The sequence below is a fragment of the Hordeum vulgare genome, chromosome 2H, assembly GCF_904849725.1.
Source record: "Hordeum vulgare subsp. vulgare chromosome 2H, MorexV3_pseudomolecules_assembly, whole genome shotgun sequence".
Lineage (NCBI taxonomy): Eukaryota > Viridiplantae > Streptophyta > Magnoliopsida > Poales > Poaceae > Hordeum > Hordeum vulgare.
In genome coordinates, this window is record NC_058519.1 from 656,160,941 (window position 1) to 656,232,416 (window position 71,476).

Sequence of the window (71,476 nt, forward strand, 5' to 3'; positions counted from 1 at the left end):
AAGCGGAGTACTTCCGGGGTATTTCAAAGATGCGTTTCTTCTGATGAAGGGTGCGTAATTCTGAACGAAATCCATGCCGGATATTGCGAGCATCATGCCGGGTCAGGTTCCCTGGTTTCCAAGGCGTTTCGACATGGATTCTTTTGGTTAACGACTCATGCGGATGGAGAAGAGATAGTTCATCGATGTGATGGTTGTCAACGTTTTGGACGACAGGCTCATGTGCCGGCTCAAGAACTAAGGATGATCCCTATCACTTGGCCTTTCGCGGTCTGGGGGCTAGATATGGTTGGTCCTTTTAAGATGTCATCCTATAAAAAAACTCATCTACTGGTGGCGGTTGATAAATTCACCAAGTCGGTTGAAGCAGAGCCTGTTGGCAACTGTGATGCAGAAACGGTCGTCAAATTCTTGAAAAAGTTGATATTCCTGTTTGGATACCCACACAGCATTATCACTGATAATGGTACCAATTTATCACAAGGGGCGATGCAGGGGTTTTGCCACCGGGATCACATCCGGCTGGATGTGTCTGCGGTCGCTCATCCACAATCTAATGGACAGGCAGAACGGGCGAATCACGAAGTACTACGAGGAATCAAGCCCCGACTTATGGTTCCCCTGGAGCGCACCCCGGGGTGTTGGGTTGAGGAGTTGCCTTCGGTATTATGGAGCATTCGAACCACCCCGAATCGTTCTACAGGTTTTACTCCTTTCTTCCTGGTGTACGGAGCAGAAGTCGTTCTTTCCAGTGACATTAGGCATGACTCGCCCAGAGTCGCCGCTTATGTGGAACAGGATAATGCGCTGGCACGACAGGATTCTTTGGATTCTTTGGAGGAAGCACGCGATTTGGATGCCTCTCGGTCGGCTATCTATCAGCAAGATTTGCGGCGTTATCATAGCCGCCGGGTCAAGAGCCGAGCTTTTCAGGAGGGCGACTTAGTGCTCCGTTTGATCCAAGATCGCACTGGCATGCATAAGTTGTCACCACCATGGGAAGGACTGCTTGTCGTCAGCAAAAAAACTTCGCAACGGGTCATACTATTTGGTGGATCTTCGGCCTGATCGGCCAACCACAGAGGCTGAGTCAACTCGCCCCTGGAACATAGCCCATCTGCGGCCTTACTACACTTGAGTTATTGGCTCCGTCTTTTCCTTTCTCTCCCATCTTTTAAAATTGTAAGTCTCTCATTTATATAAAGCAATGAAGTTCATACCCACGAATTCTGGGTTTTTCCTGCCACTTCATCTTCTTGAAAGCATGGATCTTTATTGTTCGTCGATAAGTCGCCCAAACATGGACGCTATCAATACCAGAGAGCATAAGTCACCATGTTGCACTTATTACAACACTGGGTATCGATAAGCCAAAGAGGATCCAGTCGCTACACGCGCACAATTCAAACATGGGCTCCTTATGTGATTCTGAGGATTAGGCCGGCTTACTTGGGGGCTATCGGCCCCAAGTCGTTTTGTGGTAAGATCGTATACGCTTCTACAATCCTATGACTGGTCTTTCCCCTAATCATAGGTCACTTGGGGGCTTCCTCTCACTGAGATCAGCTTAATTACCCATTTGGCTAGTGAAAAATTATCGCACTACAAATGGTTATATTGGACTGTGTGTTAGCCAAATCGCCATATGGACCCATGAACTCTTGGCGAGTCAATCCACTATTTGGACCCTGAACTCACCTTGGTTAAAACATGCATGGTACCGGCTAGCGCCCCACATGGAAAATAGAGAAACCATTGGTTCATTGAGCCTGCTTCACCGAAGCTTGACTCGCGCCTGATCAACCGGTCTAAATACTTGAGCTTTCTTATACAAAAAGTCTCCCTTGGGTAGCACTTGAGTTTGTCTAACTCATCCTATCCTCTCGCGACTTGAACGAGCCGACGAAATTCTTACTCTCAACTTCCTGGCACTGCCACAAGGTTTCACAGATTTATAAGACTCGTCGGATCTTGTTGAGCCGGGTTTTCTGCATATAATTCGCCAGAACACCTTGAGTCGGTTATTATTTACTATCATCCATTACTCATTGAGATGGTTTGATGTATGTTTTTGTTAGCCCAACAGGTCGGTGATCAAAATCTTTATTGACACGACGGGTCAAGCATCATAGGCGCCCCAAGGGCGGCACAAGGTTTTTTAAAGGATCACAAAAGAGTTCCGCGGCAGGCATAAGCAAGGGATTGTTTAATACCATAACCTATTACATGGCTCGGGTTGCCAAATCAGTAAGATCTATTCTGCTGGTGCCTCCGGGTCAACTTGTCGTGAGCTCTGGCCGACTTCAAGTTGTAAATCGCCCAGTACCCAATTACACTTGGATAGAGCGGCAAATTCGTCTTAATCATTCAAAAATGCCGAGAGATCTGCCTCCAAATCAAAAGGGTTTTTGGGCCGACCAGGAGTCAAGCTGGTTGTCACAAAGGTTGGCGGGTTTACTTTCTTGTTCTTGTCGTCATAAGCGGCTTGGTACTTTGACAAATCCAAGCTTGCTGCTAGCTGAGTCGCCGCCGAGCCTGATTCCCTGACGACACGCTGATAATCATCTTGAGTAAATTCTGACTCATCGTCCTTGAGCTGTGGGAAGCCTGCTGCTACTTCTTCGAGTTTCAGTTCTAGAGCATACGCCAAACACCGAGTCAACGTAGTCAGCGCCCCTTTCCGGGCAGCTGATCGGGTTAGCTCACCTATCTGAGGCGGAAGGGTAGATAAGCAGCCAAGCATCTTTTTGATTGATGTGATTGGTTCCTTGGCGCCCATCACTGCCTTCACGGTCAGCACGCTCCCAGTGTACAGCTGCTCAGTCAATGTGTAAATCGCCTTTAACTTCAAGATACAGTCGTCCTGAAGGTTGGCGGCTCTAGGGCCTGCATAAGGGACAATAATGGTTAGTGTTTTTTCACACTAATTTTTTCTTTTAAAAGATACAAAACCAGGGATTCCTTCTTACCAAAGATGGCCTGTGTCATGTTGGAGATATGTTTCTTTAAACCGGCCAGCTCTTGCTGCACGGCTTCGAGTTTTGTTTCAGCCATTTCCGCTCGCTTTAGCACGGTGGCCTGATCAGCTTGAGACTTCTTGTTGGCGGCTTTCAGCTTTTCCATATCAGCTAAGATCACCTGGTATTTTTCTTCTGCTTTAGCCCGCGCGTCTTGTTGTTCGGCTAAACTTTTCTTTAAGTCGCCCAACGTCGACTCAGCTTGGGCCAGAGATTCCTGTCAACATATTATCAAGGGACAAGTCCCAGAATTATTGCAAGCAACACCCCTGACACTTGGGGGCTAATGTATAATTTTTTTAGACAAAATTATACCACATCAAGACCCGACTCATCTTTCAAAATATGACCTGGCCCTTGGGGGTTACAGGTCGAAAGTTTTTCTACATCAAGACCCGGCTCATCTTTCAAAAGATGACCCGGCCCTTGAGGGTTACAGGTCGAAAGTTTTTTCTACATCAAGACCTGGCTCATCTTTCAAAAGATGACCCGGCCCTTGGGGGTTACAGGTCGAAAGTTTTTCTACATCAAGACCCGACTCATCTTTCAAAAGATGACCCGGCCCTTGGGGGTTACAGGTCGAAAGTTTTTCTACATCAAGCCTCGGCTCATCTTTCAAAAGATGACCCGGCCCTTGGGGATTACAAGTCGAAAGTTTTTTCTACATCAAGACCCGACTCATCTTTCAAAAGATGACCCGGCCCTTGGGGGTTACAGGTCGAAAGTTTTTCTACATCAAGACCCGGCTCATCTTTCAAAAGATGACCCGGCCCTTGGGGGCTAATGAGGAGGGTATGCATTAAGGCGTACCTCATGTTTATTCTTCATCATATGGAGCAGATTCTTCTCCATTTCATAACTTGTTTCCAAGCGACTTGCGAAGCCGGAGCAGAGCTCTTTAAACTCAAGATTTTCATATTGAGAAAGTTTGGCCTTGGAAATTTCATGTCCGGTGGAAGGATGGGACGATGTTGATACATGCTTCGATAAGATTGCCGAAGCCGGCTTAGAGAAGCCAGTACCAGTAATGATTACAGCGTCAGGGTCTTCAGCCGCCTTCAATGGATTTGGCGGGTTGGGCGCTTCCATGCCTTCCTTGGGAGAACTTGGAAGGTCAACTCGGTCATCAGATATATCTTTTGTCGGGTCAGCACGAGCCGGTGCTGGGTTTTCTTTAAGTTCTGGAGCCGGAGTGGAAGTTGAGCCGCTAATTTTTCTCTTCTTCGCTTGCGCTCTAAGGAAAAGAGGGTCATGCTTAAAGCAAGCATCATTATCATCAGGAAGGACATAAGTATTATAAGGACTTACCCTTGTACGCGAATCATTGGTGGAAGGGCCGACATCACTGAGTCGCCTGACGAAGGGGGAGAAGTCTGCAAAAGTAATATCTCAAAATGTGAGCGAGTTACAAGTGTGATCCAAAAGAAAACGAAGGTGGGCATTGATAAAGGATACCTCATTTTGCCGTTTCTTGGTAGGGGGTTTTACTGGTAACCCGGATACCAAATCTCCTGAGTGGCTTCGAGTCTTCCGAAAGGAAGCGTGTTGCGCTTTCTTCAAGAGGAAATTAGGGTCCAAACAAGCATTAGGGTGAGACATGGCAACTTTCCCACAAACTCGCTTGGCCGGCTTAGGCGGAGGAGAAGATGAGTCGGAAGAAATAGAAATTACCTCTACGGCGTCATCCTGGATTTCGTTATCATCATTCTATACATAGAAGTGTAGAGATATAAGCACAAATTAGAGCAAAGGGCGTCAAGACAAAGAAGATAAAGTTTTACCTCTGAAGACGCTTCGCCGACTTGGGATTCGTCCACATCAGACGATTCGGCGATGGCGGTTTTGTTTTTACTCTTGGTTTTCTTCTTTGGAGGCGGTCTGGCTTGCTTCAGGGCATTCCTCTTTGGCCTTCGTGACCAGAATCGGTCGCCTTTTTGAGGTGGAATTTTCATTATGCAAGTCAGAATCCGAGTAAGTTGGAAAGAGTAAACCAAGGGCGGGTTAAATTATTTACCTTAGGAGCTGGGTTAATCTTGCAGAACGGCTTAAGCCCTATCTGGCTACACTTGGCCAAGGGCTCGCCGGTTAGCTTCTTGATGATGGTCACAATGTCTTCCTTTGTGAGTGTTGTGCGGAAGTAGCATTGGGGGTGGTCCAAAGTACCATCAAACTCGCACATCAAGCCGTCTCGGCGACTCAAGGGAAGGACGCGCCATTCCACCCAGCAGCGGATCAGATCAACTCCAGTAAGACCGTTGTTTGTTAAAGATCGTAACTCGGATAGCACTGGAATGAAATCCGACTCCTCCGCTCCAGTGAGCTTGTCTGGAAGTTTGAAGTTTGTGGGCAGACGTTCCTTCCTATAGCCGAGGAGTTTGTTTTCACCCAGAGGGCAAGTGTCCCGGCAATAAAACCAAGACTCGCCCCAGCCTTTGGGATGGCTAGGCATGGCGAGTGACGGGAATGAGCTGTCCCTGCGTCGTTGAACATTAACGCCTCCAAGTTCTAAGCTAGGGCCATTGGAGAACTCGGTCTAGCGATTCAGATGGAAGAAGTACCAAAACAAAGGGACCGATGGTTCCATTCGCAGGTAAGCTTCACAGAATACTTGGAACTGGCACATGTTGTTGATCGAGTTGGGGCCCAAGGAGGCGGACGTTCATGAAGGCCATAGCATCTCTGAGGAACTTTGATCCTGGCGGCTTAAACCCCCGTTCGAGGTGTTCAGCAAAAAACAACTATCTCCCCTTCCTCCGGGTTGGGAATTTCGTCGCCTAGTCCAGATCGCCATCCGATGACTTCCTTCAGATCAAGATTCCCTGTCTTTACGCAATCCTCAAGGAAGGCATCGTCAACTTTGGCCGGAAGCCAGTCGGCCTTGAAAACAGCACCGTTAACTACAGAGGAAAAGGTCATGGGTAAGATAACCCGCCTAAAACTTGTTAAAGTGGCTAAGAGAATCCCTCAACTCGCCGAACACTTGTCGAGTTGCTAAGAAAATCTATTAACTCGCCAATAAGGGACCAGATTTGGCACAAGGGCGACTTAGGAATTTCCTATTGTTCAGGGAAGACGTCTCAGGGCATAAGAGATGTGCGGTAAAATGATGAAGTGTGGATCTATAAACAGGTTTCTACACAGCAGGCAGTGAAATATAGATCTACGAACAAGTTAAAATGAACGGAAAAGGGCCTGGATAAGGTGAAACAGGCCATGGCTAGGGTAAATACACTGCGGGTGATCTGACCGAAGCCGTTTTGGTTCCTCAAACAGGAGCTAATCGATTGAGGATACGGTCAATGCTACCGTGCCTATTACTACTATGAATCAATCAGCATATGTGGAGGCGTTCGAGGTGTTCTAAGAAACCAGCAGACGACGAACATCGAGGAGCTAAGATCTATTTATAATGGCGAAGGACTGACCTGATAATGGCGTTTGGAAGCGACCGTGGGAGATCCGCGGTGAATGTTGTGTCCTTGGTTGGCTCGGAGATGCGTCGGACGCAGTGGCCGATGACGGAGTTCCTCGGGCGGCGACAGAGTTCTTGGTGCGGTCGCGAGGAAGAAGAGGCAGACGAAGTGAGTAGGTGGAGATGCTTTTCGCTCCCTTTCCCGAGCAATTTAATGGGACGGGCGCTGGAATCGAGGCACCTCGCGTGGGAACCGAAAAGACAAGTTAAAGATTCGCAATAATAGCGCCAAGATTTTCGGGATATCTGTGCCGCGAGATCCGTTGGGGGTTGCGCCATCATTTTTCCGAGATTAAAGGGATAATATGATGTCATCAGAAAACGGTTTGGCGGCTTGGGTGTTTTCATGGAGAATGGCAGATTGGCGCATGGTGCGTGAAGGGAGTAGGATGAGTCTCTCCTAAGCTGAACAAAATTTTATTGGCGTGAACAGGTTCAAGTCAATCTAGGGCCTAATGTTGGGGATATTACCTGCGGTGTGACCCGCCCTAGCTGGGCCGGGTCACTAAAAGGGCGACTCATCCTTTGGCGATGCAAGCCTTGGCCTAGAGGGCCCAGGAGCCGGATGGCGGTTCAAGATCTACACAGAGGATAGGCCATTGAGGAGGTTTCCAGTCTTGGAAAGCACGGCGACTTAGAGATAAAGGAAACCACGATCTGTATCGTGGTTGGGACTCTTGTAAACCCTAAGGCCTCGACCTGTATATAAAGGCGAGTCCCCGGGGAGGATAGGGCAAGTTAGAAATCATCGAGAGTTAGGTCAGGCGAGTTACGCCCTCCTTGTAATCGAAACATCATCAATACAACACACAGCAGGACGTAGGCTTTTACCTCCTCATGAGGGGCCGAACCTGGATAAATCTGAGTCCCGCTCCCGTTCAACCCCTTTGAGTCGCCACCAAGGTGTGATGGCTCCATCATTAAGTCCTTTCACTAGGACATCTCCCGTGACAAAACCACGACAGTCACCATGCCCGAGGCGCGCGTTCCACTCCTTCAGAGTGAGAAGGAGCTTGCTGCCGCCCTCTTCTTTGATGTCCAGCTCGTACCGCTCCTCGGCCGCCTTGAAACGACCGATGATCTCCTCAATCGAGGTTGAGTCCAGATTGACCAGGTTGTCGATGGAGACTGCGAGCTGCGAGTATCGCTTGGGGACGACCCGCAGCCACTTCTGGATCACCCTTTTGTCGCTGATCGTGTCTCCGAGCTCGCCGAGACGTGCACATAGGCGTGTCAGGCGCATTGCTAGATCATCAATGGATTCACCAAGCTTATGACGAAGCTGGTCGAATTCGCCGCGAAGCGTCTGCGCCTTGACGTCGCGGACGCGCTCGGAGCCCGCGCGCATGGCTCGGATCGCCTCCCACAGGTCCTGGGAGGTTTTGTGTTTCCGCGGCATGGGCAGCATCTCCGACGGCACCGATCAGAGAATGAATTCCATCGTGCCCCGGTCATTGCGGTACCCATACTCATCATCGAGGTCTTCAGCTCCCTCGATGGCGCGCAACATACCTCTCGCCTGCATCCCGATCTCCATCAGGAGGCTCCACTCCGCGTAGTTCGTGCGGGTCAATGGAGGCATGTTGGCGTGATCCGACACAACCGGAGCAAACTGTCTCTCCACCGCCAGCTCGCGCCCGTGGCCGACTGCGCCTTTGGCGAGGCCGTTCCTCTGTCGTCGTCGGCGTCCCCCGCCTTCTTCTTGCCGCCATCTCCGCCCATCACAGGATTGCTAGCGATTGGCTCTGATGCCACTTGTTGGAGGTAAGCTCGAGCTCACGCGAGAGGAAGACGATGAAGAGAGGTTTTTGGGCTGCGTAACATGCTTGCAGCTTTTCTGTTTTGCTTTTTATTCAGCCTGAGTACAGTCTAACTGAAAACCGAAAATCAAGCCACGCCCATGTCGTGATTGCTGCCATCCCAGCGTTCCCCGCAAGTCGCTCGTGATGCGGCCATGACCATTTACCTCGTGCCATCCCACGATCAGATCAATGCCGCGAAAGAAGCTACTGACGAAACTGTCGAACTGACGAAACTAACACCTACACCTAAGACTGACGAAACTGAAAGTGTTTCTTCAGCAGCTGTTTAACTGACAGCCAAAAGTGTAGTCTGATTGATTCTGACTCCAGTATTTCATCCACTGTTCTTCCAGCATTCCTTTTCCCTTCTTAGCTAGCTACTAAGATCTGCACAAAAACTGCAAGGAGGAAAAAGTTGCAGTAGATCTTTGAGATTTTATGTCTGTTTTTTGCTTTGTATGTTTGTCTGGATACAGTGCCAGTTGGCAGAGCTTCGTCCCATTGTGGGATTTGTGGTATGGTGCAAGTGAGTACTGAGTACAAGTCTCTGGTGGTGTTTCTTAGGATCTCCTCAAAGTAAAGGAAGATGGATGTACTCGCTTCAGAGTTCAGACTCAACACCAGTACACCACTGCCTGCTGCTTCACAGCTCACACACATACTGTCAGAAGATAGGAAGTCAAAGAAAGATACACATATTTTTAGTCTTCTCTTTATGTTAATTTACATGAGAAAGTTGCCAATGTTGAAACACAGGAAAAAAAATGGTGAGCATCTATAAGTTGTGGAGCCTGTTCAGTTTGCATGTAAACAAACCAGAGAGGAACTGAATTATAAGCCTGGTGGCATGTATAACGGTGGCATCACCAAGGTGATGCCCCATGCACTCCACATAGATTTTTTAATTGAAGCTACTATCCCAACCAAGAATTGCTCAACGGTGGCAGTGGTCCTTTTTCTATCCTGCAGTCACTAGTTCTTTCCCCTTTCTTTCATGGACAACATTAGAGAGCGGGGCCGCACCTGCGTCTTGCGGTGCGGCGGCTTGGTTAATCGTCTTTCAATGCAAAAATTAACACCCTACTAATCACTCATCTAATGCAAAATTAGTGTGCCTGGAGTATCTCTCTCATGCATGCATGCATGCAATGATACCATCATGTATAATAGAAACTGCTACATGCATGCAATGATGTCATCAAGATTCTCTTTGATGTTTGAAAATTCAAAAAGTTTTATTTACAAAACCATTAATTCAATCGATGATCCGCTTTCACCATTGATTTTCTCGCGACAAGTTCTTCGAAACTAGATCCCATGTTGACATGTTCCGTCAACCTTTTTTTTCGTTCATACTTGTCACATTCTTTGACCCCCTTGTCATATTATTAATCACTTAATTGCCAAAAAAAACTTAATTAACACTTTTTGATGTTTTTTCGTACAAAGCCTTGTAGCAGTTTTTATTATACATGATATAAAAGCATGTCATAAGCTGTGTTTGCCAATTTAAATATGCTAACTTGTCATATTTACATACAACTTTACTAGAAAACTATTTTATGTGCTTGTTAGTTTAACTATGCTGAGTTGTCATATTTACAAACGATGACCAAAAAATATTTTTTATGGTTACCGGTTTTAAATATGTTGAGTTGTCATAATTTTGCGCATAATAGCCTAAAAGAGTTGTTTGTGCTTGTCATTTTGGTTATGTCGAGATGTCATATTCATACGTAATTTTCAAAAAATTAGCGATTAAGTTATTTTTTATCAAACAAGTAAATACTTACTAATATGACAAATAAGTGCAATAAATGTGGTAAGTACGAGCAAAAAAAAGTTATCGAAACATATCGACATGGGATCTAGTTTTGAAGATTTCGTCGAAACAAAGTCAACGGCGAAAACGGGTCATCGATCGAATTAACGGTTTAAGAGATAAAAGTTTTTAAATTTCAATCATTTAAAACGAATCTGATGACATCATTGCATGCATGCATGCATGCATGACGAAGAGAGCCGCCGCACGGGATGTCGAAGATGCGGCGCTTCTTGATAGAATTTTCCTTCTTTCATTTATCTGACCTCAAAAAAAAAAGCTCACTACTCCATCCATCACTTTTTAACGTTTTTGTCAGTGAGGAACCGGACTCCTCTGCAAGAGCCCGTCTGCCTCTGCAAGCACCACCTTTTACTTGAGCTGGACTGAGTGCGCCGATGTGGCAGATGGGGCAGCCGTCCAGCATGTAGCGTTCGTCATGCCCTAACTAGCTACCTACCAGCGCCTACTTTGCAAAAAGGGCATCTGATCGCTTCCTGGATAGATCATCGCTAAGTACCATGCTTTTGTCCTTGTATAAAAGCTCTTTTCTGCTAGTGCAATCTAATCAAGTAATCATGCTGGGCATAATCAACAGGTGTTGGCCGGCATCATGGTTGCCCCAGCCTCAGCCTGAAACCATTACATCTTTTTAGTATTGAAATTGTTGCATTATTTGGAGAAGAAGAAGGATAAGAGGTGGGCCATGGCTTCTGTAGTCATGGGACCACATGCTGATGATTTTGCTGAAGAGAACTAAAAGGTGGCAACATCAGAGAAGGAAAGGTGGAGGCAGCAGGGAGACCAGAAACCCCTAGTGAGCACATGCACTGCCTTGAATATCCAACACCTGCTTCTGCTTGCTAGTGGTATGAGTGGTACCATTGATCACAAACTTTCTTTTTTCCTGGCTAGTACTATCACCACTGAGATGTTTAGTTGGTGTGGAGTGCCATCATCTTCTAGCATTTGCCAAGAATGAAAATAGGGTTTTTTCAAAAAGGATGTAAATCTATATTTTCTGGATAAATTTATTTACAATAATCTCCTCTGCCAGTTCTGTGAAGGAGAAATGTAAGTAGGATCTGTGATATGACTAGTAAGTGCTGGCCGGAAACACTTGCACTGAGATCTTTAGTTGGTGTGCCATCCACTTGAAGTTGTAACAGGCCGGGACAAGGACCACTTGCCCCCTCCAAGAAACTACCTACACATTTTAGAAAACAAGCATATACTACTCTCTTGGCAGAAAGAAAACAGAAATGGGCAGCCATCTTGGGAGTGTGTGTGAGTGTTGCTTGCTTGCTTACAGATGACTTAAGGCCCATGCGTTTTCAGGCAGACGACATGGGATGGGACTGGGAGGACGTGCCGATCGGTGCGAATGATGATGATGGCCATTTGTCTGATGAAAATGCGCTTATGATGCACGGTGGCAAGGCAAGCATGGCGGTCATTTCTACGCGTTTCTGCACGGTGTTCTGCCATGTTCCATGCGCCTTGGTTCCAACAAGGGCTTTGCAATTTAGTCAGTCTCCTTGTACGCAGTGTTTCATTACTTACTACTGCGGCAATTTACTTACTACTTACCTGCTGTCTCCTGGCAACACTACTTTTGTTTTAGAGCAGCAAGCAGATACGCTCACTGCAACCAACGGCACTCCTGCAGGACAAAGAATTCCTTGGGCAAAATCATCATGGAACATGGCAGGTCAACCTGGGATTGGGTCAGGTTTATTCGGCGTTTTTGGTCCTCTTCTGAATTCCGTCGTCGTCGGGTTGTGTTTCTTCTCTAGTTCAACCAACTTCCCCTCGGTGAGCCGATATAAATTCCCCCAACCTCATTTACCTTACACAAAGATCATGTAACATGCTCCTACTTCCCTACTACAAAAAGATCTTATAACATGAAATGAAATGCTGAAACAATTTGCAGCCAGCTTCCTACTTCTCCTACACTCTTGTTGCAATTTGCAGCCAACTTTCAAACATTTGCAGCCAGCTTTCACGTTTTAACTGCTCACTCGGAATCGCTGCATTCTTGCAGATCACAAGATGTTACGTCGAAACGCACCGGACCATCAGACCATCACACAAGATCTAGAGAAAAGTATCCTTCTATCATCAACTCTTAACTGGAAAACACGGTTGGGGCAAGGACGCAAGGTGCAACATCATGTCAGATAAGGAGCAGCATTGCATTTCTGAGCCCCCACACTGAAACTACAACTAAGGCACACAGGATTACATGGCGACGAACTGGGCAAGCGTTATGCGAGAATCTGAGCTAAATCCAACCCGCCGTCTCGCCCAGTTTAGCAAGCTTTGTGTACGTGAGCCAAGAAGGCGACGTGCAAGAAATCAGCGTTAGCATTGATGAAAATCTACAGTGGAACAAGGTGGGGCATGTGCTACAACGACAGGGCGAGCTCAGCCCACGCCAGGGAGGACTCCTTGAGGATGCCGGCCGCCGAGAGGTCGATGCCGGTCTCCAGGGCCCCCGCGATGATCTGCATCGACGGGCGCTTGGACGGGTCGGGGTCGACGCACCGGCTCACCACGCTGCAGATCACCGCCAGGTCCTCCGTCCGCACATTGGTCAGCTCCGGGTCGACCAGCTTCCCGATCTCCTCTGGCTGCTGGAGGTACTTGATGGCCTGCGGAAATGTAGAGGATCAGAAATTCAGACTGATCAGTTTGAACTTTTGTTGCACATGACTTCTTCAGTTAGTGAAATGAAAGAATGTTCCAGCATTTTATTTTACTTTTATGCGATCTTTGAGTAAGACATGTGCTGTTATTGCAATGAGGTTGAGAAACGGATTACTGGCTCACCCAGTCTACCAAGTAGCCTTTGTCCTTGCAGTAGGGAAGCCGCCCGCTGATGATCTCGAGCAAGATCACTCCAAATGCAAACGTGTTGCCCTGGATGTCTGCGTACTTATCCTCGGAAGAGTCTCGGCTAGGGAAAGAGGCTTTGTTGTTGAAGTGGCCGAGCGCCTTCTCGTGTCTTGAAAACAGCATTTTCCAGCATTCAAAGTCGACAAGCTGTTGTTCGTTTCACCATGTTAGACAGTGTGTATTCATCTGAAAGATAAGCTCCAAAGAGACGGTACTAGTCTACAGGTAAAAGCAAAGCATGCAGTACCTTGGGGGTAAAATCTTCTGTAACGTAAACTGAATTGGAGTTCAGCTCTGATATTGCAAATGGAGGCTGCGACTCGGTGTGCAGATACCTTAAACCTTGGGCGATGCCGATGGCTATTTTCATTCGTCTGAGCCAAGAAAATTGAGCCGCTTCCCCATCTAAAGGAAAAAACAAATGACATCAAATCTACGACATACATAAAATGCAAATATTTAGTCTATCGTAACGAAATTGAAAGAGATAGTCTTACAGTGTAGGTGCTCATACAGGGTCCCATTTGATGCGTACTCAAAGACTAACATCCTCGAGAATGGGTCACTCTCTCTGCAATAGCCCAGAAACTTTGCTATGTTCTCATGATTCAACCTTGCCAGATCAATAACCTACAATGTTCATCCCATTTTATTTATTTATTTATTTGAGCTAAAAGGTGTTTTTGGGTCACAATTTTAGACAAACGAACTATACCTTGTTTTGGTAAAAGAGCTCATGCTGGCTAGTCCAATGACCCTCAAAGGCGCATAATGATATGACAGAAACCTCTGGTCCATCCTTCATTGTTCCTTTATAGACTACAGTCTCCGGAGTTGAGCCAATAATGTTGCTAAAATCCTCACATGCTACTTCAAGTTCCTGGCGACTCAACTTGGGCAAACTTTTCAGCATATCAGAATCTGAGAACAGCATGAATGAAACACATTAGGAACAATATATGTTAGACAAAATAAGCAATTTATAAGATAAAGTTAATACCAACCAATGAGTACTGTTATCTCGTCGCTCCAACTTTTTGATCTACTCCATGATGATATTCTTATAGAAGGCTTTATATTGCAGCTTCTGGAGGCAGTAATTGCACCAGTGATCAAGAAAATAAGCAGGAGAGCACCGGTTGCGATTTCCAAAGCAATAAGCCAAGTGGGTTGCTGCACTTTATCGTGCTTATGCTCAGAAGCAGGGCGTTTGAATCCCTTTAAATTAGCAGCTGTAGACGCACCTAAAACAAGAGTAGATTTCAGTTGATGGAAGTTGAAGATGACCTTAGGCCACTACTAAGTGCTAGTTATACAGTAAATAGCTATAACCCATATTGGTGGTGCATGTGTTTCAACATAAGGTTTTGACTAAGTATCAAAACTACCCTTGAAGAAATGAATATGCCATGTCGCATAAGTAGTGTAATTTAAAGGACAATTACGCTTGCAGATAAAAGGGGAAAAAGTGTTGCCTCATGAGCATTGATGGTAAATCCTACAGAGAAATTTTATAAGGGCAACATGTATATAATCATAAAGCATGATGTTCCATACTTCTCGGATTAATAAGTGAGTTGAATTCAAATGTCCATTGACTAATTCGAGAAATATTTCATCTTTGTGGGGTTTTTTTTTTTTGCGGGTGGTCATCTTTGTAGGTAACACTGCAATAATTGAGTTAGCTTGTAGAGGCTAAGACACGTACTTGCACAAATCTGATGGGCACGTTGTCGGATAGAGTACTCATCCTGGAAGCAGTTCCCCTGGAAACTTGACCTGCAAACTAGCCACGTGAATGGATGGACTTCTAACTGATATTAACAGTGGGAAGTGACTTGTGTAATAGCAGTACCTTGGAAGATACTTCAAACAAATTGGGATTTTTCCAACAAGGAAGTTGAAGGAGAAATCTGCAACGTTTAACCGAGGAGACGGGCATAGTCCACTGTGAGGTGTGGATCTGACGGAGCAAACAGACAGTATTGAGTTAAAGTGGCAATATACCGGAACATGGTCACATTTGGTTTTGCACGGTGTTCTTACTGAACATGCCATCGACAGCAAATGGTAACAAAAGTTCATGGACAAATTTAGCAAGTATTATAACGGGTACTTGTCCTTTTGGTTCTATTCTAGCTAACCATTATTCTGAAGTTCAGTTCAACCTATGCCAAAAATGATCATTACAGCGTATCTAATTTTGCATCAGTATTGAATTATATTTATTATGTAAAATATATCTACTATACTAAGCACCATACAGAAAAAAGGAGTTAGGACAAGTCACCTACCCGGTATCTGCCATAGGAGAAAAACCAGTAGCATTGCCACCTGGAATTGACCCTTTCAGCCTGTTCCTGTCCAACCTAAGCTGAACAAGATTTGGTAGCTTGCCCAGCTGCGGTGGTATGTTCCCGGTTAGCCCGTTCGAATGCAAGTTTCTACAAGAGACGAGACCTTAGTTTGCATAGCAAATAAGCATCCAAACTTAAAAACTCCAAATGTAGAAGCAAAGCAATCGGCATCTTACATTACGCTCACGCTGTTCAGTCCACTCAGCTCAGGAGGAATAGGGCCAGCAAGCCGGTTAGCGCCCAAATCCAGGACCCTGAGGTTCCTCAACGAGCCTAGCTGCTTCGGGATGGTGCCGAAAAGCAGGTTTTGATCCAAATACCTGCCCAAAATACAGATATTTATGGAAACCAGGTCCTGGAGAGAACAGTTGAAGACGCAATGAAGATTGAAGCAGCACATACAGCTCCTGCAAGAAGCCGAGCTGCCCGAGCTCCGGCGCGATGAACCCCTTGAGCGACGCGTTCGACAGCCTCCTGCAAGAAGCAAAGCCAAATTCATCATCCGTTGTCGTGATCAGCGGTCGCTAGATTATGCAAGCAGTACAAAATTCAGTTGGCATTTCCCTGTAGTAGCTCAAACCTACTACTCACTGACTGACTACCGATCAAAGTGGCACATCAGTCCACTCTCACAAGCCATGGGCACATTTGGCACATCGCCAAGCATCTATTCCATCCATCCACATCACAGCTGACCGAATCCGCTTTGTTCTCTTCTGGAGAGGAGTTTAAAGTACCAAATCACAGTCACCGAACCCACTTTACCTCCCAACCTAAGCGCGTTGAGCTGGTAGTGACAAGTAGGTGGTGGTTGTGATGAGCAGAGCATGAGCGAGTGAGATCTGGAAGAGTGAGGAGGAAGGGATTGCTTACAGGGAGACGACGGAGCCGTGGGGCGAGGAGCAGATGACGCCGCGCCAGTCGCAGGCGTCCCCGTCGGCGTCCGTCCAGTCGGCCAGCGCCGAGTGCGGGTCCTCGATCACCGCCCGCTTGAAGGCCAGCAGCGCCGACACTGCCGTAGACCAATCCAGCCAAAGATGTCATGTCAGAGAGAAGAAAAAAAGGCAAATTTTTGCACACGGCGTCGTGATTCCCACGAATTCGAAGCTCGTCGGTCGGCAAATTGCAGGCGAGAAAAGCAATCCAATCTTGGGCACTAATTTCGCGGAAAGAAAAAGAACCGGACCAAATTTAGGACGGCGGTTTGAATTGAAACGGGGTGGGGAGGAAATGGAAAGGAGCGGGGACGTGATCCCGGACAAGGGAAGCGACAGGCGGCGCAAATTTGTCACAAAAAAAACGGCATTTAAGCAAGGCGAGGTAAAAAAAATTATATAAGGGGCGCGCCGGCGCTCACCGTCGCCGCCGATGGGAGGAGGCAGGGCGGAGGCGGCCGAACTGCAGGGGGGGAGCAGCGTGGCCACCCCGCAGTGCAGGGCGAGGAGCAGGACGCCGGCCCAATGCCGCCGGCCCATGTTCCAAGCTACTCCGCGCGAGCAGCAGGGATCAGCGGGCCATGCTCCTGCCGCTTCCTTCGCCGCCGCCGCTCTTGCTGCTGCTGCTGCTTCCCGGCAACCGGCGCCGCGTCGGCGTGGGGCCGGGGGTGGTTGGCCGCGGCGGTGGGGAGTGGAGCAGTTGGGTAAAGGGAGGTGGGGAGGATCCAGAGGGAGAGAGAATGTTGTGGTGATCCAGTGAGGGTGGAGGGAGGAGGAGGAGGAGGAGGAAATAAATGGCGATGGCAGGGGAGGAGCGGAGCGGAGGGTGGCGGATTAGTTATGGCGCCCACTAACTCTGCTGTTAATTTTTGTAATTTTATGATTATTTGGTTAGTAGAGGAGATTAGTACTAGTGACAAGTGGATTAGGGAGGAACGGTATCTTAGGAAAGAGGAGTAATTTGTTAAGACTGCTTGCCGTGTGAGCTACTGGTCTTGTTGACACTAGTTTAAATTTTGTTGATACTAGTTTAAATGTGTGTGCAGACTCCTGTCTCCTTGAATCTTCTTTCTTCTTCAGAGGGAGGTGTGGCTTTGACTCTTCCTTCTGGCCCATGTGGTGTGGTCCTCAAGTTCCTTTTTTTTTCAGCCTCTACTACCGGACCCGACCCCTCAAACGTCCGCGTCCGGACGGCTCCACGGACACTGACCGATCACGTTTCAAATAATGTATTCTACATTCGGATACCTGAAATTAGAAACCTCAAATCCATACTATTACATGCAACGTAAACCTAATACTAAGCGAAGCTCGCCCGGCTCCGTCATGTCCATGTCTGAAGGCTGGCGGCGCCCTTCATAGTGTTGTTGAGTCGCCGGCGAGGTAGAGTAGGACATGAGACATTAGTCGGCTCACGGGAGTCGAGCTCCCGCCGTCTCGCAAGCCCTACTCTTCCTCGTCGGAGCCCGTAACCCGAACGGTGCCAGTCGACGTGAGGTCAATGATGGATCCTTCCTATGAGGAGCAGGCGTCTACCACGACGCAGTTGTGTTGACAACACTGGTGCACCCTACGGGGTGCAACGGATTCTCGACGTTGTGAGTCTGAGCGCTGCCGTCGTGTGGCCGCCTCCCGGGAGCGGCGGAGTGCAAGCCGGACGACCATCTCCTCCTCGGGGCCGCGCGGGACAAGCTCATGGTCGACGGATCTAGAGGTGAAGAACTTAAATACGCTGCCCACCATGCCGAGGTGAGCTTGGGTGGCAGATGGGAGTGGAGTGGAGTGGAGTGGAGTGGAGTGGCTAGGGTTTGGTCCGGCGAGCAAATGGGACGAATATATGTGGGGTAGATGCGGGACAGTGCAGGCCAGACGGACGTGCGAGGGCGCGCCCGGGCTCCCCCATATTCGCCCCATATTTGGGCTGGAAATGGGGGGTGCCGGTGAGCCCGGGCTTTTGAGGCCGGTTTAAGGGCCCGTTTGGGTCGAATTTTTGTGACCGGGCGGCCTGCCCGATCGTTTAAGGAGGGTTTAAGGGGTCCGGTTGTAGATGCTCTTATAGTTTGAGAGAGATCAAACACAAGAAAGTGGTGACTTCTATCAACCTCGAGATCTAATGGGTCAGTCTTTTAAGATGCTCATGATAATCGGGTGTGTGTGCGCGTTCATCGTCGACAGTGTTTACGAACGTATGTGTTTTTATTGTTCGTGCAGCCAGCCTGAAACAAGTTGGGGTGACGGTTGCACTGCCGCTGGTAGGTGAACTCGGCGTCAGCTTCTCCTTAGGCGTACGCTTGATCGAGAGTTCGGGGCATATTTATTTTCTTTTCTTGAAACAAGGCAATAGATTTGCCATCTTCATTGATTAAGGACGAAGGATGTCGGCGATGACATCGAACCCAAGAGCCAGAGGGATAGTTCGATGATGGAACGAGAGAAGAAAGAATGTATGAAACAAGGAGAGAGAAGAAGAAAAAAGCGAAAAATCGGTGTGGTTTGTGGCAAACTAGGCACGGGCATCACGCGGCGATAAGAATGGAAGCATTCAACGCGGCAAATAGAAGAGAGTGAACCCAAGACGACAACGACAACAACAATCTGTTGTATGTAACTATCTGACCATTTATTCAACTGAATTCAAAGACGTCGCTCTCGTGGTAAAAAAAGATGAAGCAAAAATGGACTAAGGCCAGCTCCAGCGCGCGACCCCATTCAGCCATCCGTTTTGTCCGGATTCTGTCCGCTTGGGGCGGGCGATGGGGTTGTGTCCGAGCCTGTCCTGGGATGCGGTGGTCGTGCGCCGATTGCGCGAACGCATCCTTCTGCCACATCATGTCCGCCACGGCCAATATGCCCGTATATTCATATTTATCAATGTTTTAAACAAGTTTGTACGTCCAAATATTAATTGTCTCTAATAAAAATAGTTTTACAACCCAATCAAAATTGTCTCAAATAAAATAGTTTTACAACCAAATCGAAATTATCTTGAATAAAGATAATTAACCAATACATCTATTGGTTTCCAATGTGATCCTACATGTGCTCAACCAAGTCATTTTGAAGATGCAAATGAGTGTGCCAATCACGGAGTTCACGATAGAATAGGGTAAATTGCTCAAATGTGGCCGGTTCTTGGTGCAGGGGCTCAACACTGTTACCTTGAAAACGAAATCCTTGGTCGAAAATGGAGTCATCATGCTCGTCCTCGACTATCATGTTGTGCATGATCACACAAGCAGTCATCACCTCCCAAAGCTTCCCTTCATCCCATGTCAATGCAGGGTTTCGAACGATACCCCATCAGAATTGAAGCACACCAAAAGCACGCTCCACATCCTTTCTAGAACTCTCTTGCATTTTGGCAAATCTCTTTCTCTTCTCTCTTTGGGGGTTTGAGATTGTCTTCACAAAAGTTGACCACTCAGGATATATACTATCAGTCAGTTAGTATCCCTTGTTGTAGTTGTAGCCATTGATCTCAAAGTTGGCAGGTGGGGAGTGGCCTTCTGCAAGCCTAGCGAACACTAGGGAACACTGCATCATGTTGATATCATTGTGAGAATCGGTCATTGATACGTCTCCAACGTATCTATAATTTTTGATGGTTCCATGCTATTATCTTGTCAATTTTGGATGTTTTATATGCATGAATATGTTATTTTATATCTTTTTTGGGACTAACCTATTAACTCAGTGCCAAGTGCGAGTTTCTGTTTTCTCCGTGTTTTTGGCCCATTTTCAGAAGGAGTCCAAATGGAATGAAACTTTACAATGATTTTTTTTGGACCAAAAGAGACCCCCGAAGCTTTGGGAGAAGGCCAGATGGGCCACGAGGGAGTCACAAGCCCTCACTCCACCACCACCACCCCCGGTGGTGGCGCGCAGGCTTGTGACCTCCTCGTGGGCCCAACTGACGCAATTCCACCGCCATAAATTCCTATAAATTCAGAAACCCCCAGAAAGAAACCTAGATCGGGAGTTCCACCGCCGCAAGCCTCTGTAGCCACCAAAAACCAATCTGGAGCCCGTTCCGGCACCCTGCCGGAGGGGGAATCCATCTCCGGTGGCCATCTTCATCATCTCGGCGATCTCCATGACGAGGAGGGAGTAGTTCTCCCTCGGGGCTGAGGGTATGTAGGAGTAGCTATGTGTTTGATCTCTCTCTCTCTCTCTCGTGTTCTTGATATGTCTTGATCTCGATGTACCATGGGCTTTGCTACTATAGTTGGATCTTATGATGTTCTTCCCCCTCTCCCTCTTGTAATGAATTGAGTTTCCCCTTTGGAGTTTTCTTATCGGATTGAGTCTTTGAGAACACTTGATGTATGTCTTGCACGTGTCTATCTGTTGTGATCAACTTGCGGGTTTGTGACATTGGGAACCTATGCATATGGGTTGGCACACGTGGATTCATGTGAGTACTTGATGTATGTTTTGGTGATCAACTTGCGGGTTCGTGACACTGGGAACCTATGCACAGGGGTTGGCACACGTTTTGACTCTCTGGTAGAAACTTTAGGGCACTCTTTGAAGTTCTATGTGTTGGTTGAATAGATGATTCTGAGATTATGTGATGCATATCGTATAATCATGCCCACGGATACTTGAGGTGACAATGGAGTATCTAGGTGACATTAGGGTCTTGGTTGATATGTATCTTAAGGTGTTATTCTAGTACGAACTCTTGAATAGATCGATCAGAAAGAATAACTTTGTGGTGGTTTCGTACCCGACAATAATCTCTTCATTTGTTCCCCGCTATTAGTGACTTTGGAGTGACTCTTTGTTGCATGTTGAGGGCTAGTTATATGATCCAATTATGTTATCATTGTTGAGAGAACTTCAGTAGTGAAAGTATGAACCCTAGGCCTTGTTTCCATGCATTGCAATACCGTTCGTGCTCACTTTTGTTACTAGTTACCTTGCTGTTTTTGTAATTTCAGATTACAAAAACCTATATCTACCATCCATATTGCACTTGTTTCACCATCTCTTCACCGAACTAGTGCACCTATACAACTTACCATTGTATTAGGTGTGTTGGGGACACAAGAGACTCTTTGTTATTTGGTTGCAGGGTTGCTTGAGAGAGACCATCTTCATCCTACGCCTCCCGCGGATTGATAAACCTTAGGTCACCCACTTGAGGGAAAATTGCTACTGTCCTACAACCCTCTGCACTTGGAGGCCCAACAACGTCTACAAGGAGAAGGTTGCGTAGTAGACATCAGTCATGCTGAAGAAAGAGTGCCATATCCAAAGATCGTGCGAAGCCACCCCTTCTAATATGACAGTGCATGCTTTTCACATGCCCCTTGTACTGGCCTTGCCAAGCAAATGGACAGTTCTTCCACTCTGAGTGCATACAATCTATGCTGCCAAGCATGCCTGGAAAGCCTCTATCGGTGTTGATCGCCAAGAGCCTTTCTGTGTCAGCGACATTTGGCTGCCTCAAGTACTCGAGGCCAAACACCACTACCACGGCCTTGCAAAAGTTGTACATTGACAGCAGACATGTGGACTCACTCATTCTCACGTACTCATCCACAAGATTGTCTGAAATTCCATATGCAAGCATGCGAATGACGGTGGTGCATTCCTGATAAGAGGAGAATCCAAGCTTGCCAAGGGCATCCGTTTTGCATTCAAAGAATGGGTCATGCTGAACCACTCCCTCACGAATGTGATTGAACACATGCCTTGACATACGAAAACGGTGACGGAATTTCTCCGGTTTGAAGAGTGCGGTATTCTCAAATTAATCAACACAGAGCAAGGCATGGCCTCTCTCTCGCGTGCAACTCAGGTGGGGCACACGGCCAGGCACTGACCCCCTTTACCGAGGCCGCTGCCTTTGAATGTGGTCATGAACGACCAGTGCAACCACCACAAGTTCTTTGTCATACGAGAACGAAGAAGAAAAATTCATCTCCACTGTCCATACCTTTTGTGGGCAAAGTGTCAAACACCTTGCGGTCATGATGGCGAAGAGGCCGCGAATCACCTTGAGGCAACGGGGGTGGATGGCGGCCGGCTACAGGTTGCTCTGTAGCACCCCCGACGGAAGTTGCCGTTGCCGATGGGTGTCGTTGGCGGTCGGGTAATAGTGGCGGCGCCGGCGGCGGGTTGGGTGGGGAGGGGCAGGTTGAGGCTTGGGGGGATGAATCGGCAGAGTCCCCGACAAGTGGGCCACAGGAAGACAAGGGTGTCCGTTCCGCCTGTCCGTGCACTGTCCGTTTCTCCCCAAACGTCGCGCAAGTTTGGACTGGGGATGGGTTGAAAACGAATGAAAAACGTACATTTGTCCGTTTGGGGCCGCGCGTTCCGTCCGTCTGCGCGCTGTCCATTTCTCTCTAAACGCCGCGCAAGTTTGGATTGGGGATGGATCAAAAACGAACAAAAAACAGACATTTGTTCGTTTGGGGCCGCGCGTTGGGCCGCGCTATTCGTTCGTTTTACTCTAAACGAACGCACCCGATCCGAATGGAGTCGCGAGTTGGCATAAAAAGAAGTGCAAGGTTCGAGGGCAGGTCCGATGACGAGTAGTACACGCTGAATGAGATTGTCCACACTAAAAGTAACAAAAATGCTAGACATACAAAGAGTTACACAAGGTTACACGCTGACTAGGATTCTTTCTTTCTAACTAACCACTCTTCCCTTGATTTTCAAGGGGGTGAGCCCTCATACCCTTTAATCTCCAATCAAAATTCATTTGTTTGTAAAACCCATGTAAAATTATGTATGTGTAGCATTGCTGGTAGTGTCACGGGTAGAAACTTCTATTTTGGACTTGGGAGCTCGAGTTGGCTTGACATGTCAGTCACCGGTGGCAGTTCGGTGGATTTTTTCACTGTTCTAACCTTTTTGTTGAAGTTGTGCACAAAATGAACCCGGTTTGACAAGATTTCATGATCTAACCCTTTTTGAAACGCCACAAGCCGTGGCGTTGTTGTCCCACTACAAAACGCCAGTCAAGTGTGGAGTTTCTTACCACCACCAAAACTACAGTCTGTCGTGGTGTTTTTATTTCCTCGCAACGCCACGGTTGTCTGGCGTTTCTGGGAAGCACTGCAACGCCAAAAGCTATGGTGTTTCTTCCTGCCTATTTATTATGGGGCCACCCTTCACTCACCACTCACTCTCTTCTTCCACCACTCTCACTCTCTTATCTTCCCGAGCTGCGGCCCCTTTTCCCCCATTTCTCCCCCACTTCTCCCCTCTCAAATCCTTTCAAAAGGATTGGTTTGGTCCGTGGATCCGGTATCATTTGCGTTGCTTGAGGTAATCTCCTTCATCTCCCCATTTTTATTGGTTGAAATTGTCTATTTGGGTGGTTTTTTTCTCATGTGTTGTAGCCCTAATAATGAGTATAGTTTTTGCAATAATTAGTATAGATGTTCTTAGTTTATCTACTAATGAGCATAGTTGTTCCATTTATGTTGCATTGTATTGGTTGGTTTATGATTATTGATAAGATTTAGTGTTAGGGTTAGGGTTAGGGTTAGGGTTTGGGTAATGCCTAATTTGGATGGACAAGGGTTAGGGTTAGGGTTTGAGTAATGTTTTGTTAGTTGTTTTGTTAGGAATGTGTTATACTTAGCATTGGTAATTTTGTTCCCTTTTTTAGATGAACAAGATTGTGAATATTCATTGTGTTGACAAAGCGGCATTCATGAATGTTGATATTGTTGACAAATATGAGGAAGTGTTGACATTTCTTGATAGTCCTACTTATGAAGAGGTTGTGGCAGAAACTCGGATAAGATTGAAGTGGGTTGATCCAAGTGACCAAGTAGAATTATTAGGAAGATATGATGTTGGGTCGGCACACAAGTGTCGAATGAAGACAATGCCTATCAAGTCCAATTTGCATTGGGTTGCATACAAGGAGGTTGTTGCATCCTCAATAGTCAAGTCACTCGAAATGTTTGCTAGTATGGTGGTCAATGCTCCTCTTTTTCATGTTGACTTGAATCAACCCTTAGTAGATGATTTGAGCCCGTATAGTGGTGTGGCACCTATTGTTGAGCATAAAGTTGAAGTGGAAGCCAATGAATATCCCCAATATGAGTTCAGAGGTAGTGCACCGATCAAAGATGATGGTCATGACTCCGATGAAGAGTATGAGAGGCACCACAACATTGTTGGTGACGTAGAGGCTCAAGTAAGGCATGATGACATGGATCCTGACATTGTGTATCAGTGTGCTTGTGTGGATGAGTCGGATGATGAAGGCCCGGTGAATGAGTTGGACGAGGATGGCTTCATTATTATTGTCATGTTGTACATTTTCTTCATGTTGTTTTTCGCTTTACTAACTAATGTCTTGTAATTTTTTGTAGGTATGGCATCTTGTCAACCCAACAAAGCAACAATGAAGGGGGTGGAGGACATGGAGGGGGAGGTGAAATGCCGGGGTGGTGGGACAAGGTTGTCAAGAAGGTCAAATAGGAGGAGGCAGTCGGTCTAGCGAAGAAGAAGCACAATAGAGTTGCGTCGTTGTCATCATGTGCACTCTAAATCGCTATGGGAAGTTTGAACTTTAATTTAGTATTTCATCTCTATGTACACTCTAAATCACTATGGGAACTCCATTGTGTGTACTCTAAATCATCAAGACCAGCACAATTACCTCTCCTCTTTCCACTAGCACCGCACGATGCTTCTGCTCGTAGAAATCATCAAGGCCCGAATATTTATCCGGCTGAAACATCCTACATAATATGAACAAAATTCTTTTAGGCATTAACCTAGTGCCAAAAACAATCACACTACACCTAGTGCCAAAAACCTAGGCATTCACCTAGTGTCAATAATATGAACAAAACCTAGGCATTCACCTAGTGCCAATAATATGAACAAAACTTAGGCATAAACCTAGTGCCAATAATATGAACAAAACCTAGGTTAAACCTAGTGCCACAAAAAACTACACCTATTGCCAAAAACATAGGCATTCACCATCACAAATTCAGTTTTACTTTAAAACATATGCATTAACCATCACAAAATAGATTTTACTTCAAAACTTAGGTTACACCTAGTGCAAAAAAAGCTACACAAATACAAAGGTGTTGCAAAAACTAATTGGAGGGATTGGAGGAGCTTACCGGCCTCTTCGATTTGCCCCAAAGAACCCACAAAACGGTTGAGGGAGGAGGGAGATCGAAGGGGGGAGGATATGGAGGAAGAGCGAGAAGTTTTTCGCCCAAGCTCGAAGGGAAGAGGAGGAAGAAAAGGTGGTTGGTGGGCGATGGGTCGGGCTGGGCAGATATGGCCCCTAGAAAAGCCAGGGAGGTTGGCGTTTCTAAGGTGACAGTCAACGCCATGATAAAGTGGCGTTTCAATGAAGGCAGGAAACACCACATTAGAACGGTGTTTCATTGTTGACGTGCAACGCCACGGTATATGGCGTTTCTAAAAAGGATCAAAACGTGAAATTGTTTCGGGGTGAGTTCATTCTGTGATTTTTTTATGTCAAGTGGGTCAGAATAGTGAAAAAAACCAGTTTGGTCTGTCGTAGAACAGAAGCAGGCATGCTTGGTCTTGTACGTCACACCTAGGAGTACATATACAGCAGTAGAGTAGCGGTATTTTTTGTACGGTAGCTCACAAATCAAGGGTGTCCACGAGGTTGTAGCCACCTGCTCTATGTGCCCGCAAACTTTCCACGATGGAGGCCTGTTGTGATGTTGTATTACCGAGTGGGCTCCAAGATACCTCTCCATCATACGGAGTAACAAATCTCAATCTTGATCCATGCTAACTCAACGGATATCTTTGTAGATACGTATAGAGCACCTTTATAGTCATCCAGTTACGTTGCGACGTTTAATACACACAAGGTATTCTTCCGATGTTAGTGAGTTACATGATCTTATGGTCAAAGGAACGTATACTTGACATATAGAAAAATAGTAGCAATAAAACGACAAGATCACATGCTACGTTCATAGTTTGGGTCTTGTCCATCACATCATTCTCCCAATGATGTGATCCCGTTATCAAGTGACAACACTTGTCTATGGCTAGAAAATCTTAACCACCTTTGATCAACGAGCTAGTCAACTAGAGTCTTACTAGGGACAGCGTGTTGTTTATGTACCCACACATGTATTTGAGTTTTCAGTCAATACAATTCTAGCATGGATAATAAACGATTATCTTGAACAAGAAAATATAATAATAACTACTTTATTATTGCCTCTAGGACATATTTCCAACACTTTTGAGGCCGGTTTAAGGGCCCGTCTGGGTCGAATTTTTGTGACCGGACAGTGACCATGCGGCCTGCCCGAACGTTTAAGGAGGGTTTAAGGGGTCCGGCTGTAGATGCTCTTACAGTTTGAGAGAGATCAAACACAAGAAAGTGATGACTTCTGTCACCTCGAGATCGAATGGGTCAGTCTTTTAAGATGCTCATGATAATTGGGTGTGTGTGCGCGTTCATCGCCGGCAGTGTTTACGAACATATGTGTTTTTATTGTTTTTGCAACCAGCCCGAAACAAGTTGGGGTGACGGTTGCACCGTCGCTGGTAGGTGAACTCGGCGTGAGTTCCTCCTTAGTCATAGGCTTGACCGAGAGTTCAAGGCACATCTTTTTTTTAAACAAGGCAATAGATTTGCCATCTTCATTTATTAAGGACGAAGGGTGTCGATGATGACACCCGACCGAAGAGCTAGAGGGGCAGTTTGATGAGAGAACGAGAGAAGAAAGGATGTATGAAACAAGAAGAGAGACAAAGAGAGAGAAGAAAAAAGACAAAAAAACATGCGTGGGTTGTGGTAAACTAGGCACGGGCATCGGGTGGCGATAAGAATGGAAGCATTCAACACGGCAAATAGAAGAGAGTGAACCCAAGACAACGACAACAATCTAAGTACGTAAGGCCAACTCCACCCCCACGACCCCAAACGGACGTCCGGTTTGGCCGGATTTTGTCCGTTTGGGACGGCAATAGGTTCGCCCATCTCCGCTATGTTCGTTGGGTCGTGTGTGCGTCCACCGTGCGGCCGCACCCCAAATCATGTCCGTGTTGGACTTGATTTAAAAAGGAAAAAACTCAACTAAAAATAAATAAACTCACTTTAAAAGCTTAAAACATTAATAAGATAAACATTAATAAAGGCCCAGTTTTCACGGCCACAAAACGGCCCAGTTTTTGACATAATTAACATAAAAAAAAGTAGCCCGCCCGTCGTTGCCATCGCTGTCGCCGTCTTCACTGGTCATCGGTGTCGTCTTCGTCGTCGTCGCTGACGAGGTCGACGTAGGGCGGCGGCGTCCAGAGGTGGGACGACGGTCCCTCGTGCGCGGGGGCGTGCTGGAAGCTGGCCTGCAGCACCTCCTCCCGTGGAGAGGCCTCCCACTCCGGTGACCGCGGCGGCGTGGGATGCCAGTTCACGGCCCCCACTGCCTGCGCCATCTCCCGCGGTGCAGGACCAGCCCCACGACGCGCCAACGAACGCCGGGGGGGACGTAGCCACCCTCCTCCTCCTCCATCGGCTCGGGGATGGCGACGTCGCCGGCCGCAGAGAGGGCCATGGCGCGGTCCAGGCCTGACCATTGACGCTCATCATGTGTCGCCATGGAGTCCTCCATGACGCGCTGAATGAGCCGGGCCTCCTCCTCCTCCGTCATGAGAGGAGGTGGAGGTGGTGACGGAGACGGGGAAGGCGATGACATGGGCGTGAGGCCGCGCACCTCCTGTGCCTGTCGCGGCCCCGCGACCGTCCCGGCGAAGTACGAGGCACGACACTCCACGGGACCGGCGTCCAGTCTCCCAGTAGCGCCGGCAGACCTCAACACTGAGGTACTGCCAGTCACGATGGCCGGCGCCGGGCCTGGGATGGATGGAGAAGGGAGTCGCTGTTGGGGAACGTCGCATGGGAAACAAAAAATTTCCTACGCGCACGAAGACCTATCATGGTGATGTCCATCTACAAGAGGGGATGAGTGATCTACGTACCCTTGTAGATTGTACATCAGAAGCGTTAGTGAACGCGGTTGATGTTGTGGAACGTCCTCACGTCCCTCGATCCGCCCCGCGAACAATCCCGCGATCAGTCCCACGATCTAGTACCGAACGGACGGCACCTCCGCGTTCAGCACACGTACAGCTCGACGATGATCTCGGCCTTCTTGATCCAGCAAGAGAGACGGAGAGGTAGAAGAGTTCTCCGGCAGCGTGACGGCGCTCCGGAGGTTGGTGATGACCTTGTCTCAGCAGGGCTCCGCCCGAGCTCCGCAGAAACGCGATCTAGAGGAAAAACCGTGGAGGTATGTGGTCGGGCTGCCGTGGAAAGGTTGTCTCAAATCAGCCCTAAAACCTCCGTATATATAGGTGGGAGGGAGGGGACCTTGCCTTGGGGCTCAAGGAGCCCCAAGGGGGTCGGCCGAGTCCAAGGGGGAAGGCTCCCCCCCCCAAACCGAGTTGGACTTGGTTTGGTGGGTGGGAGTCCTTCCTTCCCTTCCCACCTCCTCTTTTTTTTTCTTTTCTCTTTGATTTTCTTTCCTAGGCGCATAGGGCCCTTTTGGGCTGTCCCACCAGCCCACTAAGGGCTGGTGTTCCACCCTCAAGGCCTATGGGCTTCCCCGGGGTGGGTTGCCCCCCCCCCCCCGGTGAACTCTCGGAACCCATTCGTCATTCCCGGTACATTCCCGGTAACTCCGAAAAACTTCCGGTAATCAAATGAGGTCATCCTATATATCAATCTTCGTTTCCGGACCATTCCGCAAACCCTCGTGACGTCCATGATCTTATCCGAGACTCCGAACAACATTCGGTAACCAACCATATAACTCAAATACGCATAAAACAACGTCGAACCTTAAGTGTGCAGACCCTGCGGGTTCGAGAACTATGTAGACATGACCCGAGAGACTCCTCGGTCAATATCCAATAGCGGGACCTGGATGCCCATATTGGATCCTACATATTCTACGAAGATCTTATCGTTTGAACCTCAGTGCCAAGGATTCATATAATCCCGTATGTCATTCCCTTTGTCCTTCGGTATGTTACTTGCCCGAGATTCGATCGTCAGTATCCGCATACCTATTTCAATCTCGTTTACCGGCAAGTCTCTTTACTCGTTCCGTAATACAAGATCCCGCAACTTACACTAAGTCACATTGCTTGCAAGGCTTGTGTGTGATGTTGTATTACCGAGTGGGCCCCGAGATACCTCTCCGTCACACGGAGTGACAAATCCCAGTCTTGATCCATACTAACTCAACTAACACCTTCGGAGACACCTTTAGAGCATCTTTATAGTCACCCAGTTACGTTGCGACGTTTGATACACACAAAGCATTCCTCCGGTGTCAGTGAGTTATATGATCTCATGGTCATAGGAATAAATACTTGACACGCAGAAAACAGTAGCAACAAAATGACACGATCAACATGCTACGTCTATTAGTTTGGGTCTAGTCCATCACGTGATTCTCCTAATGACGTGATCCAGTTATCAAGCAACAACACCTTGTTCATAATCAGAAGACACTGACTATCTTTGTTCAACTGGCTAGCCAACTAGAGGCTTGCTAGGGACGGTGTTTTGTCTATGTATCCACACATGTAAATGAGTCTTCATTCAATACAATTATAGCATGGATAATAAACGATTATCTTGATACAGGAATTATAATAATAACTATATTTATTATTGCCTCTAGGGCATAATTCCAACAGTCGCGGCTTGGAGCGGTGGCGCTCCGGCCTCCTCCTTGACGGAGCCGCGGCGACATCCCGACGAGGAGCCAGCCTCGCGGTCGTGGGTGCCCTTGCGGTCGTAGTTCCACAGACCCATGGTTGTCGCGGCCGACGAGCTTGAGGAGGAGGCTAGGGTTTCGCGAGGGGGCTGTTGGGTTTCGAGGAGGCCGCGGGGTTGGCGATGGGAACTGTGAACGGCCGGTCCACGGCTTCCTCATTTAAGAAGGACCGCGACCGTTCCCTGGGCGGATGACAGGCGGGCCCGGCCACTCGTGCGCATTCATGCGGGTGGGTGGGAGGTTGGCGGCCGCGTGCCGCTCGTCCCCGACGCACACGAGCACACGTCCGTTTGGTGTCCGCCGCGACCCAAATGCCGCGCAAGTTTGCGCTCAAGATGGGTCGTGTTGGGAATAAGTCGTGACCCAAACACGGTGATGACCGGCGTGCGTGCGCCAGGTCGAGTCCGGTGCGGTGTAGACTGGCGTAGGCGCGTCAGGTCGAGTCCGCGGAGTCGGGTCAGGTCGTAGGTGTGCGTGCGTTGCGTGCGTGCGTTTTGTGTGCTAGTGGCAGTAGCGTGTGCGCGCGCATAGTGGTAGTAGTCAGTTAGCAGCGGTCGGTGGAGCTGACCGCGTCGTGCGCATGGCCGGGCAGATCGCAATGGAGCTAGCTGGGCGTTCGTGCGTACGTGCGCACAGAAACGTGGGAGCTACGTTGTTGTGGGGCTACAAAGACCCGGCCATGAGAGTGTGTTACTGGCTGTAGCTTTGTGCTGAAGAGAGAACAAGGGCGTTTGAGCGCCGGTGGTGTACGTCGCCAGAGAAACACTAAGTCTCCAGTGCTTTATCTACCTCCCGTCCTCTCTTGTTCTTCGTAAGAGAGAATTAGCTAGGCTCGAGGGTCTGACATTTGGTATACAGAGCTTCGTTGCGATCCTATCGGCGGCCATGGCCTACTCCCGTACGGCGCCGGAGGGAGCACGGTGTCGTTCTCCGTGCCGATGCTCACCGGTGACAACTACACCGTGTGGGCGATCAAGGTGGAGGCGAACCTCGACGCGCAAGGGTTGTGGGAAGCGGTGGTTCCAGCGAAGGACTCGGCGACGACCGTCATCGCCAAGAAGGACAAGACGGCGAGGGCATACCTCCTCGGAGCGCTCTCCGAGGACATCCTGTTGCAGGTGTCGTCGAAGAAGACGGCGGCGGAGATGTGGGCGAGCCTCAAGACACGGTTCGTCGGCGCGGACCGGGTGAGGGCGGCGCGGCTCTCCACTCTCCACAGCGAGTTCGATCGCCTGCGCATGGAGGACGGCGACGAGCTGGACGCGTACGCCGGGAGGATCAGCGGCATGGCAGCAAGGTACGCGGCCCTCGGAGCAACGCTCGACGACGCGACAATGGTGAAGAAACATCTCGACACTGTGCGGACCGGCTGTATGCAGCGATGGCCGGAATTGAGCAGTTCTGCAACGTCGACGACATGCCGTTCGAGGAGGCGCTTGGGCGGCTCAAGGCGTTCGAGGAGCGGACAAGGCGGCGCACTTAGGACAGCGGCGGACGAGGCGACGACCAGCTCATGCTCACGGCGGCTCAATGGGCGACGCAGCGACGTCAGCAAGGCGGCAAGTTCGACCACGACAACGATGACGCGTGCAACACGACGTCGGGCAGCGGAGGAAGGCGGCGTGGTCGATGCTACAACTGCGGTGTGCGTGGGCATTTCTCCCACGACTGCCGGAAGCCAAAGAAGGCGGCGGAAGAGAAGACTCTCCTCACCGACGTTGACGACGTCAGGCCGACGCTCCTCTAGGTCACAGCTTAGGGGGTGACTGTTGGGAATAAGCCGTGACCCAAACACGGTGATGACCGGCGTGCGTGCGCCAGGTCGAGTCCGGTGTGGTGCAGACTGGCGTAGGCGCGTCAGGTTGAGTCCGCGGAGTCGGGTCAGGTCGTAGCTGTGCGTGCGTGCGTTTTGTGTGCTGGTGGCAATAACGTGCGCGCGCGTAGTGGTAGTAGTCGGTTAGTAGCGGTCGATGAAGCTAACAGCGTCGTGCGCATGGCCGGGCAGATCGCAATGGAGCTAGCTGGGCGTTCGTGCGTACGTGCGCAGAAACGTGGGAGCTACGCTGCTGTGGGGCTACAAAGACCCGGCCATGAGAGTGTGTTACTGGTAGTAGCTTTGTGCTGAAGAGAAAACAAGGGCGTTTGAGCGCCGGTGGCGTATGTCGCCAGAGAAACACTAAGTCTCGAGTGCTTGGTCTACCTCCCGTCCTCTCTTGTTCTTCGTAAGAGAGAATTAGCTAGGCTCGAGGGTCTGACAGGTCGTGCCGGACACGAAACGAACAAGATGGATCCGGGCCGTCTCACGTTGGTCAACCTATTTGTCCGTTTTACCCTAAACAAACGGGACCGGACAGAATGGGGTCGTGCGGTGGAGTTGGCCTAAGTATCTGACCATTTATTCAACTGAATTCAAAGGCGCCGCTCTGGTGTAAAAAAAGGATATCTTAAAAAATGGACTAAAACGAAGTGCAAGGTTCAAGGGCAGGTCCGGTGACGAGCAATACACGCTGAATGAGATTGCCCACAGTAAATGTAACGTAGGTAGTGTCAGCGGTGGCAGTTCGGTCAGTCGTAGAACGGAAGCAGACAGGCTTGGTCTCGTACGTCACACCTATACATATACAGCAGTAGAGTAGCAGTATTTTTTTGTACGGTAGCTCATAAATTAAGGGTGTCCACCTGGTTGTAGCCACCTGCTCCATGCGCCCGCAAACTTCCCACGATGGAGGGACGGGATGGGATGGACACATGCTGGCCGCATACTCCATGATTTTGCTCAAATCATGTTTGCTTTATTTGTTATTCATAGCCGGATATGCATTTTCTTCATGGGCGACGGTTGTTGTTCTTATGCATTGGATTTATAAGATCTTACCACGACAACTTCTCAACTGTCTACTAGAACAGATTCCGCACGGCTCCAAGGGTACAAGGGATGGCGTGACTTCGGCTCCTCCAAGCCTAATGCTTGTAGTCATAGATAGGTGTTCTATGAATATGGGTTGAAGATTAATAGAGTAAAAGTTCGGCGAAAAAATGCAAGCAAGCTGAGGACGGGGTCGAAGGTCTTGAATTTTTTCACGAGGTCAAAGCCCATGCTCTCTGCAAGACGCCAGTACCCCTAGCTGCAACGAGTAAGAGCATCTACAGCTGGACATAACAAATATGACCTCTTATATGTCCGCGGGCGCGATTAGTCAGTGATCGGACGTGTCCTTTATTTGTTCATCCGCGCAACCATATTTTTTTTTTCATATGTACGATCACTTGCATATGATGAAGAGATAGAAAGAAAAGAAATGAATAAAACAAGAGGAAAAGATGATCTGGATGGGGTCGCGTCCTACGTGACAGATTGACCGAACACGCCACGACGCGTGGACAAATTCATGGTTTTGACCCTTTTTGCGATTTTGATCTTTTTGCTAACTTTAGCCCTGGTCCTGTTTGTGAATTTTTTTAGGATCTCATCCTTTTTCCTATTGCCACCGATTGTGGCAGTAGGCATGCACACCCTACCGTCAGTACGCCACAGACATATGGATTGGGTCAATGCGGATGGTTTATTTGGATCAACGGAGTCAAACGACCATGTTGTCACTGTCTCTGGCGGTAGGATATGTATACCTACCACCACAGCGTGAAGCGGTAGAAAAAAGGACCAGATTCGAAAAAAGTTCGCAAACGAGGTCAGATCAAACTAAGCTATGTTAAAAGGGGTTGGGTTGTTCGATCACTGACGGATGAGGAAACCGTTTGAGGGGTCGAGTTGTAGATGCTGTGAGAGGACGCGGGCCTTTCGTCCGGCGCTAGCCGCACGTAACAGTGGCCACCGAAAGGGCGGAGAAAATGCAGTATTCAATGCAAGCGCCACCCCGTCCAATGTCTTTGCTTTGGTTCCTCCTCCCTCCCTCCTGCATTAAAAGTGCAGTCTCGTTGCACCTTCCTTTGTTGCCACCGGTAAATTCTTGCCGCCGGAACTGCACAGCACGGCCTTCCTCCTCGATACCACCTCGACGCTGATAGTGGTAGCACCACCATCATCTTCTTCCTCAGGTCAGCAGCTCTCCCTTCTTCAGAGCAACTGAGCAAGTCAGTCAGCCGTGAACTCGGCACTGTGCAAACGGGAGGCATGTGTGCAAGTTTGTCTGCGTACATTTCTTGGGGCCAAATTGGTTCCTCATTTAGATGTACTGATGTACTATGTGTATGAACACTGTACACAGCAACGACAGCCACACTTGCCACTTGGTTCGGGCTGGTGCTGGCTACTACTACGTCTACTTGCCATTTGCAGCGGAAAGAAAATGGCCGCAATCATCATTCGCTCGATTCTGGGAGGATTCGTGGCTGGGGAGACGCCTCTAGCCACTCAATATCCAGCCCTTTATAATATTGTGTAACGCAAGGATGCGTATGTAGCCATAATCTTACAGTCTAACCCTCTCAATATACAATTCCGAAGAGCCTTGATAGGACACAGATGGGCAGACTGGCTTAACCTAGTTAGAAGACTCATGGACATACACCTTTCCGACGAACCGGATAGGGTGCGTTGGAAGCTCACAAATAGTGGAATCTTCACAGTTAAGTCCAAGTATCTCGATCTTATTGATACCTTTGTTATCCCAAAATTCAGAAATATTTGGAAAGTAAAGGTTTCCTTAAGGATCAAAGTCTTCATGTGGTTTGTGCACAAGAAGGTGATTCTAACCAAGGACAACTTAGCTAAACGAAATTGGGAGGGTAATACTACTTGTAGTTTCTGTGACAACGAGGAAAATATTGCACACCTCTTTCTCCTATGCCCCCTGCGAAGGTTCTTTGGCAGACTATTCACATAGCCTTTAATATTACACCTCCGGACATCATTGACACGTTATTTGGAACGTGGCTAGATGGAGTGCATTCGACTATTGCTAGACACATTTGTATTGGAGTTTGTGCACTTTTCTGGGCTATTTGGAACTGTAGGAACGATGCGGTGTTTGACAGACATACAAATATACATTTTTTGCAGGTAATTCACAGAGCGGTGGCATCGATCCGTACCTGATCATTACTCACTCCTGCGGAAATCAGGGAGCCTTTGGTTACTGGGTCTACCCGATGGGAGACGGTAGCGCGGGATATCTTCAACCGGTTTGGATGGCAGTCCACTAATTAATAGGATAGATGAGTAGACATCTAGGCCTATTTTGCCGGTTGTGGCATTATTATTATTATTTTTAGCCTTATGTTTTTTGTTTGAGACTATGAGGTACCGAACTTTGTTTACTTCATTAATAAAAGGGCCGTATGCATCATGCTGATGCAGAGGCCGGAGGTAACTCTCCTTTTCTAAAAAAAAATCATTCGCTCCGATCGGAAATTTATTACGCTATGTACGTGCTCCCATGTCCTCCTCTGTGCCATGAAAATGCATTGGCCTTGAGTTGTTGGGGAACGTCGCATGGGAAACAAAAAATTTCCTACGCGCACGAAGACCTATCATGGTGATGTCCATCTACGAGAGGGGATGAGTGATCTACGTACCCTCGTAGACCGTACAGCGGAAGCGTTAGAGAACGCGGTTGATGTAGTGGAACGTCCTCACGTCCCTCGATCCGCCCCGCGAACAATCCCGCGATCAGTCCCACGATCTAGTACCGAACGGACGGCACCTCCGCGTTCAGCACACGTACAGCTCGACGATGATCTCGGCCTTCTTGATCCAGCAAGAGAGACGGAGAGGTAGAAGAGTTCTCCGGCAGCGTGACGGCGCTCCGGAGGTTGGTGATGACCTTGTCTCAGCAGGGCTCCGCCAGAGCTCCGCAGAAACGCGATCTAGAGGAAAAACCGTGGAGGTATGTGGTCGGGCTGTCGTGGAAAAGTCGTCTCAAATCAGCCCTAAAACCTCCGTATATATAGGTGGGAGGGAGGGGGCCTTGCCTTGGGGCTCAAGGAGCCCCAAGGGGGTCGGCCGAGTCCAAGGGGGAGGACTCTCCCCCCCCCCCCAAACCGAGTTGGACTAGGTTTGGTGGGAGGGAGTCCCCCTTCCTTCCCACCTCCTACCTTTTTTTTTCTTTCTCTCTTGATTTTCTTCTCCTTGGCGCATAGGGCACTTGTGGGCTGTCCCACCAGCCCACTAAGGGCTGGTGTGTCTCCCCCAAGGCCTATGGGCTTCCCCGGGGTGGGTTGCCCCCCCCTCCCCGGTGAACTCCCGGAACCCATTCGTCATTCCCGGTACATTCCCGGTAACTCCGAAAACCTTCCGGTAATCAAATGAGGTCATCCTATATATCAATCTTCGTTTCCGGACCATTCCGGAAACCCTCGTGACGTCCGTGATCTCATCCGGGACTCCGAACAACATTCGGTAACCAACCATATAACTCAAATACGCATAAAACAACGTCGAACCTTAAGTGTGCAGACCCTGCGGGTTCGAGAACTATGTAGACATGACCCGAGAGACTCCTCGGTCAATATCCAACAGCGGGACCTGGATGCCCATATTGGATCCTACATATTCTATGAAGATCTTATCGTTTGAACCTCAGTGCCAAGGATTCATATAATCCCGTATGTCATTCCCTTTGTCCTTCGGTATGTTACTTGCCCGAGATTCGATCGTCGGTATCCGCATACCTATTTCAATCTCGTTTACCGGCAAGTCTCTTTACTCGTTCCGTAATACAAGATCCCGCAACTTACACTAAGTTACATTGCTTGCAAGGCTTGTGTGTGATGTTGTATTACCGAGTGGGCCCCGAGATACCTCTCCGTCACACGGAGTGACAAATCCCAGTCTTGATCCATACTAACTCAACTATCACCTTCGGAGATACCTGTAGAGCATCTTTATAGTCACCCAGTTACGTTGCGATGTTTGATACACACAACGCATTCCTCCGGTGTCAGTGAGTTATATGATCTCATGGTCATAGGAATAAATACTTGACACGCAGAAAACAGTAGCAACAAAATGACACGATCAACATGCTACGTCTATTAGTTTGGGTCTAGTCCATCACGTGATTCTCCCAATGACGTGATCCAGTTATCAAGCAACAACACCTTGTTCATAATCAGAAGACACTGACTATCATTGACTAACTGGCTAGCCAACTAGAGGCATGCTAGGGACCATGTGAATTACATTGTAATAAATCTAACACCCATACAGTTCTGGTGTCGATCATGTTTTGGCCGTGGAAGAGGTTTAGTCAGCGGGTCTGCTACATTCAGATCCGTGTGCACTTTGCATATATTTACGTCCTCTTCCTCGACGTAGTCGCGGATGAGGTTGAAGCGTTGTTTGATGTGTCTGGTCTTCTTGTGAAACCGTGGTTCCTTTGCTAAGGCAATGGCACCAGTGTTGTCACAGAACAAGGTTATTGGATTCAGTGCGCTTGGCACCACTCCAAGATCCGTCATGAACTGCTTCATCCAGACACCCTCCTTAGCTGCCTCCGAGGCAGCCATGTACTCCGCTTCACATGTAGAATCTGCTACGACGCTTTGCTTGGAACTGCACCAGCTTACTGCACCCCCATTAAGAATAAACACGTATCCGGTCTGCGACTTAGAGTCGTCCGGATCTGTGTCAAAGCTTGCATCAACGTAACCTTTTACGGCGAGCTCTTCGTCACCTCCATATACGAGAAACATCTCCTTAGTCCTTTTCAGGTACTTCAGGATATTCTTCACCACTGTCCAGTGATCCACTCCTGGATTACTCTGGAACCTACCTGCCATACTTATGGCCAGGCTAACATCCGGTCTAGTGCACAACATTGCATACATGATAGAACCCATGGCTGAAGCATAGGGGACGGAGCGCATATCCTCTCTATCTTCATCAGTTGCTGGGCACTGAGTCTTACTCAATCTTGTGCCTTGTAAAACTGGCAAGAACCCTTTCTTGGACTATTCCATTTTGAACCTCTTCAAAACTTTATCAAGGTATGTGCTTTGTGAAAGTCCTATCAGGCGTTTTGATCTATCCCTATAGATCTTAATGCCTAGAATGTAAGCAGCTTCTCCTAGGTCCTTCATAGAGAAACTTTTATTCAAGTAACCTTTTATGCTCTCCAAAAGCTCTACGTTGTTTCCAATCAGCAATATGTCATCCACATATAATATTAGAAACGCCACAGAGCTCCCACTCACTTTCTTGTAAATACAAGATTCTCCAACCACTTGTATAAACCCAAATGCCTTGATCACCTCATCAAAGCGTTTGTTCCAACTCCGAGATGCTTGCACCAGTCCATAAATGGATCGCTGGAGCTTGCACACCTTGTTAGCATTCTTAGGATCGACAAAACCTTCGGGTTGCATCATATACAACTCTTCCTTAAGAAAACCGTTAAGGAACGCCGTTTTGACATCCATCTGCCAGATTTCATAATCGAAAAATGCAGCTATTGCTAACATGATTCTGACGGACTTAAGCATCGCTACGGGTGAAAAAGTCTCATCGTAGTCAACTCCTGGAACTTGTGAAAAACCCTTTGCCACAAGTCGAGCTTTATAAACGGTCACATTACCGTCAGCGTCCGTCTTCTTCTTAAAGATCCATTTGTTCTGAATAGCCTTGCGGCCCTCATGTAGTATCTCCAAAGTCCACACTTTGTTCTCATACATGGATCCTATCTCGGACTTCATGGCTTCTAGCCATTTGTTGGAATCTGGGCCCACCATTGCTTCTTCATAATTTGCAGGTTCATTGTTGTCTAACAACATGATTGATAAGACGGGATTACCGTACCACTCTGGAGCAGCGCGTGATCTCGTCGACCTGCGTGGTTCAACAGAAACTTGAACTGGAGTTTCATGATCATCATCATTAACTTCCTCCTCAACCGGCGTCGCAACGACAGAGGTTTCCCCTTGCCCTGCGCCACCATCCAGAGGGATGAGAGGTTTGACAACCTCGTCAAGTTCTATCTTCCTCCCACTCAATTCTCTCGAGAGAAACTCCTTCTCGAGAAAAGCTCCGTTTTTAGCAACAAACACTTTGCCCTCGGATTTGAGATAGAAGGTGTACCCAACTGTCTTTTTTGGGTAACCTATGAAGACGCACTTTTCCGCTTTGGGTTCCAGCTTTTCAGGCTGAAGCTTTTTGACATAAGCATCACATCCCCAAACTTTAAGAAATGACAACTTTGGCCTTTTGCCATACCACAGTTCGTATGGTGTCGTCTCAACGGATTTTGATGGTGCCCTATTTAAAGTGAATGCAGCTGTTTCTAATGCATAACCCCAAAATGATAACGACAAATCAGTAAGAGACATCATAGACCGCACCATCTCTAATAGAGTACGATTACGACGTTCGGACACACCATTACGCTGTGGTGTTCCAGGCGGTGTCAACTGTGAAACAATTCCACATTTTCTCAAGTGATCACCAAACTCGAAACTCAGATATTCACCCCCACGATCAGACCGTAGGAACTTGATCTTCTTGTTACGATGATTTTCCACTTCACTCTGAAATTGCTTGAACTTTTCAAATGTTTCAGACTTGTGCTTCATCAAGTAGACATAACCATACCTACTCAAATCGTCAATGAAGGTGAGAAAATAACGATATCCGCCGTGTGCCTCCACGCTCATTGGACCACACACATCGGTATGTATGATTTCCAATAAGTCACTTGCACGCTCCATTGTTCCGGAGAACGGAGTCTTAGTCATCTTGCCCATGAGGCATGGTTCGCATGTGTCAAGTGAATCAAAGTCAAGTGACTCCAAAAGTCCATCAGCATGGAGTTTCTTCATGCGCTTTACACCAATATGACCCAAGCGGCAGTGCCACAAAAATATGGCGCTATCATTGTTTACTCTAACTCTTTTGGTCTCAATGTTATGTATATGCGTATCGCTATCAAGATTCAATATGAACAATCCTCTCACATTCGGTGCATGACCATAAAAGATGTTACTCATGGAAATAGAACAACCATTATTCTCAGACTTAAAAGAGTAACCGTCTCGCAATAAACAAGATCCAGATATAATGTTCATGCCCAACGCAGGCACTAAATAACAATGATTTAAGTTCATCACTAATCCCGATGGTAGCTGAAGTGACACTGTGCCAACAGCGATTGCATCAAGCTTGGAACCATTTCCTACGCGCATCGTCATTTCGTCTTTCGCCAGCCTTCGTCTATTCCGCAGTTCCTGCTTCGAGTTGCAAATATGAGCAATAGAACCGGTATCGAATACCCAGACACTACTACGAGAGCCGGTTAAGTACACATCAATAACATGTATATCAAATATACCTGATTTTTCTTTGCCCGCCTTCTTATCTGCCAGATACTTGGGGCAATTGCGCTTTCAGTGACCCATACCCTTGCAATAGAAGCACTCTGTTTCAGGCTTAGGTCCAGCCTTGGGTTTCTTCGGCGGATTGGCAACAGGCTTGCCGCTCTTCTTCGAATTGCCCTTCTTGCCTTTGCCGTTTCTCTTGAAACTAGTGGTCTTGCTCACCATCAACACTTGATGCTCTTTACGGAGTTCAGACTCTGCGACTTTCAGCATCGCAAACAACTCGCCGGGAGACTTGTTCATCCCTTGCATGTTGTAGTTCAACACAAAGCCTTTATAGCTTGGCGGCAGTGAGTGAAGGATTCTGTCAGTGATAGCTTCTTGTGGGAGTTGAATCCTCAACTCAGCTAGACGGTTTGAGTACCCAGACATTTTGAGCACATGTTCACTGACAGACGAGTTTTCCTCCATCTTGCAAGCATAGAATTTATCGGAGGTCTCATACCTCTCGATCCGGGCGTTCTTCTGAAAGATAAACTTCAACTCCTGGAACATCTCAAATGCTCCATGACGCTCAAAGCGACGTTGAAGTCCCGGTTCTAAGCCATACAAGACTGCACATTGAACTATTGAGTAGTCCTCCTTACGTGCTAACCAAGCGTTCTTAACATCCTGATCAGCCGTAGCGGGTGGTTCATCTCCTAGCGCAGCATTAAGGACATAATCCTTCTTCCCAGCTTGTAAGATTAGCTTAAGATTACGAGCCGAGTCTACAAAGTTGCTTCCATCATCTTTCAACTTAGCTTTCTCTAGGAACGCATTAAAATTCAGGATGACTGTCGCGTGAGCCATGGTCTACAACACAAATATATTCAAAGTGGACTTAGACTATGTTCAAGATAATTAGAGTTCAACTTAATCAAATTATATGCTAAACTCCCACTCAAAAAGTACATCTCTCTAGTCATTTGAGTGGTTCATGATCCACTTACACTATCCCAAGTCCGATCATCACGTGAGTTGAGTATAGTTTCAGTGGTAAGCATCCCTAAGCTAATCATATCAACTATATGATTCATGATCGACCTTTCGGTCTCATGTGTTCCGAGGCCATGTCTGCACATGCTAGGCTCGTCAAGCTTAACCCGAGTGTTCCGCGTGCGCAACTGTTTTGCACCCGTTGTATGTGAACGTTGAGTCTATCACACCCGATCATCACGTGGTGTCTCGAAACGACGAACTGTAGCAACGGTGCACAGTCGGGGAGAACACAATTTCGTCTTGAAATTTTAGTGAGAGATCACCTCATAATGCTACCGTCGTTCTAAGCAAAATAAGGTGCATAAAAGGATTAACATCACATGCAATTCATAAGTGACATGATATGGCCATCATCACGTGCGTCTTGATCTCCATCACCAAAGCACCGGCACGATCTTCTTGTCACCGGCGCCACACCATGATCATCCATCAACGTGTTTCCATCGGGGTTGTCGTGCTACTTATGCTATTACTACTAAAGCTACATCCTAGCAAAATAGTAAACGCATCTGCAAGCACAAACGTTAGTATAAAGACAACCCTACGGCTCCTGCCGGTTGCCGTACCATCGACGTGCAAGTCGATATTTCTATTACAACATGATCATCACATACATCCAATATATCACATCACATCGTTGGCCATATCACATCACAATCATACCCTGCAAAAACAAGTTAGACGTGCTCTAATTTTGTTGTTGCATGTTTTACGTGGTGACCAAGGGTATCTAGTAGGATCGCATCTTACTTACGCAAACACCACAATGGATATGTATGAGTTGCTATTTAACCTCATCCAAGGACCTCCTCGGTCAAATCCGATTCAACTAAAGTTGGAGAAACCGACACTTGCCAGTCATCTTTGAGCAAAGGGGGTTACTCGTAACGATGAAACCAGTCTCTCGTAAGCGTACGAGTAATGTCGGTCCAAGCCGCTTCAATCCAACAATACCGCGGAATCAAGAAAAGACTAAGGAGGGCAGCAAAACGCACATCACCGCCCACAAAAACTTTTGTGTTCTACTCGAGAAGACATCTACGCATGAACCTAGCTCATGATGCCACTGTTGGGGAACGTCGCATGGGAAACAAAAATTTTCCTACGCGCACGAAGACCTATCATGGTGATGTCCATCTACGAGAGGGGATGAGTGATCTACGTACCCTCGTAGACCGTACAGCAGAAGCGTTAGAGAACGCGGTTGATGTAGTGGAACATCCTCACGTCCCTCGATCCGCCCCGCGAACAATCCCGCGATCAGTCCCACGATCTAGTACCGAACGGACGGCACCTCCGCGTTCAGCACACGTACAGCTCGACGATGATCTCGGCCTTCTTGATCCAGCAAGAGAGACGGAGAGGTAGAAGAGTTCTCCGGCAGCGTGACGGTGCTCCGGAGGTTGGTGATGACCTTGTCTCAGCAGGGCTCCGCCCGAGCTCCGCAGAAACGCGATCTAAAGGAAAAACCGTGGAGGTATGTGGTCGGGCTGCCGTGGAAAAGTCGTCTCAAATCAGCCCTAAAACCTCCGTATATATAGGTGGGAGGGAGGGGGCCTTGCCTTGGGGCTCAAGGAGCCCCAAGGGGGTCGGCCGAGTCCAAGGGGGAGGACTCTCCCCCCCCCCCCAAACCGAGTTGGACTAGGTTTGGTGGGAGGGAGTCCCCCTTCCTTCCCACCTCCTCCCTTTTTTTTTCTTTCTCTCTTGATTTTCTTCTCCTTGGCGCATAGGGCACTTGTGGGCTGTCCCACCAGCCCACTAAGGGCTGGTGTGTCTCCCCCAAGGCCTATGGGCTTCCCCGGGGTGGGTTGCCCCCCCCCCCCCCCCCCCGGTGAACTCCCGTAACCCATTCGTCATTCCCGGTACATTCCCGGTAACTCCGAATACCTTCCGGTAATCAAATGAGGTCATCCTATATATCAATCTTCGTTTCCGGACCATTCCGGAAACCCTCGTGACGTCTGTGATCTCATCCGGGACTCCGAACAACATTCGGTAACCAACCATATAACTCAAATACGCATAAAACAACGTTGAACCTTAAGTGTGCAGACCCTGCGGGTTCGAGAACTATGTAGACATGACCCGAGAGACTCCTCGGTCAATATCCAACAGCGGGACCTGGATGCCCATATTGGATCCTACATATTCTACGAAGATCTTATCGTTTGAACCTCAGTGCCAAGGATTCATATAATCCCGTATGTCATTCCCTTTGTCCTTCGGTATGTTACTTGCCTGAGATTCGATCGTCGGTATCCGCATACCTATTTCAATCTCGTTTACCGGCAAGTCTCTTTACTCGTTCCGTAATACAAGATCCCGCAACTTACACTAAGTTACATTGCTTGCAAGGCTTGTGTGTGATGTTGTATTACCGAGTGGGCCCCGAGATACCTCTCCGTCACACGGAGTGACAAATCCCAGTCTTGATCCATACTAACTCAACTATCACCTTCGGAGATACCTGTAGAGCATCTTTATAGTCACCCAGTTACGTTGCGACGTTTGATACACACAAAGCATTCCTTCGGTGTCAGTGAGTTATATGATCTCATGGTCATAGGAATAAATACTTGACACGCAGAAAACAGTAGCAACAAAATGACACGATCAACATGCTACGTCTATTAGTTTGGGTCTAGTCCATCACGTGATTCTCCCAATGACGTGATCCAGTTATCAAGCAACAACACCTTGTTCATAATCAGAAGACACTGACTATCATTGACTAACTGGCTAGCCAACTAGAGGCATGCTAGGGACAGTGTTTTGTCTATGTATCCACACATGTAAATGAGTCTTCATTCAATATAATTATAGCATGGATAATAAACTATTATCTTAATACATGAATTATAATAATAACTATATTTATTATTGCCTCTAGGGCATAATTCCAACATGAGTAACCTGCAAGCAAGACTGACTCCTCGTGAAACCCATCCCTCCCTCCCCTTACTCCCTTCCGCGACCCGCGCCGCCTCCGCGGCGGCCGGGCCATGCCCCCCTTCCCTCCCATCGTCGTCGGTGTGCCACGCCAGCCCTTGGTCGGGCAGTCCCGATGACGAAGGGCCTCCGGCCCTTCCCCTCCTGGCTCGGGTGGCACGAGGCAGCCCGGGGCCTGGTGGTGCTCCTTGGCGTCACCGGCCTACCACAGCGACGGGGCTTCCCCCTGGTGCGGCGTGGGTGGTCTTGGTGGCGGTGGTGCTGTTGTTGGTGGCTGGGCGGTGATGGTGGTGTTCTGGCCCTGCAGGCCCAGATCCGGGTCAGGTCGGGTCTGCTTCGGTGCCTACGGTTGGCCTGCAGCCCGGCTCGCGGCGGGACGACAGTGTTGACGCCGCTCCGCTGCAGCGTGGCGATGGGAGCTTCACGGGCTTGTACATGCCCGGCTGCGCTTTTGGGCTGCATGAGGGTAGCGGCGGCGGCGATCTACGTGCAGCAACACAGTGGCAGGGACTTTACGAGCCCCGGGACTTGGCCAGGGCTCGGCCGGGCCTATCTGGCCTGGTGTGTCCCGACTGTTGTGTCCGGTCAGCACCTGCTAATGGCGGTGGAGGACGTCCTCCGGGTGGCTGCGCTGCCGCCGCCCTCTAGTTTCAATGATTCAATGTGCTCTCGTTGTCGTGTCCGGACGGCAACCGTCTTGGACGGTGGAGGTGGTCCCCTCTTGCGTGTTTGTCCTCCTGTCGGACCTTGTCTTCGAGTGGTTCGCCTCAGACTGGCCGACCTTGCTAAGTTGGCCATGGTGAGACGACGATGGTGACTGCAAGACCGTGGTGGCGTTTGTTGGTGGATGGTATGCTTGGCGGAGCGCCTCTGATTGTCCGGGCGGTGGTGGTTTGAGGGTCGATAGAAATCCTTGTCTTTTGCCACCGACACAGTGACGCTTGAGAATGCCACCCTTCCTTCATGAAGGTTGTCGGGTGTACCTCCTCCTCACGCCCCGGAGCATACCGGGGGAGACCCTAGGACTTGTTCGGGCAGCAAGTTCGTCGTCGTCATTATCCTTCTTGGAGGTGCTGCTTGGTGCGCGATGAATCAGAGTGCTTGGATCGTGGTGGGAATATTCCGAAGGAGACCCAGCGGTTGCGGGTCATTGTTGTTTTCGTTAATCCGTCGGCATTGGCATTGTTTTCTTTTCTTTTTTGCGTGAATGTATTGTTTGTCCCAAAGTGATTTCATGTTGTATCATGTGGTTGTTATATATATTTAGCGGGGCGAATGCCTATTTCAAGAAGACCGACTCCAAAAAGCAGGTTGCCTCGTTTCAGACACCAGGCTTCTTTGCCAGTGAATGTGGTTTTTTCTTTTACCCTTGCGAGAATGCCGGCGAACGTGCTCAAGACAAACGGTGTCTTCCTCTTCCTGGATCCACAATCCAAGCAAACCCCCAACAAAAACAAGAATTGTGGTGAGTTTTCTTGCACTGCCAGATCGATGGAATGCGGAAAAAAAAAATGTTGGGCAGAGGAGGAGCGGTGCTTGTTTCGTGGCTTGTGGGGGGCACACCGCACCACACCACGCTTTGCCGGTGAATGTGCTTTCATTCATAGTTTAGAAACAGAGGGAAGACATTTTTTCCTTGTGAGGAGGGGCACTGGGCCACCGGCCATGTATGGAGATGTAGGTGACATTTGCCATCCATTGCGGTGTGTGCCATCCTTCCTACATCCACAATCCAAGCAACCTCCCCAAAAACATGCATCCTTCCTTTCTGCCAAGAGATCCAGAGTGCTTGTTTCCTTGGGCTGGCAAACCCAAACAGAGACTCATCTTCCTCTTCCTCTTCCTCTTCCTCTTCCTCTTCATCTTCCCTTTCTTTCAGCAGTAGAGAATTTGTAGTTTCTTGGAAGGGGGATATGGTGGTCCTTTGTGCCTGGTAGAAGATGATGGCACACCAACTAAAGATCTGAGTGCCTGGTAGTACGTTACGTACGTGCCCCCCAACTCAAAACATGTCACTAGTACTCCCTCCGTCCGAAAATACTTGTCATAAAAATGGATGTATCTAGATGTATTTTAGTTTTAGATACATCTATTTTTATAAATTTATGCGACAAGTAAGTCCGGACGGAGGGAGTATTTGCTAGTCATGGCACATATGATATCATCCATGTTTACTTTTTTTCTCCTTGAACAGAGACTAACATTTTATCCAAAGAAAATATGGTCTACTGCATCCGTTCCTAAACATAAGTCTTTTTAAAGATTTCACTACGGACTACAAACGGAGCAAAATGAGTGAATCTACACTTTAAATTATGTCTATATACACCCGTATGTAATGCATGGTAAAATCTCTAAAAAGACTTATATTTAGCAACGGAGGGGGTACTACATTCTTCTCTTCTCCAAGAGGATGATGATGGCACACCACACCAACTAAAGATCTATCTCAATGGTGCTAGTGCTACTAGTCAGGAAGAAAACATATGGAAAAAAGAAGCTGTGATCAATGGTAGCACTCATGCCACAAGCAAGCAGGCCTTCTGGTATTCAAGGCGGTGCATGTGCCCACTGCTCTTTCTGGTCTGCCTGCTGCCTCCTCCCTCCACCCAGCTTTCCCTCTCTGATGTTGCCACCTTCCTTTTAATCATCTTCACCAAAATCATCGTCAGCAGGTGGTCCCATCCATGTCAACAGCAGCCTTGGCCACCCTCTTATCCTCCAATAAAGGTTTCAAGCAGAGAGGCTGAGGCAACCATGATCCCAACACCTGTTAGCCTCTGCTAAGCATGATTACTTGATTAGATCACAGTAGCAAAAAGTGTTTTTATTAGAGGACAAAAGCGTGGTACTTAGCAATGATCCATCCAGGAAGCAGGCAGATGCTATGCCGGTGGCCTTTTTGATGACACGATGCTTTTGTAAAGTAGGAGGAGCTGGTAGTTAGTTAATGGGAAAGGAAGGTGAGATGATATGATGCGATGCTTAATAATAATAAAATAAATAAAAAGGAAAGAAGAAGAAGGCTTTTCTTTTTATGATGCTTTGTCACCTGTGTTGGAACGATAATGCCTGCACGAGGCAGCTTCCGGGCATGTCAGACAACATGCTTAGATTCTGGGGAGACAAACTGGATTATTGTTGAATAAACTGCATGCTGAAACCAGGCTCATAATTCAGTTTTTGTCTGGTTTGTTCTTCATAGGCAAACTGAACAAACTCCACAAAGAGATTATTATCTATGTGTTTCATCAACATTAGCAACTCATGTAATTTAACACAAAGAGAAGATTACAAAAATGTACTATTACCTAATTTTAACTTTGTTTCTTCTGTGTGTGTGTTTGCGCGTGTGTGAGCTGTGAAGCAGCAGGCAATGCTGTGTGTGGGTGTACTGGTGTGAGGCTGAAGCAAGTAGAGCTCCCTTTCCTTTGAGGAGATCCTAAGCAACACTCTACTCAATACTCGGTACTCACTTGCACCATACCACATATCCCACAATGCCCAACTGGCACTCAAGAGTGGTTGCTCTGCCTTGCAACTGAAGCCTATCCAGTATCCAGACAAGCATACAAATAAAAAAAACAGACAGAAAAATCTCAACATCTCTGCAACTTTTTTCCTCCTTGCAGTTTTTGTAATAAGGGAGAAGAAATTGCTGGAAGAACAGTGGTGTACTGGAGTCAGAATCAATCAGACACCTTGTTATTGTTGTTGTCAGTTACAAGACCTCACCTAAATGTCCTGGTGTGATGACAAGAGACTAGTACTATTGCTAAGACTACACTTTTGGCCTGATACGTTGTCGACTAGTACCACCGGTCATTTGCTAGGGTGTGAGGACTGTGAGGACAGGGGTGGTGAGGTGAGTTTGGTGTGGAGCATTATGTGAGAGTGCCATCAGGCACTTAATGATACTAGCTACTTTGGACATTGTTCATGGACATATCTTAGGTGCTAGTGCCATGTACCTGTGTCTATCATGTCTGTACATTTTTGTTTCATTTCTGTTCAGCTCATCACTGGACTACACAGGAAATTCTGCACGTTGTTGTTGTTTTCAGCCAATCAGCAGATGTGGAGGAAGCAAAATACCAGCATGCTACAACGAAAACAAGATTTCCTTTAGGCAGCACTACAAACTAAAGGAAGACAGTATTAGCCATTTGTCAGCTCCTAGTTCCCCCGGATTTCCTTGCTTCTACACTCATAGATTGATGATGGCCAGACTATCCTGGTCTAATAAAGGGACATACAGTGGGTAAAAAAAGAAGAAGTTGATTTTATTTATTCATCCAAAACAGGTCTGCACTCTTAACCATTTACTTTGCTTTGTTGAGAATATATAGCCCGTACTGCGAAAGCACTGCGCTCACTGATCAATCTCAACGCCCCAATTGCAATCTCAGCTACATTGAGATCTACCTAAAAAAAGGAGATCATTCAGGTAATGTGTACCTGGTAATTGCCCATGTGACCACTTCCACAGAAATTTTGTGACAAACTGCGCCAGTTTTCATGGAGAGGTTTGGCCGCATGTCCTCTGAATCATTGCATCATCTTGGATGTATAGTGCTAACAATAGTGTGCTTACAATAGGTCCACAAAGAAGCTACTGTAAGCTTGGAAAGTTAGACCTGACTGACACTTATTATCCTTTCATTCAAACATGTTTAACTCAGGCGTCACAAATTATGCCAGAGCATGATGATTTGACCGAGGATCTTCTCCTAGGGCCACTGCCCAAAATAAAGCACTGTAATGCATATCGGCCAGAAACCCAAGCTCAATCGTCAGCTCTGATTGCCAAGTTACTTAGATAATGCCTGCACACACACCTGCTCCGGTGTCACCACCTGTCCAGGATTGAGAAGAGAAGAACTGACAACTGTTAATCAGTATGTTAACATGTAATAAAAGTACTGGAGAGTGGTATAGCCAAAATACTGCTCTGTATAACTTCAGACAACTAAGTGAACTGTTCCTTGAAAAGTGGCAAAGTCTAACTACATTGGGACGTCTGAGACAGACATCGCAGAGTTAACATATTTATTGTGTGCCAATTCCTTCATAATTTCTTTTTTTCTCCAACAATTAAAAGAACAAGAGTTACACAGTAACCAATCCATATAAACACCTCATGGTGCCAAACATCATAGGTCTTTATAGGTTTGTTACAGGCTACCACTGTTCAAAACTTCAGTATTGTGCAGAAGCACACATGCTACAAATAAGCTGAAAGAGCTGGTACACAAAACTGCTAAAATTGTGGTGAAATCAAGAAACTTCAAGAACCAGCCTCTGCGACGCAGCATAGAACCTCAAGATCTGGTCATCACCGTGGAACTGTAAACGAATCAATGGATGCTGGCTTAGCACGCCATCTGCCAAAAAATGGGGCCTTTCTAAGAAGCTCAAGCATCTGCTGGTACTCACAAGCCATACCCTGCAACAGAGATGAGACATCTTAAACCTTCACTTATTGTATTCACAATCATTGCTCACAAAGAAACAGAAATCATTTAATGTAATCTAGCTCTGTGGCTTCAACTCATTATCCATCTGAGTAATTAAAAACCGTACAGTATAGGATGAAATACCTTAATTGCACGATAAGCAATCTTCTCGTGACGGAATTTTGTGACTAATGGATGTTCGAGTGATATGAAGGCCTCTGCCAATCTTATCCTGCCATCAAAACACAGATATTATGCCAGGCTTACATCAGGAATTCAGAATGCTAGGAATGAGAAAGGGAACTCTCTTACTTGCAGAGCAATGACTCAGTGGAGGGTAAGGATGCTGCCTTTGAAGATGTGCCTTGTTTCCTCCCAGTTGTTCCTAAAATAACTTCATGCAAACCGGATTTATTCCAGCATATTGAGTACCTAACATTAATGGCAAAGCTAAGCTTTTATTTAAAAGTTCAACCAAAGAATGGTACATAAAGATACAGTAAGAGCAAAATGAAAAGGAGTTCAAAATGGCAACAAACCATATTAACTAACTACCCGCATGTCAAAGGGGGTATATCTCCCGAAGTCTGTTGAAACTCTTTAGGGGGAATAGGTGCCTCAAAAAATAGTGGCTGCAGATATAGAAAGTTCCACCAACATGTCACATGAATAATGTATGCTTCATTGCAGAACTAGAAGGAATTAATAGTTAAACCAAATAACCAACCTTATTCGGTTTGAAAGGTTCAGGGAATTTTCTAGATAGACAGGACAAACGAGTACCAAGAACTTTTACAACATTATTTTCAATACAAAACCCTTCAGATGCACCATCAGGTGATTGTCCAATGGTAATAGTGGATAAATACAAGGGTTCAAGAATATGTGACAGCAGTGCACCTGCAGAAGAACACATAGGCATAAAGTCATGACAGTTCATAAAGTAAGAAAATTGAACACTTGGTAATCAGGTAATCAGTGAAGAGGCACAAACATAACTGAAAAAATAAATAAGAAATGGTTGTCATTAAATTGGTCTGCACCATATACTGACATACATCACAAGATTGATAGTTTAATACCGTCAAAATAGCAAATATGTGACCTTACATACTACACAGTCGCAAATATGGATCTGCAAACGATTCTGGAAAACAAACCTTGAATCCCGACAGCACACCAGCGAGTAATTTTGTCAAAACAGCTCACTGACAATGTTGTATCACCACGCCCCGGCTTCCTCTGAACGAACCCAACATCTGATATGCAAAACGGTGCGCCGATTAGAAATACGTAACGAATTAGTAACAATGCATATAAAAACGAAGAGTCCAACTTCAAAGCTGTATCAAACATTTGCAGAGTCTAAAGTGTGATCCACCAGTTAGTTCAATAAAGATATCTAAACACACCAATTCAAATTCTAGCGAACAATGGTCAGTGGTCACTAATATCATGTTGTCAAATAGCTAATATACCACACTTCTACAGCACCCTCAAAGCAATTGGGTTCACAAAATCATCATAAAAAAAGTCATTCCTGATTGATAACAAAATTATACAAAAACATTTATAACAGGCCATGTTCAATTCAGACAGTTCGGCAAATCTATAGGTTATAGTATATCCAAAATAACAGCTCCAGGCATGAACTAACAACTCCTGCGGAACACCAAGAATAAGAAAGAAGCATACCATTGCATCCATTGACCATGGTATCCAGTTGTTCCCTTCGAACCTCCAAGGGTGACGGCGGAACCGGCATGACGCCACCTGCACAAGTTGACCAAACCAATTGTTCACGCTATGTGCTGTGGTAAAAAAAAATCCAAGACATCGCTGCAGCTGTCCAAATAAAGCAGTACATTATCTTCGAACAAATACTATGATATATTATCAGGAACGCCGAAGATAATTCGGCTTAAGAGGAACAAAATCGAAAATTCATGTACATACAGGGGATCTGGGTGATATAGAGATGCAGCTGATGCCCGTCGTTGAGCCTCCACCGCCCATCAGTGCCAGAGGCAACCAGCCAACTTGGTGGATTGTCCGTACCGATCTCGGCATAGATAAGGCGGAGGAGCGCACGGCGGGCGATGACCTCGGCATGGGCGTCATGGACGAGGTCACCGCGAGGTCCGAGGCGTGCTGCGCCGAGGCATTTGGTGCCGGTGGCGAGGGAGAGGACGGTGGGGTTGAGTGGGTTCTCCGGGGAGGAGAGCAGGAAGGCGGCGAGGACGGTGGACTCGCGCCCCTGTGGCTTACCCTTCTTGGGGAGGGCACAGTACTGGCGGAGGGCGGCCGAGGAGGCGGCCTCAGCCCACTGGACGCCGTCTTGCGGCCGCGGCGAGGAGGGGCGGAGCATTTAGGCGAGACAAGGGTTCCAATCCTACAGAGTTCAACAATTTATCCAGTGAACAGGGGAGACATTAAAGAAAATCTGGATTATTTCTTATGGATCCAACCAGGGAATCATCACAAAAGCACAAAGAACCAAACTGTGTGCTACAATGAGTATTTTCTGCACTTATTTACCAGTACTTACTTATATATTGAGGTCTGTAAATAGTAGTGGTGAGATTCATAGTAGTATCATTCAGCGCATAGTGTGCTGAGTTAAAATTCCATGGAGATACGATAAATAGTTTGATGCTACAACTTTCTAAAACCAAATAGTGCGCCATGTTACCTGAAGCAGCCGGCGCCTTTCTCCTTCTCCGACGCGCGCGCGAGATCCCCGCCGACTTCCTCCTCCTCCTCCTCACTGGTCGCCGCCGGTGCTCGAGATGAATCTCCACTAGGCTTGGGGGTGGCGCGACCGGGCTCCGAGGAAGAAGCTCAGAGGAAATACGGCGGAGGGAGATTCCGGGTGTGGGATCGATCCGCGACGGCGGGGGAGGGAGACGGCGAGGCAGTGGGAGAATGAAGGAGAGAGAGAGAGAATTGACCGGCCCGGTGTATGCGGCCCAGAACCACATGAAAGAAACACTGGAGGCCACACCACAGCCTCGTTTTTCTATTTTCTTTATATGCTTCCAAATATTCTAAATAGAATATATTAAAAAAACACTTTACATAAAACATTTGAAACAAATGTTAACCAAGCGATTGATAAGTGTAAATGTGTATAGAAAACTAGTTTCTCATGTAAACAAAAAATATACAATGTGTGTGAAAGAAGTTGAACATTGTCTTTGGAAAATGTTACTCAAGCATTTGAAAGAAAACTGTTACACAAGTAATTCGAAAATGTTAATCAAGCAGTTGACAAATGTTAAATGTATATATAAAACAATGTTGACCGTGTATTCAACAAATGGTAATTATGTATTTGACAGATGTTAGTCAAGCATTTGCTTTTTCAAAAATTGGTAATCATGTATTTGAAAAAGTTAAATAAGCATCTGAAAAATGATATATGTGTATATAAAAATTGTTGAAAAATTATTAAAAAATGGTAATCTTCTATTTGAATAATTTTAAACATGTCTTTGAAAAATTTATGACAAAAAGTTGACATCAAAATTGTTCACCATGTATATATAAAAAATTCAGATGTATATGAAAATGTTGAATGTGTACTGAAAAAAGTTAACATGGCTTGAACCAAAAGGAAACCAATAAAAAATGACAAAAACAAATAAACATGAAGAAAACCCAATAAATACAAATAATATAAAGACCCGAAGAGACCAATTCAAAATAAAGGAGACAAAAAATACCAAGAAACAAAACAAAAAAAATCAGTTAAAATTAGAAAGAAATAAAAGAAAACCGAAGAACCAAATAAAAAAGCATTGAAAACCGGAAAGAAACGAATAAAAATGAATAAAAACAAAAAAAACTGGTCAAAATCAAGAAGGAAATGAAGAAAACCAACAAAAAAGCAAAGTAAAGAGAAAAATAAAATAAAAACGTGAAATGCACGCTACATGATACAAAAATCACACTCTACGATCCGCTCCGAACGTATCCTGAAGGTTTGAGAGTCGGTGCTCGAGATGTCCTAAGTTACTAAGCGCTCCATCTGAATGCATGTCTCAGACCTTTGGAAGGGGGTGTCGTTGGTGGGTCTCGGCTATAAGAGTGAGTTTCACCGCGTGAGGGGGCATATGTGCCTACTAGGAGGTAATGGTGGTGTCCTTATGAGGTGGTGTCCTTATGAGGCTCATGTGAACATCATGGGTGGGCATCTAGTGGTAAATTTAATCCCTTTCTAGCAGCATGTTCTTGGGTGCGCGATAAATTATTTTATTTGGTGTTAGGGTAACGTATCGCGTGTTCCAACAATATGTGTCTACTAGGAGGTAATGGTGTTGTCCTTATGAGACTCACGTGAACCTCATGGGTGGGCATCAACACGACAATGTGTAACAAAATCACGATGACCAAAGCAACATCTATCTCCACCACAAACACTACATACCGCATGCACCAACTGAGACCGCACCCATAAAAAGAAACAACACAACCATAATTAAACGACACAACCATAATTAAGTGTCAGCCCAACCTAGACGAAACCCAGCTTACCTCAAATTGATGGATGTGAGATGCTTCCGATGTCTCAGCCAGACAACCACAAGTACTTCGTGTTGGAATTATGCCCTAGAGGCAATAATAAATATAGTTATAATTATAATTCCTGTATCAAGATAATCGTTTATTATGCATGCTATAATTGTATTGAATGAAGACTTATATACATGTGTGGATACATAGACGAAACACTGTCCCTAGCAAGCCTCTAGTTGACTAGCCAGTTGATCAAAGATAGTCAGGGTCTTCTGATTATAAACAAGGTGTTGTTGCTTGATAACTGGATCACGTCATTAGGAGAATCACGTGATGGACTAGACCCAAACTAATAGACGTAGCATGTTGATCGTGTCATTTTGTTGCTATTGTTTTCTGCGTGTCAAGTATTTGTTCCTATGACCATGAGATCATATAACTCACTGACATCGGAGGAATGCTTTGTGTGTATCAAACGTCGCAACGTAACTGGGTGACTATAAAGATGCTCTACAGGTATATCCGAAGGTGTTCGTTGAGTTAGTATGGATCGAGACTGGGATTTGTCACTCCGTGTGACGGAGAGGTATCTCGGGGCCCACTCGGTAATACAACATCACACACAAGCCTTGCAAGCAATGTGACTTAGTGTAAGTTGCGGGATCTTGTATTACGGAACGAGTAAAGAGACTTGCCGGTAAACGAGATTGAAATAGGTATGCGGATACTGACGATCGAATCTCGGGCAAGTAACATACCGAAGGACAAAGGGAATGGCATACGGGATTATATGAATCATTGGCACTGAGGTTCAAACCATAAGATCTTCGTAGAATATGTGGGATCCAATATGGGCATCCAGGTCCCGCTATTGGATATTGACCGAGGAGTCACTCGGGTCATGTCTGCATAGTTCTCGAACCCACAGGGTCTGCACACTTAAGGCTCGACGTTGTTTTATGCGTATTTGAGTTATATGGTTGGTTACCGAATGTTGTTCGGAGTCCCGGATGAGATCACGGACGTCGCGAGGGTTTCTGGAATGGTCCGGAAACGAAGATTGATATATAGGATGACCTCATTTGATTACCGGAAGGTTTTCGGAGTTACCGGGAATGTACCGGGAATGACGAATGGGTTCCGGGTGTTCACCGGGGGGGGGGGGGGGAACCCACTCCGGGGAAGCCCATAGGCCTTGGGGGTGGCGCACCAGCCCTTGGTGGGCTGGTGGGACAACCCAAGAAGGCTCTATGCGCCAAGGATAGAAAATCAAAGAGAAAGAAAAAAAAGGAGGTGGGAAAGGAGAGAAGGACTCCACTTTCCAATCCCAGTTGGACTAGGATTGGAGGAGGACTCCTCCTCCCTTGGTGGCGCAGCCCTTGGGGCTCCTTGAGCCTCAAGGCAAGCCTCCCCTCCCTCCTCCTATATATATGGAGCTATTAGGGCTGATTTGAGACAACTTTTCAAAGGCAGCCCGACCACATACCTCCACGGTTTTACCTCTAGATCGCGTTTCTGCGGAGCTCGGGCGGAGCCCTGCCGAGATCAGATCACCACCAACCTCCGGAGCGCCGTCACACTGCCGGAGAACTCATCTACCTCTCCGTCTCTCTTGCTGGATCAAGAAGGCCAAGATCATCGTCGAGCTGTACGTGTGCTGAACGCGGAGGTGCCGTCCGTTCGGCACTAGATCGTGGGACGGTTCGTGGGACGGTTCGCGGGGCGGATCGAGGGATGTGAGGACGTTCCACTACATCAACCGCGTTCACTAACGCTTCTGCTGTGCGATCTACAAGGGTACGTAGATCGGAAATCCCCTCTCGTAGATGGACATCACCATGATAGGTCTTCGTACGCGTAGGAAAATTTTGTTTCCCATGCGACGTTCCCCAACAGTGGCATCATGAGCTAGGTTCATGCGTAGATGTCTTCTCGAGTAGAACACAAAAGTTTTTGTGGGCGGTGATGTGCGTTTTGCTGCCCTCCTTAGTCTTTTCTTGATTCCGCGGTATTGTTGGATTGAAGCGGCTTGGACCGACATTACTCGTACGCTTACGAGAGACTGGTTTCATCGCTACGAGTAACCCCCTTGCTCAAAGATGACTGGCAAGTGTCGGTTTCTCCAACTTTAGTTGAATCGGATTTGACCGAGGAGGTCCTTGAATAATGTTAAATAGCAATTCATATATCTTCGTTGTGGTGTTTGCGTAAGTAAGATGCGATCCTACTAGATACCCATGGTCACCACGTAAAACATGCAACAACAAAATTAGAGGACGTCTAACTTGTTTTTGCAGGGTATGCTTGTGATGTGATATGGCCAACGATGTGATGTGATATATTGGATGTATGAGATGATCATGTTATAATAGATAATATCGACTTGCACGTCGATGGTACGACAACCGACAGGAGCCATAGGGTTGTCTTTAAACTAACGTGTGTGCTTGCAGATGCGTTTACTATTTTGCTAGGATGTAGCTTTAGTAGTAATAGCATGAGTAGCACGACAACCCCGATGGCGACACGTTGATGGAGATCATGGTGTGGCACCGGTGACAAGAAGATCGTGCCGGTGCTTTGGTGATGGAGATCAAGGAGCACGTGATGATGGCCATATCATGTCACTTATGAATTGCATGTGATGTTAATCCTTTTATGCACCTTATTTTGCTTAGAACGGCGGTAGCATTATGAGGTGATCTCTCACTAAAATTTCAAGACGAAATTGTGTTCTCCACGACTGTGCACCGTTGCTACAGTTCGTCGTTTCGAGACACACGTGATGATCGGGTGTGATAGACTCAACGTTCACATACAACGGGTGCAAAACAGTTGCACACACGGAACACTCGGGTTAAGCTTGACGAGCCTAGCATGTGCAGACATGGCCTCGGAACACATGAGACCGAAAGGTCGATCATGAATCATATAGACAATATGATTAGCATAGGGATGCTTACCACTGAAACTATACTCAACTCACGTGATGATCGGACTTGAGTTAGTGTAAGTGGGTCATGAACCACTCAAATGACTAGAGAGATGTACTTTTTGAGTGGGAGTTTAGCAAGTAATTTGATTAAGTTAAACTCTAATTATCTTGAACATAGTCTATGTCCACTTTGAATATATTTGTGTTGTAGATCATGGCTCACGCGACAGTCACCCTGAATTTTAATACGTTCCTAGAGAAAGCTAAGTTGAAAGATGATGGAAGCAACTTTGTAGACTGGGCTCGTAATCTTAAGTCGATCCTACAAGCTGGGAAGAAGGATTATGTCCTTAATGCTGCGCTAGGAGATGAACCACCCGCTACGGCTGACCAGGATGCTAAGAACGCCTGGTTAACACGTAAGGAGGACTACTAAGTAGTTCAATGTGCAGTCTTGTATGGCTTAGAACCGGGACTTCAACGTCTCTTTGAGCGTCATGGAGCATATGAGTTGTTCCAGGAGTTGAAGTTTATCTTTCAGAAGAACGCCCGGATCGAAGAGGTATGAGACCTCCGATAAATTCTATGCTTGCAAGATGGAGGAGAATTCGTCTGTCAGTGAACATGTGCTCAAAATGTCTGGGTACTCAAACCTTCTAGCTGAGCTGGGGATTGAACTCCCGCAAGAGGCTATCACTGACAGAATTCTTCAATCACTGCCGCCAAGCTATAAGGGCTTTGTGTTGAACTACAACATGCAAGGGATGAACAAGTCACCCGGCGAGTTGTTTGCGATGCTGAAAGTCGCAGAGTCTGAACTCCGTAAAGAACATCAAGTGTTGATGGTGAATAAGACCACTAGTTTCAAGAGAAACGGCAAAGGCAAGAAGGGTAATTCAAAGAAGAGCGGCAAGCCTGTTGCCAATCCGACGAAGAAACCCAAAGCTGGAACCCAAAGCGGAAAAGTGCATCTTCATAGGTTACCCAAAAGAGACAGTTGGGTACACCTTCTATCTCAAATCCGAGGGCAAAGTGTTTGTTGCTAAAAATGGAGATTTTCTCGAGAAGGAGTTTCTCTTGAGAGAATTGAGTGGGAGGAAGATAGAACTTGATGAGGTTGTCGAACCTCTCATCCCTCTGGATGGTGGCGCAGGGCAAGGGGAAACCCCTGTCGTTGCGACGCCGGTTGAGGAGGAAGTTAATGATGATGATCATGAAACTCCGGTTCAAGTTCCTATAGAACCACGCAGGTCGACGAGACCACGTGCTGCTCCAGAGTGGTACGGTAATCCCGTTTTGTCAATCATGTTGTTAGACAACAATGAACCTGCAAATTATGAAGAAGCAATGGTGGGCCCAGATTCCAACAAATGGCTGGAGGCCATGAAGTCCGAGAGAGGATCCATGTATGAAAACAAAGTGTGGACTTTGGAAGTACTACCTGAGGGCCGCAAGGCTATTCAGAACAAATGGATCTTTAAGAAGAAGACGGACCCTGACGACAATGTGACCGTTTATAAAGCCCGACTTGTGGCAAAGGGTTTTTCACAAGTTCAAGGAGTTGACTACGATGAGACATTCTCACCCGTAGCGATGCTTAAGTCCGTCAGAATCATGTTAGCAATAGCTGCATTTTTCGATTATGAAATCTGGCAGATGGATGTCAAAACGGCGTTCCTTAACGGCTGCCTCGGAGGCGGCTAAGGAGGGTGTCTGGATGAAGCAGTTCATGACGGATCTTGGAGTGGTGCCAAGCGCACTGAATCCAATAACCTTGTTCTGTGACAACACGGGTGCCATTGCCTTAGCAAAGGAACCACGGTTTCACAAGAAGTCCAGACACATCAAACGACGCTTCAACCTCATCCGCGACTACGTCGAAGGGGAGGGCGTAAATATATGCAAAGTGCACACGGATCTGAATGTAGCAGACCCGCTGACTAAACCTCTTCCACGGGCAAAGCATGATCAACACCAGAACTGTATGGGTGTTAGATTTATTACAGTGTAATTCGCATGATGATGTGAGGGCTAGATTATTGACTCTAGTGCAAGTGGGAGACTGTTGGAATTATGCCCTAGAGGCAATAATAAATATAGTTATAATTATAATTCCTGTATCAAGATAATCGTTTATTATCCATGCTATAATTGTATTGAATGAAGACTTATATACATGTGTGGATACATAGACAAAACACTGTCCCTAGCAAGCCTCTAGTTGACTAGCCAGTTGACCAAAGATAGTCAGGGTCTTCTGATTATAAACAAGGTGTTGTTGCTTGATAACTGGATCACGTCATTAGGAGAATCACGTGATGGACTAGACCCAAACTAATAGACGTAGCATGTTGATCGTGTCATTTTGTTGCTACTGTTTTCTGCGTGTCAAGTATTTGTTCCTATGACCATGAGATCATATAACTCACTGACATCGGAGGAATGCTTTGTGTGTATCAAACGTCGCAACATAACTGGGTGACTATAAAGATGCTCTACAGGTATATCCAAAGGTGTTCGTTGAGTTAGTATGGATCGAGACTGGGATTTGTCACTCCGTGTGACGGAGAGGTATCTCGGGGCCCACTCGGTAATACAACATCACACACAAGCCTTGCAAGCAATGTGACTTAGTGTAAGTTGCGGGATCTTGTATTACGGAACGAGTAAAGAGACTTGCCGGTAAACGAGATTGAAATAGGTATGAGGATACTGACGATCGAATCTCGGGCAAGTAACATACCGAAGGACAAAGGGAATGACATACGGGATTATATGAATCATTGGCACTGAGGTTCAAACGATAAGATCTTCGTAGAATATGTGGGATCCAATATGGGCATCCAGGTCCCGCTATTGGATATTGACCGAGGAGTCACTCGGGTCATGTCTGCATAGTTCTCGAACCCGCAGGGTCTGCACACTTAAGGCTCGACGTTGTTTTATGCGTATTTGAGTTATATGGTTGGTTACCGAATGTTGTTCAGAGTCCCGGATGAGATCACGGACGTCGCGAGGGTTTCTGGAATGGTCCGGAAACGAAGATTGATATATAGGATGACCTCATTTGATTACCGGAAGGTTTTCGGAGTTACCGGGAATGTACCGGGAATGACGAATGGGTTCCGGGTGTTCACCGGGGGGGGGGGGGGGGGGAACCCACTCCGGGGAAGCCCATAGGCCTTGGGGGTGGCGCACCAGCCCTTGGTGGGCTGGTGGGACAACCCAAGAAGGCTCTATGCGCCAAGGATAGAAAATCAAAGAGAAAGAAAAAAAAGGAGGTGGGAAAGGAGAGAAGGACTCCACTTTCCAATCCCAGTTGGACTAGGATTGGAGGAGGACTCCTCCTCCCTTGGTGGCGCAGCCCTTGGGGCTCCTTGAGCCTCAAGGCAAGCCTCCCCTCCCTCCTCCTATATATATGGAGCTATTAGGGCTGATTTGAGACAACTTTTCAAAGGCAGCCCGACCACATACCTCCACGGTTTTACCTCTAGATCGCGTTTCTGCGGAGCTCGGGCGGAGCCCTGCCGAGATCAGATCACCACCAACCTCCGGAGCGCCGTCACACTGCCGGAGAACTCATCTACCTCTCCGTCTCTCTTGCTGGATCAAGAAGGCCAAGATCATCGTCGAGCTGTACGTGTGCTGAACGCGGAGGTGCCGTCCGTTCGGCACTAGATCGTGGGACGGTTCGTGGGACGGTTCGCGGGGCGGATCGAGGGACGTGAGGACGTTCCACTACATCAACCGCGTTCACTAACGCTTCTGCTGTGCGATCTACAAGGGTACGTAGATCGGAAATCCCCTCTCGTAGATGGACATCACCATGATAGGTCTTCGTACGCGTAGGAAAATTTTGTTTCCCATGCGACGTTCCCCAACAGTGGCATCATGAGCTAGGTTCATGCGTAGATGTCTTCTCGAGTAGAACACAAAAGTTTTTGTGGGCGGTGATGTGCGTTTTGCTGCCCTCCTTAGTCTTTTCTTGATTCCGCGGTATTGTTGGATTGAAGCGGCTTGGACCGACATTACTCGTACGCTTACGAGAGACTGGTTTCATCGCGTTTTGCATTATGAACATAGAAAAACTATGGAGTTCAAATAAGTTCAAAAAAATGAAATTCCTTTGTAACAAACGAGTTTCCGTATGAAACCGTGATACTTCAAAACAGATTGTCCATTTTGTACACGAAGTGCATCCAGTTTTTGCCGTAACCCTCTCAACTTTCTCGCATATGCTATGTGGGTGAAATGATGATACCATGCCAAATTCCAACCTTTTCAGAGTTCATTTTAAATGCTTTTCAATTTCATGGTCTTATAGCTCAAAATAATCAGTAAATGCATGAAAAATAACATATGAAGTCAGAAAGGGATGAAATTTGATGATGTGGCTTTGAATGGTGCATTTTGAACACAGAAAAACTATTTAGTTCAAATAAGTTCAAAAAAATGAAATCCCTTTGTAACACACGAATTTCCATATGAAACCGTCATACTTCGAAACAGATTGTCCGTTTTGTACACGAAGTGCATCTAGTTTTTGTCGTAACCCTTTCAACTTTCTCGCACATGCTATGTGGGTGAAATGATGATACCATGCCAACTTGGAACCTTTTCAGAGTTCATTTCAAATGCTTTTCAATTTCATGGTCTTATAGCTCAAAATAATCAGTAAATGCATGAAAAATAACAAATGAAGTCAGAAAGGGTTGTAAATTGATGATGCGGCTTTGAATGGTGCATTTTGAACACAAAAAAACTATGGAGTTCAAATAAGTTCAAAAAATAAAACCCCTTTGTAACACACGAGTTTCCGTATGAAACCGTGATACTTCGAAACAGATTGTCCGTTTTGTACACGAAGTGCATCTAGTTTTTGCCGTAACCCTCTCAACTTTCTCACACATGCTATGTGGGTGAAATGATGATACCATGCCAACTTGGAACCTTTTCAGAGTTCATTTTAAATGCTTTTCAATTTCATGGTCTTATAGCTCAAAATAATCAGTAAATGCATGAATAATAACAAATGAAGTCAGAAATGGTTGTAAATTGATGATGTGGCTTTGAATGGTGCATTTTGAACATAGAAAAATTATGTAGTTCGAATAAGTTCAAAAAAATGAAATTCCTTTGTAACAGACGAGTTTCCCGTATGAAACCTCGATACTTCGAAACAGATTGTCCGTTTTGTACATGAAGTGCATCCAGTTTTTTCCGTGACCCTCTCAACTTTCTTGCATATGCTATGTGGATGAAATGATGATACCATGCGAAATTCCAAGCTTTTCAGAGTTCATTTGAAATGCTTTTCCTCATGAGGGTCTTATAGCTCAAAATAATCAGTAAATGCATGAAAAATAACATATGAAGTTAGAAAGGGATACAAATTAATGATTTAAGTCAGAAAGGTACTAAAGGAATCAACTAAAAAGCTTTTATAAACCTCTTCATTATTGAAACTAAAATTATATAGAATTTATGCAACTAAAATTATCAAAGTATTTTGTGTTCAAAACATTAAAACCAAAAAAAATTATCATAAAAGAAAATAAATAAGTAATTAGAATTTTGTTACAAACTTTAATAGCAAAAAGAATTATCACAAAATAAAATAAATAAGTAATTAGAAACAAAAAAGAAAGCAAAAAACTGGATTTTTTTTAAAAAAAGTGCCACCTACACGGCCACCACGGCCTACATACGACTAGAAACCCATTACTAGGGCCAAGATGCAGGCCCGCAGTAGGCCCAATAGGCCCACAAGCACATAGAATGATTTTAGGCCCGTAAGCCTGCAGTAGAGAGGAGCTCGAAGTGGTTGGTTCGACAGGGCTTATAAACCACTCCGAGCACCTCTCGGCTAGCGAGGTGGGACTAAACATAGCACCACACCGCGCAAGGCCTTTGGTCCCGGTTCGTGGCACCAACCGCGACTAAAGGGGGGTGCCACCAACTGGGACCAAAGGCCTCTGCTTCCCGCCCTTTGGGCTGTTGAAAAGAGACCTTTGGTCCCGGTTGGTGACACCAACCGGGACCAATGCCACCATTAGTCCCGGTTGGTGCCACCAACCGGGACCAACGACCTGTGCTTCCTGCCCTTTGGGCTGCTGAAAATTGACCTTTAGTCCCGGTTTGCGGCACCAACCGGACCAATGCCCCCCTTTAGTCCTAGTTTGTGCCACCAACCGGGACTAAAGGTGGGGCTATATAACCGGAAGTTCAGAATTTTTGATCTCTCCCCCTCTCTCCATTCGACTCCGACGTCGACGCCGCCCCTGCCCCCGACGCCGGAGTCGCTGCTGCCCCCGAAGCCGTCCTCGTCGTCGCCGCCACCTACGCCGGCTGCCTGCGCCTCCTCCATCTGGCCGCTGACGAGCAGCCCGAACCTCCTCTACTTCCCACGGTGAGATCCGCCGCCACTCCTACCTCTCCTCCTCTAGCTCCGGCCTCCTCCCGTCGGGCTACGCTCTGGCGCCCCTCCTCTCCCCACGCCGCGCTCAGGTGCCCCCATCCTCTCCCCTCGCCGGTGCCGTGCACCCCCATGCCGCGGTGCCATTTTTTTCATTGATGACAACTCTCACATGTCTGCAATTGTTTCAGTTCATAAACATTTTACCCAATTGTTAGCAAATGACTCCTTTCCTTTCTTAAAGCATTTCAATAACATATACAACATATAAATCATTTCAATATCTTAAGGTTTTAGTACTTTCCTATTTTAGATGAGTTATTCCATAAATATTGCAAGGATGATCTCCTTTGGATACGTGCATCCTACATTTATGTCGGTCTATAGTAGCCTTGGATCATTACCAGCATGGAGTATATATTCAAAATAATTTATAATTAACTTTACATCACACAAAATGTTACCTGGAGATGTCCATTTCCAATTAGTTCGATTACTAAATACTGGGTTATTCCTACGCGGTGGTTTGCAGTAGAACTATGAACTTTAAACAAAGTTATGGAAGCTCAATATACTGCAACTCCATGCACTAGAATATGTGCAATTGCCATATGCGATCCTAGTTTCCGTCTCCTTCAATTCTTCTAAACTACCTTTAAACGCGCCAGACACTGTAGTTACTTGGAAGGGAGAACCAGTCACATGAGTGTGTGGGATATCTATTGCTTGTGCTATGCTAGTTTGACCTTCTTTAATGATTTGGTTTGCAAAGTTATCCACTGATATGTCCAATTTAGAATTTGGCTGTGGGTATGCAAAGTTATCAACTATACGGATTATGGAGTGAGTAGCGCAATTGCTTGGCATACTATGTTTTGTTTTCCCACCTGCATAGCCTATTTCTGATCACTCATAGGGATATTTGGTGTTTTAGTCTATACCATTCTGTAATATACTTCTATCTGGTTTTATTATTTTCGTTTAACATTCTAGCATTATGTTTTTTAGTAGAACAGTGGTTCTAGATTGCTTACTTGCACATATTGGACAGCTTACCTTGCATTGCATGGATCCTTGTCAGATGACTGTTATCTTCTTGTTTAGGTTGGCATCGGTGCATAATACCATTATGTTATTTAGTAGAAGTGTGAGTTCTGAATCACTTATTTACACATGTTGTACAACATGCCTTGCATTGCATGCACCCTTCATCTTGTAGTTTAGGCTGGGAAGGGGTAATATCAATTGGCTGGACAACCCTCTGCTTTCATTATTGTACATGATGCTTGCTGTTTTATTGTCAAGTAGTTACTATTTTGACTACTCTTGAAATATTTGTTGAAAGAAAAACTTCTGATTTCTTGAAATTCTGCTTTTTGCAAAAAAAGTGAAACTACAAGTAACTAGTGGCAGTCTTTTAGCAATAGACTTTATAAACTAGACTGTTTCTGGGTGCTCTGAAATAATAATATCAGAAATGTTATAGGAAGTTTTCTAATACCCTTTGTTGTACAGACATTATCATCAGAAGAGAGTTAATATTTTACTATATATAGAAGTAGTTTATTTTTAGTAAGAACTACTTTATTTTATTTATTTATAGTAAGTGCTTAGTAGTTGAACTAGTTGATTTAATAAAACCACTTTATTAAATTTTACTATATATAGAAGTAGTTTATTTTTAGTAAGAACTACTTTATTTTATTTATTTACAGTAAGTGCTTAGTAGTTGAACTAGTTGATTTAATAAAACTACTTTATTTTATTATATATAGAAGTAGTTTATTTTTAGCAAGAAAATTAATAGAACTAGTTTATTTTTTTAGTTCATTTTACGATGCCTATCTCGCATCCTCGTCGTCGACTCGACGGAGGACACCTGCTTGATCAGAGGGGCCCTGTCCGGGACTGGGCTCCGCCCGACTGGTATTGGGAGGTGCTACCTTCCGGGGGGCGTAGGTTGGTGAGGAGCTAGCCCGTTATTGACCCGATCCTTGTTTGGTGGCGGTCGCGTGGGCCAGTGACGGTGCCGAGGCTTCCGGACACCGCGGAGGTGATACGTCACCGTGTCAGCGAGGAGGACGAGCACGTCCGTCGCTACATGGTTGCGTTGGAGGGCAAGTTTGGCAATACCTGGCAGGTTCTTCAGGGATCTCACTGGAGCTATGATCATGTGATGGTTCCTTCTCTTTGGGTTTCCACCGCCCGCGACGATACCCGTCGGGCGCTACGGTTCTAGCTGTGCTAAGAACAATTAAGTAGGGTTGGTTCGATGACTATGAGGATGATGATCATATGACTTGTTATTAATAACGAGTAGAAGTTGTATGATGATGATTAATTAGTAGGACTTGTTATTATATATGATGATGCATGATGCGAGCATGAAGAGTTATTATATATCAGCGGGTGAAATGAACATGGATTGGATTATTGAAGTGAAGGCAACATGCATGTGGTGCATGTCGAAAGTAGTACAATGGTTTCAACAACTTATTTAAACTTTGAAGATAAAAAAGGGCACATATACATATTTCACCAAACCTACAAATATTGTTGGTGTTAATATAATGCGTAAAAAAGTAGTTAGTTTCTCACTTTTGCTTGCTAAATTGTGCTAAGTTTTTGTCGATCGAAATATATAGATGTTCAATTCTTTCGATATATATAGTGTGTCACAATTATATTGTTGTTTACACACATTTACCACATTAAAACAGGAAATGTCTGACGATGAATATTGGGAGTGTGAATATTGCGGTGACTCTCGGGGTATGTGCGACATGCCTCACCTGCGAGACGATAGGTTCTTCAGCATGAAGCTTGACGAGAACGGCGATATGTGCCTCCCTTGCCATGCAAGAAGATATGTGTTGGAGAGGCTCGGTTTCGAAGACCACGAGAGAATTGAGACGAGGAGCGCTAAGCTGAGGACTATACATGGTCACACATTTGTTATCCAAGTATTTAATTCAGTTTTTCAAACTGAATTTGGGTGCCCAAAGTGGGAAGATCTTTGCAAGGCATATAGATTTCAGAAGGGAATGGAAATCACCTTCGATCTTCGTCCTGAAGATAATATGCCAGACAACGTTGACATTTGGGTGGTTGTCGATGATATGCTTCATGTTTTACCTCCATGTGAGTTTCTCAACCATATTTGTCAAGTAATTTGCATTTATATTTAGAAATAGTTGGTGTAGTCAACCTGTTTTCCTCTCGCAATTTACATGTCATGTGGTGTTCATCGTCTATTAAAACTTTGGCCACACGTTGGAGGTTCCTAGTTATTGGGCCATAGTTATAATTGTCTCATGTTACATGTTGTACAAACAACAACAACAACCCAAATTATCCTTTGAATGATCGTAGCACATGTGGTCGTTTTGAATGGTTTATATAATGCCCATATTGTGTGGAACTGTTTAGAGCTCAAGGTGTACTATTACAAAATTGAATTTGATGTTTAGTATTTGGGTGGTTGTCGATGATATGCTTCCTGTTTTACCTCCATGTGAAGTAATTTGCATTTATATTTAGAAATAGTTGGTGTTCATCCATATACTAAATTTGTTAAATTATAATTTACAGCTTATTTCTTTGCTTGGACCGAATTACGGAAATTAATTGACACGACACACTACACGTATGGATCACATCTAACTTGGGAGGAGAAGGATGATCTTCTCCACTTTCTTGTTGCTGGTGTTCTGGCTTCTAGGGATACCTTCCCGTATCATTTTGGATTTGGCCAAAATTATTTATTTTACATGCCACTAGTGCATAGGTTGAGTCCAGATGACATTCACCGAAATGTCTTGGTAAGAGTTTCCTAATTAAGTACGCTCTACTATTGCATAAATGGTGTTGATCACATTGCTAACTAGGTTATTATTATGTTCTTCAACAACAACTGCCACATGATGTAGTGCCTCCGTTAATGGACCCAGAAGGTCAAATGAGAATTAGAAGCCCGCTGAGGGCTGAGTTCTATGCTCCATACTTGATTAACTTCAAATCAAGATAAAAAAGACTCCAAATTGAAGCATGGAGAGAAATAAAGAAGGTTCGCAAACCACAAGCTGGAGACCATTGGATCTCTGTGATTCATCATGGAGCCATATGTCTTATTCTGTTTTATGACATTATATCTAAGAGCGAGGACTAGGTCTTATGAGAGACAAGTTATTGTAGTTTATATTATTACTTGACATGATCGATTAATTAGGATGCCTGATGTATATGATAACTATATATATATTATGATGTTTCTCTATTTTATTTTATGTGTATCATATGATAACTTGGTATATGATTAAGTTGATGATGAGTTGTTAGATGATCGATTAGAATACTATTGCCATTCGACGGAAATGATATGAAATGATATAGTGTAAAAAAGATGCATATATGTGCATGTAACTCGTGTCTACATTTTGTAAATATGTTCGACAAAGCACGACGAATTACCAAGCACGGAGATATATAAGAGCTGACACTTTTCTAAGCCGTGTTAACGTTAGGCATAGCAGTAGCAGTAGCGTTGGTAAACCAAGCACGAAGATATATAAGAGAGGACACTTTTCAATCTAAGCCGTGTTAACGTTAGGCATAGCAGTAGCGTTGGTAAACCAAGCACGGATATATATAAGAGAGGACACTTTTCTCTATTAGCTAGCTAATAACAACCTAAATTAACCCCTAAACCAGCCCCTTTCAAAAAAAAAAACCTCAGCTCCAGCCAGGTGCTGACGCGTGGATGCCTTTTGGTCCCGGTTGGTGTCACCAACCGGGACTAAAGGCCCCCCCTGCCTGGCCTGACCGCAGCGGCCACGTGGAGGCCAATCTGTCCCGGTTCGTGTAAGAACCGGGACTAAAGGCCAAGGGTATTAGTAACGACCTTTTTGTCCCGGTTCCAAAACCGGGACAGAAGGCCCTTACGAACCGGGACAAAAGGCCCTTTTTCTACTAGTGATTGTTTCACGGGATAATGATCCAATGCTTGATGAAGCTGTGGCACCACCTCCTATCATCTGTCTTGTCAGTTGCTCTGACTAATGTGATGAGCGCTCTGATTAGTGTGATGAGGTGTGGTTGAATCCTATTGTGCCGTCGGGGGGGGGGGGGGGGGGGGAGGAGGGAGGGAGGGGGCGATGAGTTCGTTGACCCAATGTGCTCGGAGGCTATGATCTCAGTGTCTCATCGCGGTGGCTGCTCCCTGACTACTTATGTGCATTCGCTCGCACGTACGACTCAGAGATTGGGGGAGCAAATTGATTTCAACGTGGAGTGCGTGATGAGAGATTTCGACAAGCCTACCGTTTTGGTTGAGTCTTGGGTTAAGGGAGCAGTCTTATTGTCGAGGTGACTCAGGTTGATGCACCACCTTTATCTTTGGAGAAATTTCTTAGCAAGGTTACTCGTTGGGACGATTCTAGGGGGGACAAGGGGGCGGGGGGGGGGGGGGGGGGCTAGACCCCCCCTAACAAATTGATTTTTCTACTATAATAATGGTTGTTGTAGCTATTTTTTTACTTCATATGAACTTTGTCCCTCCATGAACAAACTTGCCCCCCTATGCTTGCATGTTGGCTTCGTCCCTGGTTACTCGTGTCGTCCCACCCCCTTTGCTTGAGACCCTAGGATAGGGGGGATGCCTCTCAGCGGCATAACAGGCGCTTGGAAAAGAAGAACATTGCATGCAACATCCCGATGACCAAGCGCGAAGAGTATATGTTGTTGGAAGTTTTTGATGAGTTGCGAGAGATGCTCTAGGTGGAGGGCATTGGGCAAAAGATGAAACAGTATATGGACATGTACAAAAAAGTTGCTTTCACCACAAGTGATTGCAACATTGAACACTATCATGCATTACTGGGAAGCCGGAGTTTAACCTTGCTGGATGTTTCCCACAAGATAATGTTAGCTAATGATGGTTCCATGCAGAAGTGGTGGCGGGGTTCGTTATGGATGAGTTATGTTGAGTGTGTGCTGATGAGTTCGGTTGCACTCGTACCACATGAACTGGTTTTGGGCATTGGCACTCTTGTGTCTAGTTCACACGGTGTCCCTTGATGTCACATCTATGTTTTTTCCCTACCCACAAGCTCTATTTTTTCTTCATTCGGTTTTCCTTAATAAACCGGGAAATGTTAGATTTTTGGGTCCAGCTTTTCTTAATAAACCAGGAAATGTTATGTTTTTGGGTTCAGTTTCCTCATGACCATCTTTCTTCTTCTAAATGAAATGCAGTAACCCCTGTCCTGATGATGAGGCTTTTATTTATTTTTAAAAAGATGGTAACCTGTGTGAACTCTGAGTTTGCTAACTACACATGTCCCATGCAGTATATCCTTATATGAATATTATTGATGTGTAAAGTTATGAACAATACTAGCAATACATATGTAATTTCCGTCCGATTTCCATCCGATATGACCCATCACAATTTATGCATTTGGATCAAATTACTCAGATCGTACTGCCTAGAATCAGGGTAGGGGTTCCTCTGAACTAAGGAATTTAATCCCTGCGAATCAGTCTTGAGAAATGGAATCATGTTTGAGGATCAATTGCTCATTAACAAGAATAATATCCCTCCGAGTCCGCAAATTGAAAGGAATATAATGAGCGTGCGATCTCGCCTCTGCCTATATAGTACACACATCACCTCATCTCTCCCCAATCCATTCTCCTCTTCCCCCACGTACGTAGACGGAGTCGCGGAGCATCCTGCGTCCTTCACTGCGCGACATGGCTTCTCCTTCCTTCGTCGTTTTCGCGGCTCAAGCCAGCTGCTGGCTCCTCCTCCTTTCCCACGGCGTCTCCGGCTGGTCCGACGCCGGCGCGACGTGGTACGGCCCCCGCATCGGCGGCGGCAGCGACGGTACGTACGCACGCATGCATGGACGACGCACGCATGCATGTTGCAGGTGGTGCGTGCGGGTACCAGCAAGCAACGTATATATTAGTATAGTTGTGTATGTTGAATAACGCAAGCATGGATGAATGTACGTACGTGCATGTTGCAGGTGGTGCGTGCGGGTACCAGCGCGACGTGGAGAGCCCGCCGTTCTCCGCCATGATCACGGCCGGCGGCCCCTCCCTCTACAAGAACGGCAAGGGCTGCGGCGCTTGCTACCAGGTGAGATGCAGCAGCAATGCCGCTTGCTCCGGCCGTCCGGTGACCGTGGTTGTCACCGACCAGTGCCCCGGCGGGCCGTGCCTGGCCGAGGCCACCCACTTCGACCTCAGCGGCAAGGCGTTCGGCGCCTTGGCCAAGCCGGGTCAGGCCGACAACCTCCGCAACGTCGGCAACCTCAAAGTCCAGTACAACCGGTAACTAAGCTCGAGCCCAATGCATGCTTCGATCGATCCATTGTCATCTCTTTGAATGATTTCTTCGCTTGTAGGGTTCCATGCAGCTGGCGAGGGCTGGACGTCGCGTTCGAGGTCGACGCTGGCTCCAACCCGAACTACCTCGCGGTGCTCATCGAGTACGAGTCCGGCGACGGCGAGGTGTCGGCGGTCGAGCTCCAGCAGCGCGGCGGCGGGTGGGCGCCGATGCAGCAGTCGTGGGGCGCGGTGTGGAAGTACAACTCCGGGTCCACCCTACGGGCGCCCATGTCGATCCGCCTTACCACCGGCTCTGGGAAGAAGCTCGTGGCCACCAACGTCATCCCCTCCGGCTGGCAGGCTGGCAAGACCTACAGATCTATCCCAAAATACTGAATAGTTGTTTCATAAAGGGTAACGTCACCATGTAGTAGCTCCACGTGTAATCGACCTTGATTTGGAATAGTTGTTTTC

At 46.6% G+C, this 71,476-nt stretch overlaps 3 protein-coding genes and 1 long non-coding RNA gene across 5 annotated transcripts; 1 reads left to right on the top strand and 3 right to left on the bottom strand.

Moving 5' to 3' along the window:
- Positions 1–12,214: 12,214 nt before the first annotated feature.
- On the bottom strand, positions 12,215–17,091 carry LOC123428487 (probable LRR receptor-like serine/threonine-protein kinase At1g63430). The gene is made up of 13 exons (XM_045112700.1): positions 16,729–17,091; positions 16,245–16,383; positions 15,774–15,845; positions 15,548–15,691; positions 15,309–15,458; positions 14,870–14,977; positions 14,723–14,793; positions 14,019–14,258; positions 13,730–13,935; positions 13,512–13,644; positions 13,262–13,419; positions 12,949–13,161; positions 12,215–12,770 (listed from the first exon to the last, which is right to left on the bottom strand). The coding sequence occupies exons 1-13, from the start codon at positions 16,844–16,846 to the stop codon at positions 12,525–12,527; spliced, it is 1,998 nt and encodes a 665-aa protein (XP_044968635.1). The 5' UTR covers positions 16,847–17,091; the 3' UTR covers positions 12,215–12,524.
- A 29,600-nt stretch (positions 17,092–46,691) lies between these two features.
- LOC123428489 lies at positions 46,692–48,974 on the bottom strand. Of its 2 annotated transcripts, none has more exons than XR_006622568.1 (3): positions 48,802–48,974; positions 47,396–47,500; positions 46,692–47,279 (listed from the first exon to the last, which is right to left on the bottom strand). It is a non-coding gene; the product is annotated as an uncharacterized LOC123428489 (long non-coding RNA). The 2 variants fall into 2 exon arrangements; XR_006622567.1 differs by having other exon boundaries at positions 47,396–48,384.
- A 403-nt stretch (positions 48,975–49,377) lies between these two features.
- LOC123428488 (tRNA-specific adenosine deaminase TAD1) lies at positions 49,378–52,765 on the bottom strand. Its single transcript, XM_045112701.1, has 9 exons — positions 52,492–52,765; positions 51,756–52,191; positions 51,495–51,572; positions 50,960–51,058; positions 50,527–50,699; positions 50,355–50,431; positions 50,112–50,231; positions 49,944–50,031; positions 49,378–49,789 (listed from the first exon to the last, which is right to left on the bottom strand). The coding sequence occupies exons 2-9, from the start codon at positions 52,165–52,167 to the stop codon at positions 49,679–49,681; spliced, it is 1,158 nt and encodes a 385-aa protein (XP_044968636.1). The 5' UTR covers positions 52,168–52,191; positions 52,492–52,765; the 3' UTR covers positions 49,378–49,678.
- A 17,655-nt stretch (positions 52,766–70,420) lies between these two features.
- On the top strand, positions 70,421–71,398 carry LOC123428931 (putative expansin-B14). Its single transcript, XM_045113025.1, has 3 exons — positions 70,421–70,553; positions 70,699–71,005; positions 71,080–71,398. Exons 1-3 carry the CDS (start codon positions 70,421–70,423, stop codon positions 71,396–71,398), a joined length of 759 nt encoding a protein of 252 aa, XP_044968960.1.
- The last annotated feature ends 78 nt before the right edge of the window (positions 71,399–71,476 follow it).

Coding starts and splice junctions, on each gene's coding strand:
- LOC123428487 (XM_045112700.1), bottom strand. CDS start 16,846: ATGGGCCGGCGGCATTGGGCCGGCGTCCTGCTCCTCGCCCTGCACTGC. Junction 15,459..15,547: donor CTGAACAGCGTGAGCGTAAT/GTAAGATGCCGA, acceptor CGTCTCTTGTAG/AAACTTGCATTCGAACGGGC. Junction 12,771..12,948: donor AAGGCTACTTGGTAGACTGG/GTGAGCCAGTAA, acceptor ACATTTCCGCAG/GCCATCAAGTACCTCCAGCA.
- LOC123428488 (XM_045112701.1), bottom strand. CDS start 52,167: ATGCTCCGCCCCTCCTCGCCGCGGCCGCAAGACGGCGTCCAGTGGGCT. Junction 50,232..50,354: donor ATACCCCCTTTGACATGCGG/GTAGTTAGTTAA, acceptor CATTAATGTTAG/GTACTCAATATGCTGGAATA. Junction 50,032..50,111: donor ACTGAGTCATTGCTCTGCAA/GTAAGAGAGTTC, acceptor TTTTGATGGCAG/GATAAGATTGGCAGAGGCCT.
- LOC123428931 (XM_045113025.1), top strand. CDS start 70,421: ATGGCTTCTCCTTCCTTCGTCGTTTTCGCGGCTCAAGCCAGCTGCTGG. Junction 70,554..70,698: donor CATCGGCGGCGGCAGCGACG/GTACGTACGCAC, acceptor TGCATGTTGCAG/GTGGTGCGTGCGGGTACCAG. Junction 71,006..71,079: donor CTCAAAGTCCAGTACAACCG/GTAACTAAGCTC, acceptor CTTCGCTTGTAG/GGTTCCATGCAGCTGGCGAG.